At 48.5% G+C, this 70834-nt stretch overlaps 1 protein-coding gene across 2 annotated transcripts; it reads right to left on the reverse strand.

Annotated features, from left to right (window-relative positions):
• Positions 1-13762: 13762 nt before the first annotated feature.
• Positions 13763-27753, reverse strand: TBX3 (T-box transcription factor 3). 2 transcript variants are annotated; one of them, XM_055237924.2, is made up of 8 exons: positions 26260-27753; positions 24338-24605; positions 23372-23431; positions 22964-23110; positions 21050-21126; positions 19791-19948; positions 17670-18340; positions 13763-15795 (listed from the first exon to the last, which is right to left on the reverse strand). In XM_055237924.2, exons 1-8 carry the CDS (start codon positions 26646-26648, stop codon positions 15334-15336), a joined length of 2232 nt encoding a protein of 743 aa, XP_055093899.1. In that variant the 5' UTR covers positions 26649-27753; the 3' UTR covers positions 13763-15333. The 2 variants fall into 2 exon arrangements, with proteins under 2 accessions (XP_055093899.1, XP_055093900.1); XM_055237925.2 differs by lacking the exon at positions 23372-23431.
• Between the last annotated feature and the right edge of the window lie 43081 nt (positions 27754-70834).

The following is a 70834-nucleotide window of genomic DNA, read 5'->3' on the forward strand; positions in this document are numbered from 1 at the left end:
AATCATAATAGCAGGCGTGCATCAAACTTACTGTTGGAGTCCCTGGGGGGGCTCTGTGCGGGATCTGCATTATCTCCCAACAACCCCATAAAGCAAGGATTATTATCAGCCCTGTTTTAAGAGGAGGGAAGTGAAGTCTCCAAGAAGCTTCAGCCCTTTCCAAGGTCACACAGTTCCTAAGTAAATGGGAGGCATGAAAAGGGAGTGGGACAGACATATCTGACTCTGAAATTCACTCTTTTTTTGTAAGAAATTATAGAAGACTTGCTTTTAGTTTCTTTTCCAAAACTCTGCTGTATTTGCTCAATTTTATTTTTGAGCATGCGCACACACGCACACCATAGCTGCTTTGATATTACATATGTTGGGAGTGTTTTCACAGAGCAGAATTGCTAGAGCGTCGAGTGTGCCTCCTGGATGGGGTTTTTTATGGCAGCACAAAGGTGATTGACCTCAAACACAAATTGGCTTGGCCCTCCAGAGTTCACCCAGTCCGCCTCTCTCTCCCTGTGGTTTTGTTCCTGCCCTTTCTCCTTAGCTACCAGGCCTTGTTCACCCGGGGATAAAACAAACAGGGGCTGTCTGTGGAGAATTGGCCTCTTGAACAACACAATGGGGAGCAGGAGGGGAAACAATTACTCAATAACTCAGATGTGGATGTTAAAACACTCACAACACAACCCCCACGTTTACCTAAATTATCGGGGTAATTGCCTCCATTTTCGGCTTGGATTTGGCTTCTGTAAGTCCTGGGGCTTCAAGATGATTAATAAGGAGATTCTCATTTAGGCAGAAGCTGACAGGACCAGGGCACTGGGGCATTGTGATGGAAGGGGACACAGAGGGGGAGGCCCTGTGTTCTGTGATGAAGTCATGCATTGGAAGGGGAACCTGGGGCAAATCACTTACAGTCTCTGAGCCTCAGTTTCCCCAGCTAACCCCAAAACCCAGTGAAAACTGAGTTTTGTGTGTTTATTTGTTTCTGGGACAAGGTCTTGCTCTGTCACCCAGGCTGGAGTGCAGTGGTGCCATCACAGCTCATTGCAGCCTCGACCTCCCCGGCTCAAGCCATCTTCTCATCTCAGTCTCCTGAGTGACTGGGACTACAGGCACGTGCCACCACACTGGAATAAATTTTTTGTTTTTTTGTACAGATGGGTTCCGGCTATGTTGCTCAGACTGGTCTTGATCTCCTGTGCTCTAGCAATCCACCCGCCTCAGCCTCCCAAAGTGCTGAGATTACAGGCAGGAGCCACTGCACCCATTCTTTCTTAATTTGTTATTTTATTTTTTAGAAAGACTAGTCAAATACAGTAGTGAGAAAAGGAGAAGGAATAGAATAAGGAGTTCAATCTGTAACTGATCTGTGAACAATCAGTTGAGATAACTCACTAACTTCTGACCAGCCAAAGCTGTTATCTGCACTAGGAAAAGATGGAAGAAGAAAGGAAAGAGAAAAGAAAATTATTGTAGTCTCCTTTGTGTGCCCTGAATTGCTACAAGCATTAGAAAGGAGTAAACATGACCTTATGTCTCCCCATTCAGCCTAAAGGAAAGCAAATCACAAAACCTTCCATTCAGAGGAGCCTCCACTTTTGTCTTTCAGCTTTAGGCATTCTGGTTTTAGTTCACTGGAAGTGGAATCTAAAACAAAGCTGATTTCACCTTGAGCCTGCAGGACCCACCACCATTCAGCTTCCTTTGATTCCCACAATCTGTTATTTTTAACCTTTGACTGACTCATTTTAAGATGAGACATCCTGCAACCAGCATGTTCTCTCCAACACCCTGCCCTGAGGAGGGGACATTTTGTGAATGAACAGGTTATTTTATTAAGGACCTACTAAATGCTGGATGTCTTCATGGGCTATAGCTCATTTTCATTTCAAGGCCTCATGAGCACCTTGGGAGCCTAGCCTTCAAGAGACTGGGCCCCTGGTCTACGTGTTTTTGTTTTTCTTTTTGTTTTTTTGGTTCTCTCTCATTGCAACAGTAAACTGGCCCAGGACTTTTTTGTGTGGTTTGTAACACAGTTTTCTGTTTTGATAAATGGATGTAGTAGCCACCCCTTCCTTTAGACCAGGCAAGCTTTTCCTGCAAAAGAAGATAATAAATATGTCCAATTTGGAGGGTCATACAGTCCCTGCTAAAACAAGACAATATGTAAATGAATGGGCATGGCTGGGTTCCAATAAAACTTTATTTATGATCACTGAAATTTGCATATCATGTAATTTTCATGTCATCAAGTATTGTTCTTTTTTCTTTTTCTTTTTTTTTTTTTTTTTTTTTGAGACGGAGTCTTGCTGTGTCACCCAGGCTGGAGTGCAGTGGCGCGATCTCGGCTCACTGCAAGCTCCGCCTCCCGGGTTCAGGCCATTCTCCTGCCTCAGCCTCCCGAGTAGCTGGGACTACAGGCGCCCGCCAACACGCCCGGCTAATTTTTTGTATTTTTAGTAGAGACGGGGTTTCACCGTGTTAGCCAGGATGGTCTCGATCTCCTGACCTCGTGATCCGCCCGCCTCGGCCTCCCAAAGTGCTGGGATTACAGGCTTGAGCCACCGTGCCCGGCCTATTGTTCTTTTTTTCTTTTACCATCTAAAAAAGTATGGCTGAGTGCAGTGGCTCGTGTCTGCGATCCCAACACTTTGGGAGGCAGAAGCAGGAGGATCGCTTGAGGCCAGGAGTTGGAGACCAGCCTGGGCAACAAAGCGAGACCCCATCTCCATGTAAGAGATAATCAAATAAATGAATCAATATTAAAAAGTAAAAATCATTCTTATGTCAGGCCTCCTAAAAACAGGTGGCAGGCTGGGCTTGGCCTGCAGGCTGTAGTTTGTTGATGCTGTTGAAAGGACAGCAGAGAAAGGCTGGAGTGACAAGTGGAAAAGTCCCAAATGACCCAAATATTTCAAGTAGAGGAAATGCAGCTAAACAGACTTTGAGGTCAGCTTTGATCAGTTGCTCCTGATCTTGTAAGAAGCCCTCATTAATTGCCCATTATTTGCATGGTCTCCTGATAGCAGTTCAGTGAATAACACCCATCAGGTCCTTGTTGGTGGGTTGTTTACACTCCCCTAGGGGGTACATATACTAAATATCTCATTATGGAATTTGTTATCTAATTATAATTATTAACTGCTCAGTAGAAGAGGTGTTACAGGTCCTGAAAACCTGTAACAGGGAGACCTAAAGCAGTGTGGGAGGCTAGGAAAGACTTTCTGGACAAAGTGATGCACGTGCTGAAATGAACCCGAAGAGAAGGTGGGGGCCAGGCCGGGTGGCTCACGCCTGTAATCCCAGCACTCTGGGAGGCTGAGGTGGGCGGATCACTTGAGCCCAGGAATTCGAGACCAGCCTGGGCAACACAGTGAGACCCGGTCTCTACCAAAAACAAAGAAATTAGTCGGGTGTGGTGGTGTGTGCCTGTGGTCTCAGCTGCTTAGGAGGCTGAGGTAAGAGGATCACTTGAGCCCAGGAGGTCAAGGCTACAGTGAGCCATGATGGTGTCACTGCACTCCAGTGCCTGAGTGACAGAGTAAGACCCTGTCTCAAAAGAAAATAATTGAAAAAAAAAAAAGGTGGGGAAGGAATTCAGGCTAAAGCAGTGCTTCTCAACCAGGGGTGATTTGCCTCTTCTCCCCCAACTCGGGACACTTGTCAATGCCTGGAGACATTTTCGATTGTCGCAACTAGAGAAGAGGATGCTACTAGCAACTGCTGGGTAGAGGCCAGTGCTGCTGCTAAACGTCCTACAGTGCACAGGACAGCCCCCCACAACAGAGAATCACCCAGTTCGAAATGTCACCAGTGCCAAGGCTAAAAAACCTTGGGCTGAGGGAACAGCATGTGCAAAGATGTTGAGTAGGAGAAAAGAAGTATGGTGACTTGGGCAGCACAGTTTGATTTTAAAGAAGGCCGGGCGCGATGGCTCCCACCTGTAATCCCAGTACTTTCGGAGGCTGAGGCGGGTGGGTTGCTTGAGACCTGGAGTTTGAGACCAGCCTGGCCAACATGGTGAAACCCCATCTCTACTTAAAATACAAAAAAATTAGCCTGTTGTGGTGGCAGGCACCTGTAAACCCAGCTGCTTGGGAAGCTGAGACCTGAGAATTGCTTGAACCCAGGAGGTGGAGGTTACTGTGAGCAGAGATCATGCCGCTGCACTCCAGCCTGGGCGAGAGAGCAAGACTCTGTCTCAAAAAATAAAATAGGCTGGGCATGATGGTTCATGCCTATAATCCCAGTACTTTGGGAGGCCAAGGCTGGAGGATTACCTGAGGCCAGGAGCTTGAGACCAGCCTGGGCAATATGGCGAAACCCATCTCTACTAAAAACACAAAAAGTAGCGGCCAGGCGCAGTGGATCACACTTATAATCCCAGCACTTTGGGAGGCCGAAGCAGGCAGATCATGAGACCAGGAGTTCGAGACCAGCCTGACCAACATGGTGAAACCCCATCTACTAAAAATACAAAAATTAGCCAGGCATGGTGCCACACACCTGTAATCCCAGCTACACAGAAGGTTGAGGCAGGAGAATTGCTTGAACCTGGGAGGCAGAATTTGCAGTGAGCCGAGATCGCGCCACTGCACTCCAGCCTAGGCCACAGAGCCAGACTCCATCTCAAAAAACAAAAAAAAAACAAAAAAAAACAGTAGCTCAGCATGGTAGTGCATGCCTGTAATCCCAGCTACTCAGGAGGCTGAGGCAGGAGAATCACTTGAACCTGGGCTGCAGAGGTTGCAGTGAGATGAGATCATGCCACTGCACTCCAGCCTGGGGGAGAGAAAGAGACTCCCTCTCAAAAAATAAAATAAGAATAGAGGGCAAAGTGAGTCTGGAGAGAGAAGTGGGGGCCAGATCAGGCATGCCATAGGAGGCAGAGAAGGTTTGACTTGATGCCACAGAAGTCACTGAAACAGGAAGCTGATGAGGGCCATGGGGTCAGTCCTGTGTGGACCAATGGGTTTGAGGGGAGGCAGTCAGGAGTGGCTTTGGGGAACCCCATAAGGCCAGGATTACCACTGGTGGGAAAGGCTGCTAGCAGCAGCTAGAATTGGCGTAATCATCCTGGACCTCTCTCAGTAAGTGCAGGACCAGGAGAAGGCCTCATAAAAAAAGACAGCTAGCTGGAAGACCAACCTCATCTTACTCATCTTGGAGTATTTTTAACCCACACACTGAATCTCAACTCAATTAATATCGAGGCCAGGCACAGTGGCTTCTGCCTGTAATCCCAGCACTTTAGGAGGCCTAGGCAGATGGATCACTTGAGGTCAGGAGTTCGAGACCAGCCTGGCCAACATGGTGAAACCCCATCTCTACTGAAAATACAAAAATAAGCCAGGTGTGGTGGTGCATGCCTGTAATCCCAGCTACTCGGGAGGCTGAGACAGAATCACTTGTACCCAGGAGGTGGAGGTTGCAGTGAGATGAGATCATACCACTGTACTCCAGCCTGGACGACAGAGCAAGATTCAGTCTCAGTAAATAAATAAATAAATATCAGTTGAATTAAATAGATGGAGATTGGTGAAATTGGAAACTGGCATAGGAAATGAAGCAATGTTCTAAAATGCTCAAGAGGGAAAAAATGCTAAGTAAGGCTGGACATGGTGGCTCACACCTGTAATCCCAGGACTTTGGGAGGCTGAGGCGGGTGGATTGCTTGAGCTGAGGAGTTTAAGACAAGCCTGGGCAACATGGAAAACCCTGTCTCTACCAGAAATACAAAAAAAAATAGCCAAGCAAGGTGGCACAAGTCTATAGTCCCAGCTACTTGGGAGGCTGAGGTAGGAGAATTGCTTGAGCCCAGGAGGTAGAAGTTTCAGTGAGCTGAGGCTGTGTGCCTCTGCACTCCAGCCTGGGTGACACAGCCAGACCCTGCCTAAAGAAAAAAAAAAAAAGCTACCTAAATAAATTCTGCCTTTGTTGGAATTCCCAAAACGGGAAGGAAGTAGGAACTATTGACGGCGCAGGTGCTTTGCAAGGATATTTGTCCCTTGCTCTTTACAGCACATCTGCCTGTAAGGATATGGGTATCATTATTCCACTTTTATTTTATGAGGAATTAAGACCCAGAAAAGTTAAGCCACCTGGCCAAAGAACACTCAGAAAGTAGGTGGCAAAGCTAGGACTCCAGTCCCATTTTTCTGCCTCCAAATTCTAGTTCTTTGCCTTGCCACCATTCTCTCTATCTCTTAGTTTCCAGGAAATGGCCATGGGGTTTGCTTCACTGGAATGCAATTCCATGAGAACAGAGACCGTGTCCCAGTGATGATTAATTGCTGAATAAATGAATGATACATAAATGAGTACGTGACTCAGCCTCCCAGAAGTATTGGAAAAGCCCCATGCACTTTCCTATGGCACCAGCAGATGGCGGCAAAAGAGCAGCTTAGCAAAGGCAGAAGCAAACACTTGGCGTTTCTTTTATTTATGTATCTTCTCTTTCTTGATCTTTGCAAAACAGGTAGCTTGCATTTCCCCCATCCTCCACCTCCACCACCCACCCCCCCATTCTGGGAGGAACCAAGAGGTAGTGCTCACAGACTGCAGTCCCCCCTTTCTGTTTTGACCTCTTTGCCCCACCTCAGAGACAAGGTTGTTTCAAGAAATGGAAGAAATAACACCAGAAGAACTTTAATAGCAATGAAAATCAGTGCAGAAATGACCTTTTTATTGACAAATAGAGAAGAGGTATCGTGTCCCCAGCTGCTGACAAGGCAGACACAGACTGTCACCCAACATTGGCCTCATCATCCATACTTTTGTGATTTGCCTTGAAGGGAAGTTTGGGGTAGAATAGAGGTGGGCAGGGGGAATTTCTTGTTGCGAGGAACTGAAACGGGAGTGTTGGGGGTGGGATGGTGACAGTGGAGAGGAGTGGGTAGCCTTGGTTTACATCATTTTGTTTGAAATTAGTCTTGATTTCCTTGATGCCAGAAAGAAATCCATCCCTAAGTGGCCAAGCACCACCAAGAGGCATTTATTTAGTCAGGGCCTAAGAGTGACAAGGGACTTCCCTGCGATCCTATTTTAACAGAGGGGAGGAAGGAGGAATAACTACCGTTTCCCTTGAACATTCTGCAGTGTCTAGACTATTCCTTTATGTCTGTGAATTTTCATGTGTAGTTGGTATGTTTACCCGAATAAAAACTGAAAGAGACACAAGAAGGGGGCAATGACAGAGAGAAAATGCATCCACTGCAACCACTATAACCTCTGCCTTCCAAATTAGTGGGGTCCTTGGGCACATTTAAACTTGACTCACACACATGTTTTGGGTAGGTGCCTACCTTGTTCTAGGCTTTGCTGAACAGTGAAGAGAAAGGGAATTAGCCGCATCGAAAGAGGTCCAAGCCTCCCCCTTGTTCATTTTTGCCCCAAGGAAAAGATTCAGGTGATTCTCAGGCCCCAAACTACCCCCCTCCAAACTATTCACTCTGATGTTCCAAAATTCCAGCCCCTCTCCAAGTAATCACGAGAATAAGAGTAAAACATTAAAAAAAAAAAAAAAAGCCCCCATTCCACCAGGTATGGAAAGAGCTAAGCCTTTCTGAAGACCCAAACATGGGTGAAACCTGTCCATAGCACATGTCATCCTGACGTATGTGGAGGTGGAAGGTGTAGGGGTGCAGGGGCCAGGGAACCCCCAACCTGGACCCCAATAGTCTCTCCATGAAGGGGACTCCCTGTAGCTCATTTTACCCTTGATCTTGAGGTGGGAGGCACCTACTAAAAAAAGCAATGTTGTTTTATGAAAAGTGGTTTCCTTTTATTATCTGTGATAGCCCAGTGGGGGTGGCCCTAGCAACAGGAAATTAACATAGAATTCATTGGAGGGCGATAATGATTGTTCATAACCATTGGGTTGATAAGTTAATATCATTAATTACTCAACAAATTATACAATGCCCGAGGCCTTGGGGTCTGGAGACTATTTAAGATAAGCAAGGAAATAGCGTCCTCCCCTGAGAGACACAGAGAGAAATCTTCTAAAGTTAAATTCTACTTAGCCAAGACTAGAATCGTTAGGGACCACCTTAAATGTTCCCCAATCCTACCATTTCGTATTATTCCCAGAGCAGTGATTGGGGGGGGTCTTAATTTATTTGGGCTCACAAACTTCTGAGAATCTAAGATAAATTGTAGGATTCCTTCGAGAAATGTGCACCTCTGCACAATAACAAACTTGCGTATGATTTCAGGAGATTCACGGGAAGTCCTGAGCCCTCTCTTCCTGTTAGAAGTCCTAGCCCTGGGACTAATCCCCAATTAGCTCAAGGGTGCTGGCTCTGGAGGAGTGGGTGCCCCGGGGGCGGGGTGGGGGCGGAAGCCGGGTGTCGGTTGGGGTGGTGGGTTCGCCATTTGGCAGATACATATTCAGCGCTGGTGCTTCTGACAGGCTCCCACTGCGGCTGTATGCCTGGGTTGGAAGGGTTGGAGGTTGAGGGTGACTAAGGTAACGACCGGAGACAGCTGGCGCTTCTGCGCGAGTGAAGGGCGCCTGGTCCCGGCATTAAAAAAAAAAGTTTTGTCAAAGATGCCCGCAGTGGGGACTGGGGCGGACAATGCGCAAAAGCGTTAGGAAAAAAGTTCGCGTCCGACTGTCGGTTCCGTGCCTGCGGTGTTCTTTACGCTTTGGGGACATTTGGGAGGCAAGGGGTGCACCTTCCTGGGTCCGCCGCGCGGGCGCGAAGAGGACCTAGGCGAGAGTTGGCTGTGCGGACCTGGGGAAGCGAGTCTGTCCTCCTGGTGCAATTCCCCAACCCGAAACCAGAGCCCGGGTCATTAGCGGGAAACCGAAGTGGCGCGGGGATCGCATTTCAAAAGCTCAAAGAGACAGGCTGACTGGGAGCGCTGGAATCGGGGCGGGGGGGTGGGGGTGGTGAGGGGAAGAGCCGGACCGCCCGGACAGTACCCGTACAGATTCCAACTGGTTGGGTCCCACCCCCACAAAACCCTCATTTCTTTTGTCCCCCCATTCCAGAGGCTGCGCCTGAGTCTCATTCACTGCTTTGGGGAGACCCGGGACCCAAAGGCCGTCAGAATTCACCCCAGCCGCGGGACAGAAGCCCCTTAACGTTTTGGGAGCAGCCGCTGTTCCCTACTTAAGCCAGTCATTTCCACCCCTACCCAATGTGCAGCCAGACCCAAGCTCTGGCTCTCTAGGGCCGTGGGGCCTGCAGTTGTCCAGGCTGCGGGAACCTGGGCCGCACCGCCGGGTAATCAGGCAGCGCTTTTCCTTTGCAGGGCTGCACCCTCAGCACCCCTTCGCCGGCTCCTCTGTAGAATCCTTCTTTCCACCAGCGGAACCCCTGGGCTTCTAGCTGGGGCCAAAACGTTGGAAGTGAGAGGGCGGAAAAAACTAAAATGTCATAGATTACTGGAAGCTGGGCAGGGTTGAACCCAGAAAGAGCGAAGGTCTCTCTGCCTGTGGCGTCTCCACCTGCAGTCCCCGGACTGCGCTCGGCCTTCGCGCCTGGGTAGACAGAACACAGCAAACGCTAGGGACGCGGGGGAGGATCTGAGGCCAGTAGAGAAAGCCTCAGACACCCAAAGCCCCAGTCTTGGTTCCAGACCCCGCGGGAGAGGGAAACCCCGGCGTCAGCGTGGTGGTCGCCCTGCGGGCCCCGGTGTACGCCAGCGCTGTTGTAATTTCCACTCCCCCGCGGTTTCCCTCGCGGTTCAGATCCGGACCAGAACGCGATCAGCTTCAGTGCCCCGCCGCAGGCATTTTTAAATAGAGTATTGCGTCCCCCATTCAGCCTCTCTCTTCCTCTACCTGGGGACAAAGGCCCCAAAACCGCGGTCTTAGCTGGGACGGGTGTCCCAGGACACAGAAGAGGGTTGGCCGGGGAGTGGGACGCTGAAATAAAAGCCATCCCTTTACATTGCACGACAGATGCACAAAGAAATTTAAACGTTCGTGTGTATATATGTATATATAAAAGCCTGCGACACACTTCAAAATCCGGAACATCCCCTCAGATTTCTGTAAATCCGGGACATATACACCCGCAGGTACGTACACCTCCGGCTGAATTAGGAAAGAGAATTACAGTGGACCCTGGAGCCCACTTCGGTTTGAATCTTGGCTCCATAATTTCCCCAGCGGATCTTGGGTAAGTGATTTAATGGTCTTTGCCTCAGCTTCCTCTCTTGGAAAACAGAGATAAAGATCATATATACTTTATAGGGTTAACTGTGAAGGCTAACGGGGGTCACTTTTATGGGGTGCTTCACCGAGTGCCTGGCTTGTGCACGTACCCCTTGTATGCCAAGTATTTATATTATTCTTGTTTCGTGTACTTTGAACTCCGACATCTGCAACATATACTTCTTGATTATACGCATCTTGATTATAAAACAACCAAATGCATCTACATCCGGAACTGTCTTGCGCATGAACTTCTAAACCCAAATTGGAAGAGACAGCTACAGATGGAGCACGCACAGCTACACGCAAACATACACATATCCTTCTAACACCTGCAGTTCCTGGCCCCAGAACACAGACACCCAAGAGCTACCCATAGATAGGAGTCTATACTGGGCTACCTACAGAAGAACCCAGGTCGCCGCTGGCGGCCTCGCAGCTGCACCCCGACAGCCACTCTCTTGGCTGGTTGCCGTGTGGTCACATTGGAAACCAGCGAGGCAGAAAGCGCGCTGTCGTGAAGCGTTGCAAGCCTCTCGTAGCAGCCTGAAGGCGGCTGTCTGTCTGCTGGCTTAGGGGAAAGGTCAGAACCTGAGTTTTCCTTCTTGGATGGAAATTTTTTTAAGGGCCTACACGTCGGGAACTGTCCCCACAAAGAAAGGGTGGGTCCCAGAACAGCGCAGATCAAGAGAGAGGCCCTAATCGCGCGAGCGCGCGCACACACACACGCCCTCTTGCACACACTCGGCTCCTTCGGGTTGCCGGCACCTCGGGAGGAGGGAGCCGCAAGGTCGTGACCCCTGCCTCTGCCCGAGCGCGCCCTTCGGCCCCTGCAATTAGCGCCGGGAGGTCAGCAGGAACCCGGACGCCTTCACCCGCGGCTCAAAGCACAGCAAAAGGCGACTCCATCCCCTCCCCTCCGCCCGTCTCAGACGCCAGGACTCAGCCAGGACTGGAGCCGACCTTCCCGACAGGCAGGGGTTGGAGGCCTCTGACCGGCACCCGCATTTGTCACCTTAAATCTACAAATCACGAAGGCGCTGGGCCCTGCAGGCTGCGGTAGCTGACCCTCGTAGGGACTGCTGCTCCCGCGAGTCATGGCCTTTGTCCTTGTAGACGCGGCCAGATCAAGAAACAAAAACTTCCAAAGTTGTAGAGTAAAAAAGAGAGCATCCTGGTACAGGCAAGTTGTCCCCAGGGCAGAATTTGAGGTGTGTATGTTGGGGAAGGAGGTATCCTTTCTCTATCCACCCATCGCGAATTCAGGTTATCCCCTGCCAGGCGGGGTCCAGAACAAGGGTCTAGATATTTCTACAAGCAGCAGCAAGGAACTTGTCCAGAGAATTACGAGCCGGGGTTCCCGCACTGAATTTTCTAACATTCTTTGGAAACCCAGAGGAGGGCAGGACTGTTTTTCTCATCTGAGGCACAAACAGGAGTGAAAGTGATATCCAGGAAAGAGGGGAAGGCGGCTTCTTCCGACGCTGAGAATGGGGCTGGGGACGGAGGAGGAGGGGAGTGGGGCTGGGAGTGGTGGGGATGAGAAGGGGCAAAGGCGAAGCGCCCAAGTTCCGGAACCCGGGAGGCGCTGGGGTGCCGAGCCAGCTGCGGCGACCTGGACGCATTCGTAGACGAGACAGATAGGTGGCACTCGAAGCCCAGAAAAAAGGCGAAGGCGCCTGCCCTGAGTGGCCTCTGGGGCGGCCGCAGCCACCATAAAGCCTGCGGCGAGATTGCGACCGGCGCCAGGTGAGTAATAGGCAGCAAAATCCAGAGAGACTGCGAGCCGTTCATCCCCTCCACCCCTCGCCCATCAGCGCTACAGGAGTTACTCATTAACTTCACAATATACAAATGAGATACACAGGAGATTAAAAAAAAAAAAAAAATAGAGGAACGCCAGTAAGAGAGGCTGGACACACGTCTGAGCAGGGTCCCCAAATCAGGGGCGGGGGGACAGAGGGGAGGAGGTAAGCAAATTTGGACTGAGAAAGAAGAGAAAAGAAAAGCATTTCTTTCCTTTTTGAGGCTGAGTTCTTTTTTCCCCAATTCGGGAGAGCGCAACCAGCCAACTACCACCTTCTCAGAGGCGCGGACACCGCGCGTTGTCGCTGGATCCAGAGTTGGCCCCTTTAGGCTGTGGCCGCTGCGCGGAAGGCGCGCGCCCTGGAAATCTCCCAGTCCTCGGGGGAGCCCCAGCCTCAAAGGTCCCCAGGGCCCGTCTCAGCTCAGGCCCTGCCACCCCCGCAGCGCACCCCGCCCCCCCACCCCGCGACTCCGCACCAACATACGCTGGTTGTCTGCCTTCCCTCCCACCCCCGGAGACATCGCAGAGGAGGCTGTAGGGGTCCCCACGTGCCTGGCCAGAGATGGAAGGGGCTTTGCCCCGCTCTCCAAAAGGTCTCGACCTCGATCGCTTCCAAGTACAGGATGAGGGAAGGGAGGGGGCGTCCTCCTCTCCGGTCATTCAAGAGGCCTGAAGGTGACAGGGACGTGGGGCCGGGCTGGCGGGCTCCAGGGGGTGGCGGGTGGGGGTGGGGAGGGAGGCAGCCGCCAGGCAGGCTCCAGCTGGGTCTTCGCGTCATGGCCCCCAGGGCAAGAAAAGGGCTAAGGACTAACCCTCGAACCTTCCCGTGCCGCCCCCGCTCCCCAACAGACACACACCTCGGAGGCGAGGCTGGGGGTCAGGAGACCAAAAGACTGACAGTGCCTCATCATTTTTTATTGAATGTTTCAAAGATAAATTGAACTTCAAAAGGCAACTCCCCGAACAGCCTGGAGACGGGTTTGAAGGGGAGACTAGGGGAGGATGTCAGCCTCCTGGGTGACTTTTGCCTTGGAGGGGGTGAAATGTGCACCCTGGAATTACGTTTCGCCTTTAGGGGATAATTTCCCTCCTCCCTCGCGTGACACAGCTAAGTTTTGGCGGAGCTGGCCGCTCTTCGCACGCACAACTCGGGATGGATGGGGCCTCGTAGGGGCGCCTTGGGCCAGCCGGGTTCAATTTGAGGCACCAGGGACTGCAGGGTGTGTAGGGGGTTGCCGAGTGGAAAGGCGTTGCGTCTTGTCCACCTCTACAACCTGGAGGGTTGCTGCCTAGCCAAGCCCGCTTGGACTGCTGGGGCATTCTGCTGGCCTTTTCCCCGAGCCAAACACACTGGTGCAAGAAGATATTTTTGACTTAGATTCGCCAGATTGATGTCAAAAGGGAGGGAGAGCTTAAAACGAAGAACATTCGTACTGCCGAGCTTATTTTTGGTCGGATTCGGGTGGGAAACACGTCAGTCTTTTACCATGAAAACTTAAAAGTATCTGAAATTACTCTTCTTTCTGTATTCTCATCAGGCCCCTTTCCGTCTCCCTGCTTTGCTCCCTAATTTAAAGGAAAAGTAATTTCAGATTGAAGTGGCTCCCTTCGCTCAAGTAAGGGACTTTTGTTTTTAGCTTTGTAACTTGAGTGACATCTCATTTTGGTTCGCTGGGGGCGGTCTTAATTATTTAAAGGCGAAGGGAAGGGGGTAAACTCAGAACAAGAAGAGACTAAAGCCTCCCCTGACTAACGTTCCCAAAGAAAAAGCACTTAACACAAGGCCCAAAGACATTTCAATAAAAATTTATTGAAATTTCAGTGATGTTTTAAAGAGAGGGGAAAAAAATACAGAAAACCAAAGAACTCATCAACAACTATAACACAAAATATACCTTCATGAATTTGTCTTTAAACCATCTCTCAGCACCTGACTTTTGAACTGTGAATATATCTCTATAGGCACCAATTCAAAACACCATCGATACTGACAACAGTAGTAAATTCCACTTCGTTTTAAGGAAATCAGAGACTAGCAAATACAAATAACAAAAGAAAAATTAAAAAGTCAAAACACAGCCTCTGCCCTCCTCCCTCCCCACAGCAATTTTAAGGAATTTGAAGTGGAGCTGGAAAGTGGCACTCCTTCCCCAATTTTGGCGAAAATAGGAAATAGCACTTTCCCCCACTTTTGGACATTAAAAAATAAAACAAAAATGTTGCAGACAACTGTTTTGAAAGGGTATTGGTGTTGGTACAGGAAGTGTGTTTTCTAGTGTTAACAGCAATTCTGTGACCTGGAAATAAACCCAACTAAAGGAAAACAAGAACACAAAACCTGACAGTTGCAATTCTATTTACACAGAGCTATGTACAATGTCAATAAATTAAAGTTTAATTTTCCAAGCATTCATATTCCACCTATTTACAAGAGTTATCAAATAATTACATAAATACTTTGTCTAATAGTCTCACTTCTTTATTTTCTTAAAACCTTGTTATTGCATATACAGGAAAGAGAAAGAACTGTCAAAGAACGACATGAATCCTGCTACAGAGCTTAGATAAAATAAATTCATTTTATGTGTTTTGCCCACTCCTTCCCTTTAAATCCCCCCCTCCCTTAGGTCACTGATTTGATGGCAAAGGATTGGGAAAAGGGTAGGGGACTATATTGTTTTCTCTCTAAAAGCAAGCGTTCAAAATAAAAACCACAAATACATTACTGTGGACATGCAAGAAGAGACCTATAGCGGCTCTGAAAACATCACAAGAATATTAAAAAGACACAGATTTTCTTAATATAGACTAAACAAGGATGGTAGGGACTTCCCTCCCCAAAGTTGCTCAGTAATTTATTGAGAACCGATAATGCAAGTCCCTATAAAGTTTTTAATCTACACAAACAGAATCATGTTAATGTATTCACTTGTCCCGGTTTTTTTTTGAAAGATTTTATTTGTTTTTGTTTCCACTTGACACAGTGAAGGAAAAATATATATATAAATCCGCACTGAGGGAGATGTTTTTGAACACCTCCCCGCCTGGTGGGCAGAGACACAGACCAGCCTTGCTGGAAGTTGCTCTGGACATAAATGTTGGAACTCCCACCCCCAATAGCTCAATGCAACCGACGTTTCTGAGACCCCAGAATCTGATCCAGATCCCGGACATATAAACCACGCCAAGAAGACAGGGGCTGTCTCTAGTACATTCTCTCGAGGGAGTCCGGTGCCCCTTCCCAGACGCAACTGCAAAAGGAAGGGCTAACGCCATGGCGGGCCCGTGGTTTATTTTACATCCGACAAAGTGCACGGCAGCCTGGACTGGACTGGAATGAAGAGACGTGTCTGGGACGGGTCTACGGGGACGCGCTGCGGGACCTGTCCGGCTTGGCTTCCAAGCCGCTGACCAACCGCTGGATGCTCTGCAGTTCGCTGGTGGCCGCCTCTTTCTCCGCGCAGAGTTTGGGCGACAAGGACACGGAGCTGGAGGAGAGCGTGGAGGAGCGGCTGTTGAGTTCAGAGCCCGAGTCCACCGCCACCGAAGCCGGGCTGGCGGCCAGGGCAGTGACTTTGCCGTCCAGGGGCCCCGCGGCCGCCGCCATGGAGGGCAGGGCGGTGGTGAGCAGGCTGCTGCCGTCCGGGACCGGCACCGGGATGGAGTAGGGGCTGTAGCGCAGCCGCGGGCGCATGGTGTTCAGATTGAGGAAGGGGTGGCGGTGCACCGAGCTGGAGGCTGCCGCAGAGGAGGCGGCCGCCGCTGCGGCCATGTACGTGTAAGGGTAAGGGAACAGGCTTCCGAAAGGAGACATGGCCAGGCCCTGGGGTGAGAAAAGAGACACACAGCGAGTCAGCCGGGTGGGAGGAGCCTAACTCATCCATCTCCTCTCTTCTCCCCCTCCAACACTGGGCAAGCCATGAATCCCTGATATGTTTTGTTGTTGTTGTTGTTGTGTTTTCTTTGGGGGGGAGATGGGTGGGGGCAGGAGAGAAGTCAACACTCAGAAATCTCTAGGTACAAATCTTAGCTGTGTCACCCTAGGCCAAGAGACTTTGATTAACTTCTTGTACCTCAGCTTCCTTATAGGAAGAAAAAACAGGGAAATCATAAATAATTCATATACTTATTGAGAATTTTGTAGATATTAAATGAGTGAAAGCCTGCAATATGCTGCACACAGTGTGTGCAGCCCCCAGGAAATCTCCTTGCACCTGTTAAATGGGGATACAGATTCAGTTTACCCCACAAAGGTAACCAAGGGGAAGGCAGAGAACATAAATTATTAGGAATAATTTTTTAAATCTTTCTTCCCCAACCCCCATCCTCCCACCCCAATCCTAGAAGTTTCTCCAAAAAAAAAAAAAAAAAAAACAAAACCAAAAACAAACAAACAAAAAACAGACAGTGAAGATCTTAAGCAAAAGGCAACTGGGGGAGGGAAATAAAAGGGCATTTGTTATAAACAGAGACAAAGAAATTGTCCAGCATGATTCACTGGTGTTCCAGGTGAGAAGCCGAGGTAGGCCCCAGGAGTTCAGGAGTGTACTAAGCTGGGAATTGACAGAAGCAACATTTAAGATGCAGGCACCCTGGCCTGGGCCAGTTCTCTGCATCATGCCTTGAGATGCCCTTAAGGTTTTGTCTGTCCAGGCAGTCCCTGGTGTACCAACCACCTGCCCACCTAGGACAGGGTCTCCAGGAGAAGCCAGCAGAGGAGATGGGAGGAACTGAGAAATGCCAGAAGCCAAGCCTTTCCTCAGCTCCCTCCTCCCTGGAGGGGGAGGCCAATCTGGCTTCTTGGCGCAGGGAAGGGAGACGAATGTGCTCAGACAAAACAAAAGGCAACAGCATGCAAAACCTCATAGAACCTTTTCATCGAGTTCAGGGTGTTTCCAGCCGCCTGAGACTTCCCCCCAGCACAGCTGTCTGAGCCACACACAGGCCTCCAGGCCTGCCCCAGTCCCTGCTTATCCCTGTCCTCTGACATTTCCCACGTGTGCACAAACCATTAACCCTTTGAGAGGAATAGGCTGGCCTGTTTGGGGTTGGGGGTGGTGGGGAGAAGAGCTTCGAACTGGGAGGAAAGGCTGGAGGAATCAAGACTGAACTCCCACTCAGGAAGTAGTCACTTCCCCTCCCCAGGCCTAGAGTCCCATTCCTCGGGGAGGGTTGGCTATCAGACACTTAAGAGACATGTCAGCTCTGAAGCTAAAGTCAGAAACCCTCAAAGAGGCCCTGGAGTCAGACAGCCTGGGGTTGAGTCTCAGCTCCACCATGTACCCGCTGTGTGACCTTGGACAAGTGACTCAACATCTCTGGGCGTCTTCGCCTTCATCTGTAAAGTGGAGGTGATAATAGTACCCCTGAAGGGTTAGGTCAAATGAGTCAATACAGAGCAAGCACTTAGAAGAATGCCTGAAAATAAGTGCGTGTCTAGCTGTTATCTTTATTACTACCTATCTACTCCGCTGGAAACAGCCTTTAACTTAGGAAAAATTTTAAAGTTTTTTGGGGTGAATGGGGGAGAATGAAGTCATAATAACTCCATGAGGTAAGCCTTGAACCTGGTAATGGCTCAGTAAAAATTACCACAGATACTAGGCCAAAGGGATCGGGTGAGGGTCTGCTGGCAAAGGACAGGGAAACTGGAGGAAAGGTGGAAAGACTGGAGGAGGCAGGAAGAAGGATCCATACCTGAGAGGCCAGGACGTGCTGCTGGAGGTGGAAGGGCAGGGTGGCCGCGGACGCCCCGGACAGTCCCTGCGCCGCGGCGGCAGAGGCCATGGCCGTGGAATCCAGGCCCGAGACGCCGGTGGAGGCCCCAGAAACGGTGGCCAGAAGGGGACCCATGCCGGCGGCCGCCATGCTGGAGAAGGCGCCCCCCATGGCAAACTGGCTGGGGTGTAGGAAGAGCGGGTGCCCGTTGAAGAACTGTTGGCCCGCCAGGCCCGGGGCGAAGCCGAGGCCAGGCAGGGGGCCCTGGGCCAGGTGTGCGGCGGCCGCGTCCGTCTGCACCGTGAGCGGCGCGAAAGCCTCCTTGCCCGGGAGCGCGCGCGCCTCTTCCACCTTGGCCGGCGCTGTGCCCTCGCGAACCGGGCTCCTGCGCTCCTCCGCGCCCAGGCTGCGAGTGCTGGACGAGATGGTGGCGGGGCTATGGCGCGAGTCAGGCGACGCTTTGTCCAGCCGCCCGCTGTCCCGGGGCCGCTCAGCAGCGAAAAGGTGAGCCTTGACCGCGGGGCTGCCCTTGTCACGGCAGGGCTCCTCTGACGTGGTGGTGGAGATCTTAGCCGCGTCGCAGGCCTCGGGGCCGTGCTCCTCTTTGCTCTCGGCCTCGGCGTCGCTCTCACCCTCGCTGGGACATAAATCTACCATAGGAGAAGGAAAAAACCAAGGCAGAAGGGCGTTAGCTCCAGTCTGAGCCAATGGAACTCCAGTTCCCAAGTTGGAATCCCAGCTTGTGGCTTAGTGGCTGTGTAATCCCGGGGAAAGCCCCTTAGCCTCTCTGCACCTCAGTGTTCTCATCTGCAAAATGGGGATAATCGTGCCCAACAACATTGCTGGAAAATTCAATAAGGGATTATGAATTTAAAGTATTTACCCAGAGTTTAAACTTTCCCTTAGATGGACAACCCCCAAATCAGTAGCGCTTCTTATTTTAATGAATTTTACTTCTTTGAGTTCCTACAGTGGCAGATTTCACATGCATTTCCCCATTCGATTGCAAATTAACTTTTTAAAAGTAAAAAGTAACATTAAAACTCAAGCTGGAACATATTCTAATTACTATAAAAAAATCAGTGAATGACAGAGAGCAGCACCTTCCACAAATTTGTGAATTACTCTGGAAGGATTTGTTTGGCAAGAACCCTGACATCTGAATTGATAATGGCAGAACGGACACCTGTCCTTCAACACCAGAACTCAGTTGAACCTTTTGTATTTGCCCCAGTCCCTGCAGAGAGAGATGAATGTCGGACAGACGGCTCACCGCCCGGGGACAATCATAGATTCTTTTTTGCTTTTACCACACCCTCTGTGGGTGTTCCACCAGAAGAAAAGAAAAAGGGATCCTATTTTATGTTTAAAGCTTAAATGGATTGAAGACATAAAGGACTTGCATTTTATTTCACTAAAAAACAGGTTTCTTCCCGTTGAGAGTGTGTGTGTGCGTGTGTGTCTTTCCAAATAAATAGTGCTTGCTCTTTAAACATAGGTAACTGAGGGGGGGCGATTTGAGCCATCTCATCCACTCCTCACCCCCCTCCCCCAGCCCTACCCCCACCGCAGATCCCCAGTGCTCCACCTCCTCTCCCAGGTCAATTGTTGCTTTATAGCTGGATGTTTTCTAGGCCACCTTCCCCGTTCCAGGTGACAGAGAATCCCTTGCTTTCCCCCCACCCAGTCCAACACATTGCAACCTAGAGTTCAAAGACAGTGAAAAGTCAGCAGTTGGAGCCTCTCTTGGTTGGAGAGAATGGGAGGAGAAAGAAACAGAGACAGAGAGAAAAGAGAGAAGTGCTTCAAGCAGGTTTTCAAAGCTGCTTGCCAAGAGGTAGTATGCAAACACCCACCTCCCCTCCCCACCAGCCAAATAAGGATCTGGGGGAAAGGCCTCTGTGCTCTCCTTCTACTGCCTTAGCGGGGAAGGGGAGACACACCTGATAGCCCTTTTTGAACTCTGGCTTCTGTTTAAGGATGTTTAGAAGGGTTCTAGCTTTTAAAGGGCAAGTGCCCTGGTTGGTGTCCCATCCCCCTTCAACTCTTCCAGGCCACGAGGAACTGGAGTCCAGTGATCACAAAGGTGACATGGTTTACCTTTGAGGTTCGATGTCCCTACAGTGGAGACGGCTGGGGAAGAAGCCTGGGCGAAGCAGTTGAAAGCTGCTTGTTCGCTGGAGGACTCATCGGAGGTCCCATTCTCCTTTTTGTGTCTTTCATCAAACACCCTCATGGACTGCAGGGTGAGCTGTTTTCTGTGGCAGAAGCCCACACCCAGGTTACAGAATGTAACATACATTTCCCCTCTTTGTTTCCCTTACCCTTTCCAAAGCGGCACACACATACCTCACACCCTGCCTGCTGCCCAGGGACAACCCTAATTCACTGAAATCTGCTTGCCCCAGGGCAGCCACATAGACCCAAGCATTGTTTTTGACCCTCTAACTGGGCTGAAGGGTTAGGGAAAAAGGAAGGAGGCTTCAGTTGCATTTATTCAAGATGGGGTTTCATTAGGAAAATGCATTTGTTTGGGCTGTGAAATTTTATTTAAAAGCAGGAGGAGAGGCTGGATGTAGTCAGAGACAGCTGGACCACCAGCCTTATATAGGGAGAACTGGGTGTCCAATCCTGCAAACACGATGCTGTCTGTCTCCAGTAAACCCAAATTTTGGATAGCTGCTAAGACTGGGAGGAAGTCATTATTTCATGCTGCACTTTACTGTAATCATTTTACTAACAAATTAATTGGAATAAAAATATATTTAGCTGTTAGCAATTATTTTTTAATGCCTGTCCCAAGGGGATAGGTTAAAAATTTGGGGGTGATTTTCTGGATTTTAGAAATTCTTTGAAATAGGGGTGGAGGAGGGGAGACCCTCTTTCATATACTCTCCAGCTGTCTACTTAATGCAAAATGATGCATGTCCCCATGAAGGAGGGAGAGAGCCATACATCTTTCCAAAGGCCCCAGCTCTGTCTGATGGTATTTAGAAGACAGGACTGCAAAAATTCCCAAGCATTTTGTCAATGGCATGGTTCTTTCTGGGACCTGCCTAGGATGAACTTAAATTAATGAAGAATTAATAGGCATCCCTGTATAATCTATTATCCCTAATGCTTCTCTTCCAGAGATAAGTATGGTGTAGCCTAGTTAATTTCCTTAAAGGTAAGGAGGTAGGAAAAGTACTTGTCCTGGGTATACTGATAGCGGCAAGCATGTAGCAGTGGGGAAAGTGAATGATTTCCACCCGCTCTTCTCAGGATAAGTGCCTGCATCTCACTTCTAACACTTCAGAGCTGGATCCTAAAAAAAGGGATTTTTCTAAACTGTTTAATAAATAAGTGTTTCAACTCACCGTTTTTCTCTTCGGCCATTTCCAGTGTCCCGGAAACCTTTTGCAAAAGGGTTGTTGTCTATTTTTAACTGAGTTATCTATTGGAAGAGACACAAGCAAGACAGAGAGATTGTTCTCATTTTCTAGAATGTTTTGAGGGTGTTTTTCCCAACTCAACAAGTCTAGAGATGTGACTGCCAACAGAAGTCATATAGATATGCCAGGGAAAGGAGATAGTAAGGAAACTGTGGCAGGGCTTGTATCTCCTATATGAGGCCAAACCAGGGATTTGGGGATGAAATTATTCAAAGAAATTCTTTTCTTTGGGCAGCCAACAGTTTGGGTTTAGACATGGAAGTGTTGTCAAAGTCATCAAGAGGGAAAACCTGTAGATCTTAAAATTATGCTTTCATTTTGATTTTTATACAGTGCAATTAATCATAAATTGTAGCTTACTCTCTACACACACACACACACACACACACACACACACTCCTTTTCCATGAATCCAATAAATGATTTATGGGGTTTCACTACCCTTCTGTGGGAGTGAGTGCGGGAGTGAGTTTGAATTTTTTTTTTTCTTTGCTTGGGGGATGGTTTGAGGAAATTACAATATGGACAGTTACAGTACTGAATGACCACTGGAAACATTTGTTTTCATTTATATGCTCTGCCATGGCCATTAGGTGGAGAAGGCCCATGGCCTTTTTGTCTGATCAAAAATGCTACATTTTATTATTACATTAACAACTTCATTTCACAGGATTCTGGGTCTACAGGGCACATGCATTTTGCACTTTGAGAAAAATGCTATAGTGTGTAATCTTTTAAATCCCTTCCCCTTGGTGGGGAGAAGAAGTTATATACACAGAGTTACTCAGAGGTGGAAAGGGGGACCCTTGGTTGGATTCATGTTCTTGGAATAAATTGCTCTATCCAAGACTTCAGGTTTCACAGGGAGAGAAGATCATGTTTTGGTATTCACACTAAAGAAATTTAGCTGGAACATCCCCGTCATGAAGTCCACAGAGGACCCAAGGACAGTGACAATGACAGTGAGTTCAAAATGAAGTGTGTTGTCAGGTAAAATGGACTCTCTTTGAAGTCCAGGATTGCAGAGCAGGGGTCTTCAGTCCCTCCTCCTACCCCCATAATTGCTAACAGTTATCTGGGAACTGGTGAATCAGCAGTAAGGGTCACTTTTTCTGTGCCCATGACCTTCAGGCCACCATAGCTCTAGATATCAGGTGCTTTCCCTTTTGGGGATCCTTCTAACCTCCAGATTCAGGCCTGGGGGAGGGGGGGAATTCAAATGAAGTGGTGACTTTGGCCACCTCAACTAAAAAGCCTCAGACAACTCGATTAGTATGACCCTGTGATCAGGGTAGGTTTTTCCAACCACACGCATGCATGCACACACATGCACACACACACGCACATCATAAAAAACACAGCAGCATAAAAGGTAATAAAAACCAGACCAGCTACTCAGGATTTCTGGCTAGGGGAGAAAAGCTGGTCTCTACTAGGATTCTCCTCCCAGGATCCCAAATGGCTTTTGCCTTAAGTTTTTAGCTGGTTCCTTTTGAATGTGACTTCTTGATCCTTCTTCCTCAAGGGGAAGAAGATGAACCTTAAAACAGGACAAAGCCCAAGGGGTGGAGTGGGTAGCATCAATGACAGCAGTTTTGGGAGTTTCTCTGTGGCAAAATTAGAATGGCATTGTTTTCTCAGCATTGTTCCTACCTAGTCAAGGTGTTTTTCTGTCTCCTTGAGGTGTCATTGTCCTTTCCCCCCAAATGCTCCACAAATCACAAAAGACAACTCAAGACTCTCATCTCCACTCTCTTGTAACTTTCTCATCCTGACTTAAAGCAGCTTTTAGGGGAAGGCAAAATATCATCATTAAAAAGGAAAGCCCCTTGGGTTTACCTTATCATTCTGGTATGCAGTCACAGCGATGAATTCAGTTTCGGGAAACAAGTATGTCCGAAATGTACTATAAGGGAGTTTCAAGATGTCATTGGCTCTTACAATGTGGAACCGGGGCTGGTATTTGTGCATGGAGTTCAATATAGTCTGCAGGGGCAGGGAAGAGGAGACATACATAAAACAAGGATTTAGCAGAACAAACGGGATCTTAGGACCCCTGCCAGGCTGAAATCTTCCCCACCGCAGGGTACCAGGCTTGTACCGAGCCCACCTCCTTGGAGTACCCCCTGGGTACGTTTCGCTCCACAGATGTTATCTTCTGGAGAATCCAAATTGCTCCTCAGTTGCCAAAGGGCCCCCCCCACCCTCACCATCTAAGGATCATTCGTACCTTGAACCCTAGCCTACCTGAGTACCAAAACTATAATTCCCCTGCCACGTAGCGTGATCACTTGGGAAGGCCAAAGTCTTAAAAGATAGAGAAAAACATGCATTTTAATTTACAAAATGATTCAGTACTTTAAGCGCCCACTAATTGACGAGCCCAATCCACTTAAAGCCCTGAAAGGCTGAACTCTAGAGAGGAATATTTATGCCTTAATCAAATCAAGGGCTTCAAATGCAATTCCTGCCCGCTGAAGATATTTCCACGCCATTCGCGTCTTCCTGGGCCTAATCTTTCTGCTTACTCCTTGCTTATCACGCTGTTTATTTTATTTAAATGTTGGGGAGGGATAGGAAAAGGCGCAAAAGGTCCTTTGCCTGATATCTGCAAGCAATGCAAGTTTTCTAAGTTTCTAAGCACTCTCACTGAATCCATATATACACTCCCAACACACAAACCATTTTTTTCTGAAGATCTAAGCCTCATTTAGGGTAAGCCAGACTCCCACCTAAGCCCAATTCTTTTTTTAGTAAAAGAACGAGTTTTTAAAAATGTATTTACACCATTTAACCAACAGAGTCAAGGCTCCGAAACGTAAACTCTCCTGAGAAAATAATATGGCTGGTTTCAAAACAGAAGTATGATATTTTAAAACAAAACAAATCCTTTATGAATACATAGCCTTGAAATTGATTTTAGCTCTTAAAAAATGGTTTTTAACTTCACTCTCAGGTCAGGAATCTACTAAAGAGCTGGAATTGCTATAGAACACAAGCCGGTAAGTTTCTTGCCCCATTTCTTTTAGAACGCCAGGCCTTCCATTATCTGGAGAGAAACACCCCAAATCCTTTTTCCAGACAAGGACAAGTTTGCTATGCTTAGGGAGAAGCAAAGGAGAAGTCTGGGCTGAAACTCATGAAATGGGGAAGCACTGCCTTTGACTGAGTGAAGAAGGAGAAAATTTTACTGAAGAGAGCAATGAAACTTACAAATCCATGTTTGTCTGAAATGTTGTTGGTGAGTTTCAGTTTGTGGAAAGTGACGACTTTGGACATCCACTGTTCCCCAGTAGCGGGGCTGTCCGGGTGAATGTACATCCTCTTTGGCATTTCAGGGTCGGCCTTACCAGCCACCATCCACCGAGAATTGTGAAATTTATAACGACAGTCATCAGCAGCTATAATGTCCATCAATAAAATGTATTTGGCTTTTTTATCCAGCCCAGAACATCTCACTTTAAATGGAGGAAACATTCGCCTATAAGAGGAAAAAATAGAAAAGAAAAAGATAAACCACCCATAATCTTGGGTTTGATTTCCTATGTATCATATAATATTGAAACCAAGTTTAAGACTCTCTACTGTGACTGATAAGCTTATATGTTTCAGAGTGAGGCAATTGGCTGCAAAATCGTTTTCTTCCACAATTAATGTATTAAATATTCTCAGTTTTGCCATATTTAGACGTCCCAAGGTTCAAAACAAATGCATTGTGGCACTGCATTTCTCTACATTGTCTAACAATTTCTTCAGTATTTTTTTTTCATTGCTTGACTTTACAGATTGCCCTCCTGATAGCAAATTCTTGCCCATGTCTTTTTCTGTGGGTATCTAGTTCTAAACAGGTTGGGGTAAGATTTTAGTAAAGCGTGGTCAGTTAAGACTAGAATTTTCCACCACCCATTGATGAGAAAATGTTAAACTTATCAAGGAAATGAACGTCAAGTTGCACCCCTCCCTGCTGCGGAATAGCAATCCCGCTGTGGGCGAAGTGAAACTGGACTTCAGTGAGTTCCCAGAACAAATTTTGCAGACTTCGGTGCACTCCCGGGCCTGATAACCGATCTGCCCATGGAGCTGCTAACACATTCCCCCACTTCCTAGGCCAGTCCAAAACTGCAAGACTGTGCCACCACATTGCTGTTAATTTCACAGAAGGGTTGGCATTCTGTAGTCTTGACTTAAAAGGAAGCAACGAAGCACTTTGCTGGAAAACTGACTAAATGTCTTGTGAGTTTGAGGAGGATTTTATGCCAAACTTTGGCCTCGTTTAGCTTGGAAGGAGACAGAACGCTTAAGATATCATGAAGGGAATTTTATTTTTATATCAACTTTATGCCTTTACGGCTTCAATGCTATTAAAAAAAATCAGTGATTTTAAATGACTGTTACAGGATCTTCTCTTCCAGGCAGGTTTTGGTCAGGCAAGGACCTTTAAACATTATGTAAAATATGGTTGATAATATTCACACATTAAAAAAGCAGTGTGTGTCTCCTCACTGGCTCCTTAAGTCTGCAAACATAATCTTAAATTATGCAAAATTGCCTGCTGAACTCGCCCTTGGGTTACAGACACGTGAAGTAGTGTGGGCAAACAAACCAAAATGCCCTTCGATTTCTCTCTGACCAGGGCAGCATCAGGCCCTTTTAGACCCAGAGGCTAGACTGGAGGGCAGAAAGGGCCGGGGAATGGTGTCAGGCCCCCCGCTACCCACACAAAAGGAAAGGGCTTTTAGTTTTTCTCTCTGAGAACAAAATAAAACAGACAACACAACATCAACAAAGAAATAAGGATGTTCCAGGAGGGTTTGAAGAGTGAGTTTCTTGCAGTACAGTGCCTTTTTTTTTTTCTTTTCTGCTCCCTGCAGGGACGTCTATGCTCCACTGAAAAATTCTGTCTGTTCGGGAGGGAACCCAGGATGCAGACCAAATGTAAGACCCATGCAGATGCCCAGGTAAGCTGAAATTTCCTGCCACTGGGGCAGGGCCTGGAAGTCTGTGCATACATTTCTAGGGGAACTAACTTTTCGTCCAAGCCGTAATAACCGACCAACCGACTGTTCTGGGAGTAGAGAAATAAAGGGAGGAAAAAACTCTCCAACAGCTTAGGGGAGGAGGCCCCCACTGCTTACCTTCCCGACTTGGTAATGACCATCTCGGTGCCCCGCTTGTGAAACTGATCCCAAAGTTCTTTAGCCTCCAGGTGCACCTTGGGGTCGTCCTCCACCTCTTCGTCGGGCTCCATGGTCTTCAAAGGCCTCAGATGCGCCTGGGGCCCCAGGGAGGAGAACGGGATGCCGGTCTCGGCCGCCCCCACCAATTGATCCATGATCGGCTTGGCCAGGGCGCCCGGCAGCGAGAGCGCCGCCGCGCCGTTGGGAGGCAGCGTCAGCGCGGGGAAGAACGGCGGCTGGTGACCCAGCACCGCGCTCATGGCGAAGTCCGGCGCCCGGTGAGGTAGGAACGGATGGTAGGCCATGCTTGTCCCAGGAATGACCGGATCTCTCATGGAGAAGCTCATCCACTCCAGGCGGGGCGCTGGGCTCCAGCCGGGGACAAGTCCGCAGCTGCTGTGTTTTGTTGTTTTTTTGTTGTTTAACAGCAGCACATAGTTCAAAAGGGGGGAAAAAGCAAAACAAAAAAGAAAGAAAAAAGAAAAGGAGGCAGAAATCACAACTAATGCACTTCAAAGGGAGGAGGGAAATTGTCTTTGGGGAATGAGAGGCCGCTTTTAAAGAGGGCAAGGCGAAAAATCAGCAAACATAGTCGTGCGGGTGACCGTCCTTGTGCCTTGCGTTTTTAAAAAGCCGCTCCTGAAAGTCGGTTTCAGAAGCGAGAGGAGCGAGCAGGGTCTCGACTCGCGTCCGAGCCCTGCCGCTGAGCTCGAAATAGACACTCCAGCCCTGCGTCCCAGGAATCTTTCTCCAGCCCCTAGGTCTTTTGTTGGAAATGTGAAAGGTTCTCCTAGAAGACTTTTTACCTTTCTTTTTCTTCTTCCCCCGCCCCCTATCTCTCTTCCTCTCCCTCTTTCTCGCTGGTGGCGTCTGCAGCTGTGCTAGACCCGGCTTTAACAGGGAGCGAGAGAGCGGAAAAAGTCTCTCTCCTTTAAAAAAAAAAAAAAAATCTGATTTAAACCCCCTTCTACCAGCTCTATCAAAACTTGAACTGCAAACTGGCTTCCGTTCGCCCTCCTCCTCCTTCCTCTGCTCCGAGCCTCCGGAGGGTGTCTCGATTTCAATCCAAATCTTGCTGGGCTCTTCTCCCGTGCCTCTCTCTCTTCCTTGTCCTAAAACGTTAGCGAATTCGCTTCCTAAATCTGTGTCCAGCCGCGCAGGGCAGGGAGGATTTAGAGGGGGAAAAAAAGGAACGGAGGGAAAGAGAGAGGGGGGTAGAGAGAGAAAGAGAGAGACGGAGTCGGAGAGGGAGGGAGCGAGGGAGGGAGCGAGAGAAAGCGAGAGCTCCTCGCCACCCTCCGCCGCCTCTAGAATTCACCGGGCGTCTGCTCGGCGGCTCTAGAAGGTCGGGCTGCGCTGTGGGCTGCGGGGAGCCGGAGGCCTCTTGATTGGCTCTTTGACGCTTTCGGACCAATTGTGTTGCTGCATAGGCGTGGTTTTCACAGGTCGAGTGCTGGGGGATAGAGCTGAGTTATAAAAAGAAGGTGTCGGAAACTGTAACGTCGCAGCGCCGCATCGGTACTACTGCCTGTCCTGTGAATATGTCAACATGATCAGAGGGAGGGCGGGAGCCACTGGGGAGCGCGCGCACAGAGTCGCCTCTAGGTGGCTTATCGAGAGATCGCTGCAGCCCCTGAGCTCGCTCGCTCTGGTTCAGCCCACGTCTGAAATGCCTCAGTCATCCAGCCGGGGATCGAGGGAGGAGGCAGGGCCAAGGAGGAAGGGGGAGGGAGAGAGGGAGGGAGCCAGCGAGCAGGCGAGCCGGGCGGGGAAGGCGGAGAGCGCGCCCGGGCGCCGAGCAGGGGCGCTCGCCTCTCTTGCACTCCGCTCGCCTCTCCGACCGCCGCGGCCGGTTCTCTCTCCAGCTCTCCTTCTCCCGGCCCCGGGTGAGCCGGGCGGGTGGCCGAGCCTCCCCGCGAGCTGCCATCCGGCCACTCGGTTCTACAAAAGCCGGCGGCAGCGGTGAGGCGAGCGCCGAGACTCCAGGCTTGCGTGCTCTCTAGCCCCACGTGGAGCCAAGCTCCGCCCGGCCGCCGCTAAAGGGCTCCCGTGCTCGGGTGTCTCGGTGCTGGTCTCCCCTGCATCTGGGCTGGGGGAGCACACAGATGCGGCCACATCTCAGCACACGCATGTGTGGGCTTCCTCTCCACTGTGCCCCACCCGCAGCCATGTGCGGGGACCCAAACACCCCCGGTGCATCTGTACTCGAACACGCGCCAACACACTGGAACTGAACCACACACCGAAAAACACGTACACACAAACACGTACACAGCCTGCGCGGCTGGCCATGCCTGAGCTCCTGGGGAAGATGGACTTGGGATTTTTATGAAATGCATTTACCAGCCCTTTTGGATCTCGTCTTTCATTTGCATGCGGGCCCCCATATTCCACCTGGATGTGGGTGTGGGTGTAGAGAAGAGAGTGGAGGATCCGGACAAAGCGAGCACAGCGAGAGACTGGGTTCTGAGCCTGTCCCCTCCAAGCCGCTGCCCTCACTTCGAGGCCTGGCTGGGTGCACAGCAGAGGGTAAGGGGTGGGCGAGTGGGTTGGGGGAGGTGCTCCAGCCTGGTTATCTTCTCTAGGCATCGCACTTATCTCTCGGTGCCTCAGTTCTTTCTCCACCCCGGGGACTTATCTGGTCAGAAGTCGGGGAGGGAGGGTGAATTTGTAAAACAAACCGTGAAACGCCCCCACCTCAGAGGCGAGATGACTGTTTTTAGTACGGGTAGGGTGGGGGCCTCCTCTTAGGCTGACGGGAGCGAAACGACCGGATCTTACCAATCGCCGAATTACTAACTCTGTTACCGCAGCGCCCGGTCGGGGTCAGAGGATTCGCCTAAGCCCACAGTTCTTGATTTTGGGGGCCAATGACTTGGACTATCCTTGCTTAGATGGAGGGAAATCTTGAAAACAATGTTCTTTTATCTTTCCTGCGATGAAACCTTCTTCGATGGAAAGGGAACGGAGAAACAGCTGATCTGGGGGCTTAGGGATTTAAGAGACCCAGGGCTTTGGATGTGTGTGTCTCTGTAGGCCAGCACAGGCCTCTGTCGCATTTTGCCTTGTGCACCCCCGCAACCCTCAGCAACCCTGAAACCCCAACGCGGCAGCAAGGGAAGGGTGAAAATGAAGTGCTCTTTTGGGCCAACCACGCTGAGATAGGGGAGGACCTTTTGAGGCGACAAGCTTCTCCAGCCTCGCATTTTTGACGCACATGGTTAAGAGAGCTTGGCGCCAGCGTTGAGAATTCCCTGAAGTCACCAGAGAGAATAGTGTGGTTCTGCGAATTCCGTCTGGCTCGCCATCTCGCCCCTTTCTTTCCCCTTCAGTCTGTCTTTCTCTGGCGTCCTCTCTGTCTGTCTCTGCCAGTGGTTAAAATAGAGAAAAGAGAGAGAGGGAAAAAAATGAGGTGGTGGTGCCCCAGAGTGTTGGCTCATAACACCCCCTCCCGCATCCCCTCCGCCCCACCCTGAATGGTGCGAAAGGCCAGGCCATTTCCCGCCTTACACAGAACACGGAGATCACTGCAGGCTTTCATGAGTCTCTGGGGACGCCCCCCAAAAAAAAGAAAAAAGAAAGAAATAGAAAAAAAAGTGCACCCCCTCCCCCAGACTGCTCGCCTCCGGGACCTGGGGCCCCTTCGCTGCTCTTTCAAGAGCGACCCCAAATCCCAGAGATCTGGTTTTTTCTGCCTCCCCTCGTAGTCCAATCTCTGCCCCACCACTTGGGGTGGAAGCAAAGTAGTTCTACAACCACACTGTGACCGACCCCCTCCTCACCCGCTCGGTGCCCCCAAGCGTCCCACGCACAGCAGAGAGACATTCCTCCGCATTCTGGCCAGCTGTCTGCTTTGGAAATGGGAGGGGAGCTTGCGGATTTTACTTTAAAATGTCTAGACTTGTTTTTGGCTCTGCGGGTGGACTGAGAGGGAGTTCTGCCCCTCACACTGTCCTCCTCCCTCAATTGCCTATTTTTTGCCCATAGCTCTAACTTAACCCTGGGATCACCCCAGATCGCTACTTCTGACCCCCATCTCCTCTCCCACCCCCACCTCCACTGCGCGAAGCAGAGAACCAGAGGAAAGTTTGCGGGGTTCGAATCGAAAATGTCGACATCTTGCTAATGGTCTGCAAACTTCCGCCAATTATGACTGACCTCCCAGACTCGGCCCCAGGAGGCTCGTATTAGGCAGGGAGGCCGCCGTAATTCTGGGATCAAAAGCGGGAAGGTGCGAACTCCTCTTTGTCTCTGCGTGCCCGGCGCGCCCCCCTCCCGGTGGGTGATAAACCCACTCTGGCGCCGGCCATGCGCTGGGTGATTAATTTGCGAACAAACAAAAGCAGCCTGGTGGCCACTGCATTCGGGTTAAACATTGGCCAGCGTGTTCCGAAGGCTTCCGCTGGGCCTGGCCTCCAGGAGAACCCACGAGGCCAGCGCTCCGCGGACCCCGGCATTAGGCGCCAGCTGCCGGCTCTCTGCGGTCTTTTTCTCTCTGCAGACCCCTCGATCCTCTTTCCTTCGGTCTCACACTCAACAAAAGACAGACTAGAGACGTTGAAAAAGCCTGCCCTTCAACAGAGTCCGAGAAGAGGGTGACTTAAGGGCAGGAGAAGGGAGAAAGAGGGCAGATTCCGGGTCAGAAAAGACCCAGATAATTTCTGGCGTCTCTGAAATATTCCTCCACCTTTTCGCAAAAAGAGTTTTCACTTAATTGTAGCTCTGGAATTAGAAAAGTAAATTAACTGAAAAATCTCTCTATCTGCAATGCCCGCAGCGTTTAAAGTAGTGTAAGTGCAAGTAGGCGAGTGTTAAAGGTGGGTGCGGGGAGGACCCTGAAAATAATGTTCCTTTGTGGGGGTGGGGTCGGGGTGGGGGTGGGGGGAACAAAACCAAATCAACTGTCCTTAGCCCAGGCCACAGTGCCAGCAAAGAAGCTGGCCTTGCCCGAGACGGAAGCTTAGCCCACGCCACTTTTCCCTGCCGCACTGCCTGCCTCAAACTATAAAGGGGACAAACCGACCCTTTTGTGATCAAACGGTGTTTATCTGGAGTTTACAAAAAAGGCGGGGAGGAGGGTAAAAGGATGGTGGGTAGGCGGGGTCGTTTACTTTGGCCAGTTTGCTGTAAATATTCCCTTCAGCATGTGTGAGGTCTGGCAAGGGACTATTATATGCTTATTCCCTCTTAAACTTTCACCCCCGTTTGCCTCAGAGCTCTTTTCAGTCCGAGGTATCACTAAATTGGGAATTCTGTTGACAGAAGGGCATCCAAGATTCACCGGGGTTATGAGACCTAATTAAGAAGTTTCGTACAGGGGTGGGTTCATATATGAACTATTCCTGGGGGAGGGGCTTTCTGGTCATCGTGGCAGTTTGGCAATGGCTCCTCGTTTCTGTCCAGTGCCCCAGCCCATTTGATCTCAGGATCCCAGCCTCTTTTGATATTGACAAGCTTTGAAACTGACCAGGTGCCTGCCCCTCTAGGGCTCCCATTCTCTTTCGGGCTCAATTCTCCCACCTGAGGAAGTGATTTTCTTATCACGGATCCCAGGGAAGTAGCTCTCTGGGAAGTACCTAGTTTACTGTTTGTGGTCCTCCTGCAAATTGCCCTAGCACCCCCTACTCCTCTGGGGTACATACATTATTAGCACTGCTATGCTACCCGGAACCCTGACTCTCCCCCTGGCAGTGCTGAACTCAGTGGAGGCTTGCTCTTCCTCCAGGAGTCTCCACTCACCATGCACCCCCATCCCCTCCTCCTCCCCAAAGCTTGCTTTGAGAGCTTAGTTCCTCTCTTGTCCAGAGGCTGCCTGTCAGTCCCTTGGAGACAGGCTGGGCTCCCCCACCTTTCCTCCCTCCAGGGCAGACACTAGCTTCTTGGTTGGACCAGACAGACAGGGCAGGACATTCACCTTTTGTTTCTTTTTCCGTTCCTTTCTTTCTCCCCCACCCCCCTTTTCTTTTGGTCTCCTTGTCTTTCTGCTTATCCCATTTAGGATTATTTGAATGTGTGTCTGGAATCTTTCTTATTCTTTTTCCTTCTACTTTCTTTTCTCCTCCTTGCATCAATCTTGTTCTTGGTTTCTATTTCTCTTTCTTGTCTTGTATCTATTTCCCAGGCTTTAACTTCTCATTTTTTTTTCCTATCTTCTTTATCCTTTCTTTCTATTTTCTATGGCTGTTTTCATCCTGTCTGAATTCTCTCCTGTCTTTCTGACCTGGTGCCTCCGTACTCTGCCCCTTTTCTCTCCCTCATCTTTCCCAGCAACCATGACAGCCGGGAGATCCCTCTTCCTGGGGCTGAAGCAAACACCTTCCCCTCACTTCCTTGACTGGAAAGATAAAGTATCTTGAGAGATAGAAAAACATTGTGTGCATTTGCCTAAGGTGGCAGTTTTACCTTCTCCTCTTGGCATTTCCAAAGCCACCCCTTTCTCCAGAGTTGAACCCCATCCTTGCTCCCTAAGCTCTAAAGCCACCTCCCCATCTTTTCCAGGACAGGAACCTAGGGTGAGGAGCTGCAAGTTGAGCTCTATAGTCCCCAGTTCCCAGCTTCCTACTTGCCCCAGCAGCACGGAGCTTTCCTGTAACACACATTTCTCCTATCCTCTGACATTCCTCTAAATTATTGATCTGGGCAATTCGGTGCAAGCGTCTGTAGCATGTTTCAGAGAGAGAAGACTGAAAGTTGTCTAGCTTGGAGAAGCAATATTTTTAGTACAGAGGCTCAGTTTGGCGCCAGTTGGTTTATGCCGTTTCTAGAGCATCATTCGCTATGCACTTAATCCATGCTCATTATACCTCCTTAATGTAAATATGTTTTTGGCAGAGGCAAAATGAAAACATTTTGCCCTCCATATTATTCTTATTAGCACCTACCTTTCCTCAAAGCTGATCACTCTGCAAAATGGCAAATTTGTACACAGCCAGTGATTTAGATAAGTTAGAAGGGAAATGAGAGAAGTAAGATTGAAGGATGTGTGTGTGTCTGGGGAGAGTGCTTTTTCTACATCTGTGAAGGTTTTTTCCTCTCTCAGGAAAGGGAACCAATTGTGGTTTCCTAATTTCAAGTCAATCTATATCTTCAACCCTCTCTGTGTGTGTGTGTGTGTGTGTGTGTGTTTTACCTAATCACTTTAAAAAAAAAAAAAAAAAAAGACAATGCAATGGGCATTACTTAGGCCACCAGAAATGAATTCACAAGGAAGGGGCCAGGAAATTTTTCTCTCATTTTATCTGACCCAGAACCACCAAGACACAGGCCAGAGCTGACTTTTGCCCCAGGCACTTTTGACCACCCAGCACCTTTCTTTCTTCAACATCCTCTTTCCAGATTTTCAGTCGAGACAGGTAAGGGTGTAAGTGGCCTCTCAGAGGTTTGTATCAAAATTTTACTTGTAGGGTAGAGGGACTAAGTGACAGAATACTTTAAGAGGGTGGAGGAGAAGTTTAGCAGTCCTCCCATGCAGACGAAGGGTGACATTCAAATGGAAGACTTTACTTCTGTGGTTTGCTGCTGTTTCGTTCTTTCCATTATCATTGGTAGTGTCGTTAGGTGGCAGGGTTGTGGGGCAAAGTGGAGTTTCGCCCCAGGGGAGCATATGTGGCAGAGGGCACAGGAAGATCTGTAAGCAAGAGGGCATAGCAAATTAAATGACTGCACTGTCAGGAAGGTTGACAGGCCAAAGAAAGATCAGCTCCTCCAAATCTGCTGAACTAACTCTCCCCTTATAGCCCCAGACACGTTTTCTCAATTTGAGCACAATATCCATTACTATTTCCCGTACTGGGTTTCAATTAAAGAGAGTGAGAGTAGAAAGTTCACTAGTGTTTGGGGGTTCATTTATTTCCAAGCAGGATGCAAATGAAAGGGAGCCGTGGGCACAGAGTCATCGTGTGTGTTTTTCCTCCCTCTTCTTTCCATTTCCTTCTTGCAACCTTCCCTGCACTTCTTGCCAGCCACCCAGCACACCCGTGTTCCCAAAGCAAATGTTTTCATGTCTTGAAAATCCAGTTAGGGTGAGGAGAGAAAGAAGGTGATAACATCATACCTACTGATGCCCCCTAGAGATGAAGCTGTCCTGGGGCAATTAAGGCTTGAGGGAAGGATTTACCTTTTCAAGGTGGGCACAGGAATTGGGGTAGTGTGAGCACTTGAAGGGTTCCAGGTTTTACTGTTGCACTGAAAACAGATGCAATCCCTCCTGCTGTAACATGCCCCTATGGAAAAAATCTAACCTTCTGTGTGGTTATCCTATTTTGGTCCTAGAACACAGGGTGGTGATCTTGCTTCTCTGGGGGGTGCCAGGCAGATAGAAGACGTGAAAATCTGCTGCCAAGGTCTGAATGTAGGTCCTGGATTCAGGATCTTGACCCCAGGCCTGCCCTGCCACCGAGCAGTGGTCTTGCAACCAGGCAAACTCTGGCCAAACTCACTTCACACAAACTTGAACTGAGCACCAGCGCCCCCACCTCCTCCACCTTCTATGATTACTGACTCTGTACCATGGCCACCCAGACCACTGGGCAGAAGAGTAGCTGCAGGGTGTCAGTCTTAATTTCATGACACTCTGCGTAGCCTCCTCCTCCTCCTCCCATGTCAGCAAAAGAAACTAGAGGCCTCAACAACATGACTGTATTTTGAGTTGGGATGTGTCCCTCCCAAACCAATCATCCCTGACTCCAAATAATACAAACAAATTCTGCATATTTTAAAATGTCCCAAGTCTTGTAGGATATCCAGGGACCGATTAGTGCCGACTGGAGAGATTATTCTCTCTCCCATTCTGAATAAAGGGTTAGGTGACGGTTGTGGCCTGAGAGATCCCAGAAGCCCTTAAAAGTCTTTAGCTTGGGCTTTGAATAATGAGGGCTAGATAAGTCTTTTTTCTCTTCCTTTCAAAAAATTTTTAATTTATTTTTAGAGGAAGGGGAATGAGGAAGGCGCAAGCGCGCGCGCGCGCGCGCACACACACACACACACACACACACACAGAGAGAGAGAGAGAAAGAGAGAGAATGTTTGGAATTGTGAAAGTGCCTTTCCTAGTAGTTGCTTTTACTGGCGCCCTGGCCTCAATTCATTTCATCTCTGAACGAGATACTAAAAATCCTCCCGGCGAGTCGAGAGGACCGGCCTTCCTGGATCGGGAACCTGCCCTCTGTCTTCCCTCGCAGCGCCCTTTCCTCCTTTCGCTGGGGAAAGGAAGATTTCGAGCCCCAGGAAGGAGTTGGGAGTGAGCGACAGCCCAGAGGGTCCCATAAGGTCCTTTGGGCCATGTTTCCGCCCCGGGGGCTTCACCTAGATCCCCCACCCCTCCCCTTACCCCTGTTGCAAATACGTAAGCTGGACGCGCCTCGGTGCGGATCCAGGCCTCGCTGAGCACGGAACCGGAGAAGCAGCTCACGGCCTCGGATTCCACACTCACCCAAGGGTGGAAGGGGGTGACAGGGCTCGGATCTTGCCCCAAACGCTGCACAGGCCCGCAGGAGAGCAAAGAGGTCTCGGACAGGCCGTCCTTCCCCAGCTCTCGGTCGCGACAAGGTCCCGACAGGCCGGGGAACCGGCGAACCGCCTGCAGGTAACCCTGCGCTGGGTACCTGCCTTCCCTCTCCAACTACCGGGGCGGGGCGCGGCGCGGCGGGCTCCCCGGGTGGGGGGTGAAGAAAGCGCGGCGGACCCAGGTCAGCGAAGCGCAGGTCTTTTTCCTTTTGAGAACTAAGATCAAGATTGCAGGGATTCAGTTAGAAGCCACTCACCTACCTCCACCTCCCGCCCTACCCCGTCCGATTTGTCTTTTGCTGCCGCATTGATTGCTACCTTCCCCCCTCCCTCCGCTTGCAAAGGACAAATCGGGAGTGGACGGTAAAGAGCTTGCGGGGGGCCGTGGGGGGCGGGGAGGTGTAACCAAAAATCAAAGAGAAATGTAGGACTCTCTGTCTCCCAAGGTGGTGGAAAAGCAATTGCAAGGAGATGGCTCTCGGGAGAATAACAGGCTCAGAGAGAACGAAGCCGAGCGGGGGAATCTTCGTGCGCGAAGCCGGGAGGGTTGGGGGGAGGGAGAGTTCTCCTCTCCCACCGCTGGGGTGTGTTTTTACATGTTTTCTTAGCAGCAAGTTTTATAAACAGGTCAACCCTACGCTGCCAGCCCAGGGAGTTGGAGCCTGTCTCGGGCTTCTAGTGCAGACACCCCTCTTTCTTATTCGTCCCTTGCAAGCGAAACGCGCAGAGTTGGGAGGGAGGGGAAGCTTCCTTCCACTTCTGATTTGGGGGGTACATTTGCTTTTGAAAGGCTCTTCTTGTCTTCAGACGGTAAAATACGAGTTCTCCACATGTCTGAGTCTGGTACCTCAAGCATGGATGGATGGGGAAGTGGGGGGCGCTGCTCTAATTACCTCTGCGCTGGATGGGGGTGGAGCGGGGGATTCTCTCTTTTCAGTCTGGCCCTGCTGGGGTGCCGAGGCGCATTATTAAACCCAGACGCTCAGGCCAGGAGTTGGGGCCATGCGGCAAAGATTTACAATTAAGCCAATTGGGGCCGAATACAGCCATCCAAAGTTTGCAGGTGTAAATAGTGCCTCGAATTATTTTTTTTCTTCTCTTCCAAGCAACTTCATTGCCCGACCTCCACCACCCACCCCTTCCCCACTTCCTGGGACTCTAATTCTTTTGAGAACAGGGAGAGGAGGAAGGACGGTATGGCACAGTTGGGATTTTTCTATTAGACAGGTTAAAATATGATGTTGCGTTCACTTTTATGTGCGCGTATTAATGCAGTGAATACAACCAGGACAGGCTCCTTCATTGCATGTCTCCATCTAGAATTTGAGAATTGTTGGAGTCAGTGAAAGACCTTTTGACTTCGACGTATGATTTTTTTTAAGGGAGTGGAACAGACTTCTGTAAAACAGGGATATTGCTGTTGAATTATGAAGTTTTTGAGTTGGGAGATTGGGTGAGGCAGGAGTAAAATGCAAAAGAAATTCCCTCCGGTAGGGATATAAGAAGATTGCTACAGATGGAATCTGAAGGGGCGGTGAGGCTGGCTTGCTAGGAAGAACAGAGTCACGGACCTTTCTGGCGCTTCAGTTTAGATCTTCCTAATGTTTAGAGAGCTTACTGAGTTGTGTACAGGTCCAACCTTAAGCCCATCTCTCATTGCGTTATTTAAATGTCAAAGAATATGCATGTGCATTTCTATACTGTTCTTTGTGGGTACCAGTGTGTATATGGACATTACAAGTAGCCCAGAATATAACATTAAATCTCAGATTTTAGAAATGCATCACAATCACACCCCATGGGCAGACTCCTACTTGATCAATATAGACGGAACTAAATTTGTTTTGCAGCTACACAGTTACTCCTTTTCTCTTGGATCAATAAAATCTGTCTGTTACAAATTACCAGGGAATTGGAGAATATACCCCCCCCCCCACACACACACACCACAACTGTTGTTCGGTGTTTTTAGGCTCCCACTAACCCACTCAATAATACATATAATATGTGTGTACACAGGCACTTTTCCAAAAAATTAGCGATAACATTCTGGGCGCATGAAGATGGCATTTTTCTCTCTTTCCATTTAGGATTTGTTGCACACTAAGTTGCTACTCAGGAGACCCATTACCAGGGGGATTGGCACCCATGGGGCCTCAGGGAAGAAGTTGAGCAGCCTGTATTGCATGCAAAGACAGGGAGTTAAGGCGCCTGATTCCAGTCAGAATAAGGGCATAGGTGTAGAATTAGTAAGACAGGACTTAACATGTCCACGGAGCTGCAAGCGTCACCCAGCCCAGGATGAACCCCTCAGCTACCACAGGAAAGTTTCCAGGCAGTGGTAGTAAAAACACTTTTTCTCTCTCTCTTTAAAAAACTTCCCAGTCCGGTGCACATGTTGCACATAAAAAAAGCGGCTAATTGAACACTAGGTGAACCTGAATCAGTCTGAAGCAGAGAAGGAAATACAGGACCCAGGCTGGAGATGGAGGTGCCCCAATTTGCAGGGGTAGAGAAGGAGTGGATTGCTTCCCACTTGGAAACCTCTGCTCTTCGCTTCTGGAGAGGCTCATCGGGAAACCCTGTGGAACGTTCCCTTGCAGTCTCCGCTGGATGGTGCTTAGGGGAGACTAGGGGCGTGGACAGTGTCCTCTACATGCCCCAGAGGGCCTGGCCAACTGGTTGGGTTGGGATGAGATCTCGGTTTTGAGCCTCTGCGGTGGCGGTTCCAGATATACCAGGAGGCCAAAGCTGCTCCTGGAGGCTGGGGCAGGAGAGGGCCACCTGGAGTCTGCCAAACGTGGGAGCTGGGGCAAGAGAAGTTAGGTGCAAGCCAGGAAGTGGGGGAAGAGGGTTCTCAGCACAGACTAGCATCTCATTTCTAAAGCTCTGCCTGCACTGCATTAACTCCTGTTTACTGGGAAAGGTGTTGAGTGAGTGTGAGTGTGTGTGTATGTGTGTGTGTGTTTTCCAGGAGAGTGGTCTAGAAAGGACCACAGCCAGACAAGTGTGGAGATCTGCAAAGGGTACACGGTTTTAGGAACCTCAGGGCCCCACATCCCTTTTTGCAAAGGCCAATCTGGTGCCTGCCCAGCCCTGGTCCACTCGTTAGAAATTGGAGTGGCTGACCTTACCCAGGAAACAATCTGAATTGTATCTGGAATTGGGAACACAGGAGTGGGTTCTAATCTAACCTAATCTCATGGGCATAGGTCCCCTCAGAGGACTGCTCAGTCCATTGTATGACTGGCTTCAGTGGTCATTTGAAAGGGTCTCTGTCACGGTGATTAAGACCTCAGCTGAGAGTGGAGCTGTGGGCTACAATATTAGGAAGAATAAATTCATCCAACACTTACTGAGTTCCTCTTGTGTACCAAGCAATGCCTTCATCTTTATGATCTTGTCAAAAGTTAAAGAGCTAGGCAGCAAAGAAAAAAGACTACTAACTATAGCCAAACAAAGTTAATAGGCTACATGGTCTGTGTAGGAGTGTCTAAAATTAGGTTTCCTATTTTGTAAGAGATGGGACTCCTCATCTCTCCAGCTCTGATCACAGTGCTCATAGCTAATGGGTGCTCAATAAATAATCGTTCAATACAGGAATGAAAGTCAAGAAAGAAAGGGAGAGAAGGAGACTAAGAGGGGCATTTTCTCTGCATTTGTCAAACAAATAACCACTTCCAAAGTGCATTTTTAAAGAACCAGTATTCAATTTGTTAGCTGCTCCCCCAAACGGATTCTGACATATAAAATAAGATAGTGAAAAGCAGACTTATTCTAAGATGGTAGCGGGAAGACAGGTTTGGTATAATGGGTAGAAAATTCCACTCCATCATTGAACAGGTATTTATTGAGAGGCTTCTAGGTGCCAGATCGTCTTCGAAGTACTGGAGACAAGGGGGTGAATAAAAGATGGGTCCCTTCCAGCTTAATGTTTATGGTTCTGAGTTTTGTTCACTCCGGTAAAAATATATTATTATTCCCATTTTGAAGATGAGGAAAATCGAGGCCCACGAAGAGTGGGACAGGAGAGGGCTTAATTTCAAGATCTCTGGACAGAAAGGCCAAATTCAATCAGCCTTAGCTCTTCCACGCTCTGTGGAGAGGTAGGGCTGGGTGATTTTTTGCTCCTGGGAGCCTTGGAAACCCAGACAGCGTTACTGACCTGGTTGGCGGAGGTCACCGCGGGCGCCAGGCGTGCGCGGGAGCCGGAGCTTAACACCCAGCCGCTGTCCCGCAAAAGACTTTCCTGGATCTGCTTACCCCAGCTCCCAGCTCAAAGGCCCTAACTTCTAAACTTTCCAGTCCGTTTCTTGCACTCAGAGCACACGCTTTGCCTACAAGTGGGTAGTACTGCCGCTCTGCACAAACAAAAAACTTTGGGATAGACAACTAGGGAGTCTTGCGCCTTCACATTGTTAAAAATTGACAGTAAAGAGGTTTCCATAACCCCTCTCCTGCCGCCAGGGTTTTATGCTTCTATACAGACCTCTCCCCACCGTTAGTACCCCAATGCTCAGCGTAGTCTCTGGCACATGCGGTGTGTTCATCAAATGTTTGTTGATTGACCAAATAAACTTTTTCTTTAATTTTTGTTTTAAAAACAGAACCAAACTAAAAAAGGAATTAGTGACCGAATAAGAGGCAGTGGGGTGAGAAGCTCCCTTTGCCGACGCCCTGGGAGGGGGTGGAACCGGCTTAGGTCACCCATTCGTTTTCCAGCAGCCGCTGGGTTACTTCCCACCAACTTTGCAAAGACGCCTGCGATTTCCTTTGGTCTACATTTCTGTCCTAGACTTCGTTCGGTTGATCGATGAAGGAGACAAGCTGGCCCACAGGGAGGTCAATACAGTCGATGCGGACCTCGAAACGGAAAAATCTCGCCGGTTCCTGCGTGCTGGGTTCCACTCAAAATGTTTCAGGATTTAGGGTTTCTGCCTCCTCTCTGTCATTATTGAACTGGACGGAGGATGGCGGTGGGTGGGCAGGAAGAAGCCTTAAGTCCCACTCAGATGAGCCTAGGGGTACACCGGGCCCGGAGAGCGCCTCCCCCCCACTTCCACCCAGCTGGTGTAGCCCATACCACCGAGTGGTGAAATCATCAGAGCTCCCTAGTAAATTTCATTCTCGGCCTTGGAATCAGATGCCCGGGTCATTGCGCAGCGGGGCCACTCCTCTTAGCTCCGGGTTCCTCACCTGAGAAATGAGTTTCTTATAAAATACGATTTATTGGCGAGAACATTTGTGAAATAGGAAGATGACAATGTTCTAAGAGTTCTCCCACACATCAGCTCATCAACTACAATAATCTAATGTGGGAGGAGCCTTCTCAGTGATCTCCACTTTCCAGACGAGGAAACAGAGACACGCAGAGAAAGACAGAGACTTGCCCGAAGTCGCACAGCCAGTGTTTTGGGGAGCTGCAATTTACCCTGGGGCTTGTCTAACTCGAGTCCGACTTTTAACAGCAAAACAGTAGGAGTCCGACACACGCGCACAGTAGGTACACTGTAGCGATCTGTTTTCTTTATATCTTTGCCCTTTAGGAAGAGAAATTCCATCTAACCCTTTCCCGCGCAGATTTGAAAACTGCCTATATATTCTTTGGTCCCTTCCTTCTGGAAGCAAATGCACTTGGTGGGTGGGGAGTGCGAGTCTGACAAAAACCTTCTTAAACTCTGGAAATCCAGATCTTTACCGCCCCCGCTTTTTTCAGTACGAAGGAACGAGGGGAAAGTGTGCGCGCGCGCGCGCGCGCCTGTGTGTGTGTGTATGCGCACGCATGTGTGTCTAGAATCAATACAGCCCAGACAGCCCTTCACAAAGGGGCTCCAGGCGGGCGCCTCTGCAGCACAGCCCCCGCCCCACCGCCCGCGGCGAATTAATTGGGCCCTGAAAGAAGGAGCGACGTAGCTTCCAGTTAATTAGTCAAGAAATGAATCAAGTCCCAGCGGCCTGGCAAAGGCTCTTGGGGCGCGGGTTTTGTGCAAGCCACAATGGTCCGTGGGGCTCTCCCCTTGGGCGGAGTGGGGCGCGGTGGGGAACACAGCTTGGACGCCTAGGCGTCCTGAGCCCGGCATTCTGCGCGCGGAGCAGACCCAGGCGCTCTCGCGAGCTCTAGCGTCCGTCATGTTTCTTCTCTTCTTTTCTTTCTTCCCTTCCCTTCCCTTCCCTTCCCTTCCCTTCCCTTCCCTTCCCTTCCCTTCCCTTCCCTTCCCTTCTCTCCTCTCCTCTCCTCTCTCCCCCTTCCTTTCCCTCCTCTCTCTATCTCTCCCTTTCCCTCTCTCTTCCCCTTTCCCCTTCTCCCTCCCTTTCTATCTCCCCCTTCCTTTCTCCCTCGCTATCTCCCTCTCTCTCCCTTTCTCTTTCTCTCCTTTTCTCTCTCTCCCTCTCCCCCTTCCCCTCTCCATCTCTCCCTCTCCTGACCTCTCTCCCTCTCTCTTTCCTCACTTCTCTCTTTTTTTCCCCCAGTCTTCACCATCACCGTCCCCCTTCCCCTTCCCTGGTTCTCTCCTGAACTTTGTCCAGGTTTCCCACCTGCAGGCGCTCCTCCCTTCACCCCAGCAGCGGCCCTCTCCAAACTCTTCTCCCTGAGGTTGCTCTTTCTAAAGCCCCAACCTCAGCCTGGCAGCATCTGGGGCTGGGTGGTTTCGGGATGTCGGGAATCCTTGACTTAGGGGGAAAGGATGGAAATGAGCGCTGGCTTTGGAGCCCAGAGGCCTGAGGTGTGTTGCTGGATAGGTTCTTCACCCTTGGGTCACCTTGGATTCACCCTCCCCAAGGCGGTTAGAACCCTCTGAGATCATTCAGGGCTTTGAAAGGGCTTGGTAATGGCGACCTGTGTCCTCACTCCACGGAGATTTAGAATTAAGGCAGACCTGCAACACAGGAGCAATTATTGAGTGCCTGCAGTGTTCCCATCTAACATTTCTTCTCAAGCACTCCCGCGTCAACTAAGGCACTGAAGATCCGGGTGATCGGGTGTTTTCGTCAGAAGCAGCTCTGTTGGGGGAAGGGAGGGGAGCACAAATCCTAAACCCAATTTCTTTCAAGGCCTTTTTTTCTTTTTTGAGACCAAGTCTCACTGTGTTGCCCAGGCTGGAGTGCAGTGGCGTGGTCTCTGCCCACTGCAACCTCTGCCTCCCAAATTCGAGCAATTCTCCTGCCTCAGCCTCCCGAATAGCTGGGATTACAGCCACGTACCACCACGCCTGGCTGCTAATTTTTTGTATTTTTAGTACAGACAGGGTTTCACCATGTTAGCCAGGCTGGTCTCGAACTCCTGACCTCAGGTGATCCGCCCGCCTCGGCCTCCCTAAGTGCTGGGATTACAGGCATGAGCTACCGCGCCTGACCATATTTCAAGGCCTTTTTGCTCCACGTGCTGGTTGCCCTACCAGAACTAAACGGACAGAACTCGGTGCTCAGAGAAGTAGAGACTCTTTCCTGGAGTCACACAGCAAAGGAGAGGCAAGGCCGAGGGTTCTCCCCTCTAGGTGGACATTGGGTTCCTGTTGCCCGCCGCTTGGCACCGAGAGGGCCTCAGGGAATCACATGTCCGCCTGGCCTGGCCTGGCACCAAATGTTTACAGACAGGACGAGGGTCGCTGGAATCGCCTCGCTCCTTTCAGCTTGGCGCTAAGGCCCGAATCTCGGTCCTCCTAGTATTTCTCTGGCGTCTGTCTCTATCTCAGTGTCTGCTTTTGTCTCTTTCTCCCTCCGCCCCAGTCTTTCCGTCTCTTTTTCCTCGAATGCACGTGGAATTCGGAATTGAAAGTTGAGGTCAGAATCTCCCCTCTTTCTTCCAGTTAGTTATCCGCGCCGCTGCCCCACGCCTCGCGGCTTGGATCTGCATACACCTATCTACCGGCAACAAGATCCGAGCTGCAGAAGCAAACCCAATCTGTCTCCGCACCATCCCCTGCTCTATAGACCCACTACCTCTCCCCACGCCACATCCTTGAGGTTCGAGTAGCGACTCCAGCGGATGATTCGGAGAATGCCCTGCTTTCCAAAGGCCCCAAGCCGCGTTTTTATTTTCTTTTTCCTTTGCCCGCTTGACCAACTTTGGTTTCTTTCAGGGCCCGGAGGTGCCTGCGCCGCGCTTGGCTTTGCTTTCCGCCGCCCGCAGGAGGCCCGGGACTGTGGTTTCCGCTCGCCACATCCCAGCCTGGTGCGCACGCAAGAGCCTGGCGAGCTTCCCGTGCGCGCTTACAGTCAACTACTTTGGGCCTCGGTTTCCCTGCTCTTTGTAGATCAGAGAAGGGACGGGCGAACTGCCTGCGAGGGAGGGTCGGCGAATGGGTTGGTTGGTGGCAAGACCAGTTCTTGTACATGGACAGGGGTTGGGGGGTCAACACTGGAAGTACTCCTGCCTGACGCCAAGAGCCACCCGCTTTCCAGCTCGTCCCACTCCGCGGACGCTTACCCACCTTCAAGCACAGAGGAGGAGATGAAACACTGGGAATGTCTTGTTTTCCACACTAGGAATGGAGCACACCAACTTCCACGGCCCCAGTCTCCCCTAAGTGGGACCCACAGCTTGGTGGGACTCTGCCACGCAGGTGTGCCAGGCTGCGTGTGTAGGCGAGGACAAGCCAGGTTCCAGCCAGCAGGTGCACACTCAGGTGTGTGCAGAGGTGGTCTCTTGTGGGCCTGCTTGGTCCACTGTGATAGCTGCTGACATTTGTAGACCGGGTCAGTGGCTGTCAACGAAGTGTTAGCCGACCTCTTGCTGAGCGTCTGGAATTTAGGAGATGGCATATTGGAGCCTTGGAACTGTATCCCTCCATTTACCTCTGTAAGCCTCCCTTGCCGCCTCTGAAAAAAATGAGACTCTCAGGCTCTCCCACAGAGGAGCATTGCAAGGAGTAAGTGAAATCATGCATATGCATCGCTCAGCCCAGCGCCTGGCACACAGTGAGTGCTGATGAATCATTAGCTGTTTGGACTTGCTAAACTCTGTGCTTCCGTGTGTATATGTATATGTGTGTATGTGTAAATATATAAATCTATATATACAATAGTAATACACACATATATTGATATATACATAATGATATATAATATATATATTTACTGAAGCACAGAGTTTATATATATTATATATGTATATACACAGACTACACTCTTAGAAGACTACCTGGCATATATCATGCCTTCTCTCTATTATTATTCTTACTTTCTCTTGCCCAGTGCTGTTCCCATCTCAGCCTGAAACCCCATTACTTGTCTTCTCCCCAAGTTGGTACTAAAGTGAGATCCTCCATTAAGCTTCCCACTGAAGAGTTAGCTCCTGTGAGCCCCTTTCCTGAATCCTGTGATATCAAAACTGTGACAGATCCCAGAGACAAAGTGCTCCCTTCCTCTCCTTGCACTGGAGTTAGAGTCCCCAGCTAGGCTCAGAGACCCTGGTGTCCTAACTTTGAATCTAATCCCCTGCCTTTTCCACCATCGCCACTCTGCCCAGGTCTTCTCCATCTCCTGAGGTCAGAAGAAAAAGTTCTCAGACCTATTGAGAAATAAGAACTTGTAGAGAATAAAGGAACATTAGTGGGTGCTTGGAGCATCCATGGGTGGAGCCCCTGCAGCAATGATCTCTGAAAATGAGGAGGGGGCTGCATGTAACACGACCAGAGAGAATTTCTGACTCCTGGGGAGGCCCAGAGACCTCCTGTCTCTCATAGAAGCTGTGTGGGGCTGAGGTCCCAACTCCCAGGGCCAGGCTACAATTGCAAACTCCAAGCCAGCAGCAGAAGCCCACTGTCCCCCTTCCCACTTCTCTGGGGCATTGCAGATCCACCGAGGCAAGAGCTGGAGCTGTTCCCAACCCCCCAGCTTGAGTGTCTGGCGGGAAGGTGAGGAGATGAGGGGAATGAGATGAGAAAGGTGGAAAAGAGTGAGGACCGTGGAGTTGGGGAGGGAGGGTGAAAGAAAGTGAGAGGGTATTTGGGGATGAGGGAAGAAGGACAAACAAGGGAGGAAGACAGACAGGCATGGAAGATAAAAAGAGACCCTTATGTACGCAGAGAGTGGGAGAGGCATGGAGAGGAGAAGAGGGGAAGAGATAAAGGTTAGAGACGAAGATACAATGACAGAAAGAGATGGATCAGGCGGACTGGGGGTGGAGTGAAAGGACAAAGATTAAGAAACGCAGAGAGCAAGAAGCGAGTGCAGGGGCGAGGTGGGGGGAGAAAGAGAGGAGAGAAAGAGAGAAGAGGTGAAACAAAGAAAGGGAGAAGCACCTGGAGGCAGAGAAAGTGGGGAAAGTGGGGACTAAGGAAAGCGCATGGGAAAGGAGTGGCGGAAAGGAAACATAAGAAAGATGGTGGGGAAATGGAGAACCAGAGAGCCGGGCCACCCTCCGGATGTATTACTTGACATACGTATGAGATTATCTAGTGCAGTATAAATGCCTCCATTAAATCACGATTGAGCTTCTCAAACCGACCAATTCCCGAATAGCCTCCAGCCTTGGGGAATATGGTTTTCAAAACCGTATAAAGCATCAAATACTAGCAACTTAGGAGAGAGGTTCTCATTTATTAGGGGTTTCCAGGGGCCCCCAGCAGGGCCTTTGTGGTAGAGGGTGGGGGAGAGTGTGTGGCTGGGATCTTGGGGAAAAAAGACATTGTGTTTCTCTCTGTCATTGGCTTCGCAGAAAAGCCTCTTCCCCACTCCAACAGCACGCCACACAAACTCACTAGGAAGTTCTGGTTGGAAGGGACTACTTGGCCAAGAAGAGAAAATGGGATTTCCCCAGAGTCCTCCCTATTCCCAGAGTGCATTTGGCCCAATAAAGAGAGGCTGCACAATTTCTTAAACATTCCTGCTTGCAAAGGAGAGGGAGGGGACGATGAAGGGCAGCCTCCTTCCCAGCCTCTTGGGAAAACAGAACTTTGTTGAACCACAGGGGGCTGGTGGACGATGAGGAGGAAGCTTTGAGAGTAGTCTGGTGAAGGTGAAGTCCGCGTTTGCACCCCCTCCCCTGCCCCCTGCAGGCTCCCAACTCATCACTCCAACTAGTTCAAATAAACCTCAGCTCAACTTCCCTCACTCTACCTCCTCCCTTATTTGCCTCCCAGTCTGCCAGGAAAGGCATTTTAAAAGGTAGCCAATCAAGGATTTTTTTTCCTTTTCTTTCTTTTCTTTTTTCTTTTTTTTTCTTTTTTTTTTTTTTTGTTGGGAAGCCTTGTTTGCTTTGCTTTAACAAACAGCTGATAGAATTTGCCTTAAAGGAGCACTAAAAGAAAAAGAAAAAAGTGCCCACAGGGCACATGCCTGCATATCCGTGTGTGCCTGTGTGTGTGTGTTTGTGTGTTTAGACCTCCCGAGCTGGCTTGCAGTAATAAATGGAACCTGCTTCAGGTGCAGAAAGCTGGGAGGGGTCGAGGGGAGGAATGCACAGGCTGATTTACACCTGTCCCTACAGCTGCTATCGACAACACTTACAGCCTCCAGAAATGACCCTTGGTGCCGACTTGTCTGGAAGCCATCAGGGTTAGTTTTGAAGCAGGAATCTTCAAGTGGACCAGAGGGTGAGCTTTGTCCAGCCCCGCCTTCCCTGCCGTGGTCTTCAAGTGCTGCCCAGTGGAGCAGGCTGCCTGCTTCTCTCCCTCTCTGCCCACCTGCTCCTCCCTCTCTGTTTCCTCTCAGACAAATATCATCATTGACTTTCAGCTGTCTTTGGTGCTGCTGCCCAAGGAGGGCTGGGCAGGGTGCAGGGTTTGCAGCCAGCTCATCACCACCCCTTCCCCCCCAGGAGCTGGGTCTGGCCCCAGGAATCTGTGTGGGATTCCTCGCTCTACCCTCCAGCCAGTTTCTGCCCTCTGCCACTGGCCTCACCCCACCCCACTGGCCAGACAGTTGAGTTACTGATAACTTCCAGATGCCTCTGGAATCTTGCTTCCAGTCCTCCCAGCACTCTGCCTGGTCTGCAAAAGTGGGGGCAGTGGGCAGCAGGCACCCTGCCCTGAAACTTGTTGCCACCTCTCAGAGGCTGATGAAAGCCCCACTCAGCTGGGCCCTTCAGGACGGGGGACCCTGGAGCCAGGGCACTCAGAAGGGATGTTTGACACCCATGCCAGGAACTTGGAGTCCCTGACTTTCTAGCCCAGGCCCTACAGAGGTTTAGGAGGACTGGGAGGGGGCAGATTGCAGGCTACCAGCTACCAGAGAAGCCACAAGGAAAGGCCTGGCACTTTCCCTGGGAATTAACAGGCACTGGGAAAGTATCTGGGTCCCCATTGCCTTACTGGTAGAACGGGGCAAGGGTGGGGGCAGGAACTGTAATATATACTACATTGACATTTTATTTTATTATTATTATTTTCAGACAGAGTCTCACTCTGTTGCCCAGGCTGGAGTGCAGTGGCATGATCTCGGCTCACTGCAACCTCCACCTCCCGGGTTCAAGCAATTCTCTCTGCCTCAGCATCCCAAGTAGCTGGGATTACAGGCATACGCCCAGCTAATTTTTGTATTATTACTAGAGATGGGGTTTTGCTATATTGGCCAGATTGGTCTAAAACTCCTAACCTCGGACAATTTGCCTGCCTCAGCCTCTCAAATTGCTGGGATTATAGGCGTCAGCCACCGTGCCTGGCCTTATTACTATTTTTCAAGATGGAGGTCTCACTATGTTGTCCAGGGTGGTCTCAAGCTCCTGAGCTCAAGCGATCCTCCTGCCCCAGCCTCCCAAAGTGCTGGGATTATAGGCATGAGCCGTGGCACAATGCCTTAATAGTGTACTTTTGAAATTGGGATGAGCAGAACAACATTTCAGGATCCCAGTCACACCTGTAATGTTATATACAAACACCTGAGATTTCTATTTTTGTTTTTTTTTTGAGATGGAGTCTTGCTCTGTTGCCCAGACTGGAGTGCAGTGGTGCAATCTCAGCTTACTACAACCTCCGCCTCCTGGGTTCAGGCGATTCTCTTGCCTCAACCTCCTGAGTAGCTGGGACTACAGGCAGGCGCCACCACACCCAGCTAATTTTTGTATATTTAGTAGAGACGGAGTTCCGCCATGTTGGCCAGGCTGGTCTTGAACTCCCCACCTCAGGTGATCCGCCTGCCTCCGCCTCCCAAAGTACTGGGATTACAGGTGTGAGCCACCACACCTGGCCTAACACCTGAGATTTCTATTGGTGACCAAGTCACGGCCACTGCTAATCCCCCCGTGGTTTGTTGTCTATATTCATAATAGAAGGAAATACTAATTTCACTGCGAGTTTAGTGATAATGAAAGTGTGATTTTTTTTTCCATCCAAGTTCACAGATCCATGAATTCTGTCCGTGGGCTCCCACACCCCCATAAAAGTCTGTTGGAAGGTAACAGGGTATGAACCCCTGACTTATTAAGTAACTGATTGGTCTCTTGGTCCCTATAGAGACAGAGGAGGATTCTCATGAGAAATCAGCACAGTTTTGAAAGCTGGGGCAATGTGCTTGTACCGCGCGCGAGCCAAGGCGAAGAGACAGGTTTTGTGGAATAGAAAACCCATTCTGTGAACAGCTTTCCAAGGAATATTTCCCAGAGGGCCAGGAAAGAGCAAGGTCTGGCTTAGGCTGATTTTGGCTCAGAGACAGGGCTTGGGGAGGGAAGTTTCTCCTAAAAGTGTCTATCAATACCTCTATTCTAATACACTCACACTCTACCTCTGGGGTGAAGTTCTGGGCAGCTCTGGCCCCTCTGAAACCTCAGTTTTGCACCTAGAAAAAGAATCCCTCCCTCCCCTTTTCCCCCAACATCACCCTGTAAACACCTTTGCAGCTTTTTTGCCCCAAAGGATCTGTAGACAAGTCCTACCTTAGCACCAAGTAATCCCTTCACAAAGGTAAGTCAGGAACTGAAGCATTTTTTGCCTTTAAGCAGAGCACTTAGTGAAACACCTCTGCTCATGGAAGGGAAATAGCAAATGGCCCCAGGACAGCAGCACTCACTTTTCTTGGTGAAATACAGCTTCAAGAACTCTGAGCCACTGGGACAGGCATTTGGAGGCTGATTTAAGTGACAGACAGAAATAAGAAAGCTGGAAACTCAGAACACCCATAAGTAAATCAAACGTGGCTTAGAGTTGAACAGGATGATCTCAGTGGATTCTGGGGTCCCAGCAAAATGAGAACAAAAGCATTTGTGAATCAGCTACACTACGTAAGATCCATGCCATGCTCTTTGCTTGCTTTATCTAAAGGTACCAATACTAGGTTTGATACTCATTCATTCATTCATTAACTCGTTCATCCATTCCGCAAATGTTTACCAAGGGCCTACTATATGTCTGGGGCTCAGGATGTAGCAGTGAATTAAGTACGTTAAAAACTATTAGGCTGGCTGAGTGTGGTGACTCAGCCTGTAATCCCAGCACTTTGGGAGGCTGAGGCGGGCGGATCACTTGGAGCTCAGGAGTTCGAAACCAGCCTGGGCAAGATAGCAAAACCCTGTCTCTACTAAAAGGACAAAAAATTAGCCGGGCATGGTGGCACATGCCTATGGTCCCAGCTACTCTGCAGGCTGTGGTGGAAGGATTGCTTGAGCCTGGGAGGTGGAGGTTATAGTGAGCCGAGATTGCACCACTGCACTTCAACGTGGGTGACAGTGTGAGACTCTGACTCAAAAAAAAAAAAAAAAAAAGAAACCAAACAAAAACTATTGTCCCCAAAGACATTATAGTTGGGGAGAGAATGATCATAAACAAAAACAGATAAAATACATGTTTGATTGTGAAAAGTAACATTGAAAAAACAAAGCAGTTCGGGCAGTTCAGGCATAGGGATGGCAGGGCTTAATTTTAAAGGGTTGTCAGAGACAGTCTTACTGAGAAGGTGACCTTTTGGCCAAGAGCTGAGGGAGGTGAGGAACATTGGGGGTTGTAAGGGGAGCATGAGAGGGGAAAGGTACAAGAGACTCACCTTCACTTGAACACTTCCTCTATATTCGACTCTGAAGTAGGATCTTTCTAGCCATTATTGTTTTTTTGGAGACGGAGTCTCGCTCTGTTGCCCAGGCTGGAGTGCAGTGGCACGATCTCAGCTCACCACAACCTCTGCCTCCTAGGTTCAAGTGATTCTCATGCCTCAGCCTCCTGAGTAGCTGGGATTACAGGTGTGCGCCACCACGCCCAACTAATGTTTTGTATTTTTGTAGAGATGGGTTTTCGCCATGTTGCCCAGGCCGGTCTTGAACTTCTGGGCTCAAGCGATCCGCCTGCCTGGGCCTCCCAAAGTGCTGGGATTACAGGTATGAGCCATCGTGCCTGGCCTGTTCATGATTTTCTTTCCCATTCTACCATTGGGGAAAGTGAGGCTTAGAAAGGTTAGGTGACTTGCTTGAAGTCACTCAAATAGCAGAAGGCAGAACTAGAATTAGAACTTGGGACTCAACTTCTCTTTCTTCCACACCAGGCTGCCTCTGACACGTTCCTGGGAAAAGTAAAAAAAGAAAGATAATGGAGAGCAAAAAAAAAAAAAAAAAAAAAAAAAAAAGGTAATGGAGAGGAAGAGCTAAGAGGAAAATAATCCTTTTAGCTAGGCCTTACACCTAGAGAAACTGAGGATCAGACAGGAAAAGTAATTGTCTAAGGTCACAAAGAAAAAAAATCATAATGGCTAAGGGTCTTAGCTCAGAGGTTGCCCTACTCTGCCTTTCCTTGTCTTGGCACCACATGGCAAGTGACTTTGGCCTTCCAGATCTCAGTTTGCTTATCTATAAAATGGGGCTAACCACAGGAGTTTAAGACCAGCCTGGGCAACATAGTGGGACCTCATCTTTGAAAACAAAAACAAAATTAGTTGGGTGTGGTGATGTGCACCTGTAGTCTCAGCTACTCGGGAAACTGAGGCAGGAGGATCACCTGAGCCCAGGTGGTTGAGGCTGTAGTGAGCTATGATGCTGCTACTGTAGTCCAGCCTGGGAAACAGAATAAGACCCTGTCTCCAAAAAAAGAAAAAAAAAAAGATAAAATAAAATGGGGCTAATCAAATCTATCTTCCATTCTTCCTTTCTTTCTTTCTTCCTTCCTTTCTTTCTTCCTTCCTTTCTCTATCTCTCTCTCTTTTTCTTTCATCTTGCTCTGTTGCCAGGCTGGAGTGCAGTGCCATGATCTTGGCTCACTGCAACCTCCACCTCCCAGGTTCAAGCGATTCTACTGCGTCAGCTTCCCGAGTAGCTGGGACTGCAGGTGTACACCACCACACCCAGCTAATTTTTTTGTATTTTTAGTAGAGACAGGGTTTCACCGTGTTAGCCAGGAAGGGCTTGATCTCTTGACCTCATAATCTACCCACCTCGGCCTCCCAAAGTGCTGGGATTACTGTAGGCGTGAGCCACCATGCCCGGGCTAATTTTTGTATTTTTAGTAGAGATGGGGTTTCACCTTGTTGGCCAGGCTGGTCTCAAACTTCTGACCTCAGGTGAGCCACCCGCCTCAGCCTCCCAAAGTGCTGGGATTACAGGCGTGAGCCACCAGTGCCCAGCCTGAGTATGATTTTTTGTTTGTTTGTAAACAACACGACCACAATAGTGTTATCGAACACACCTCAAAAGACAATGACTACATCATCTTATGAACTCTCCGTGTAATCCTCAACCATCCCTGATTGTATCCATTATTTTCTTTCTTTTTAAAAAATCGGCCAGGTGCGATGGCGCACACCTGTAATCCCAGCACCTTGGGAGACCAAGACGAGCAGATCGCTTGAGCCCAGGAGCTCAAGACCAGCCTGGGCAACATGGCGAAACCCCGTCTCTGCTAAAAATACACAAAAAGTAGCCAGGGGTGGTGGCATACACCTGTAATCCCAACTACTCCGGAAGCAGTTCAGTGGCTCAGCCAAGAGAATTTAAACAAACCACATTGCTTGAAGCAGGAAGGTGGAGGTTGCAGTGAGCCAAGGTCATGCCACTGCACTCCAGGCTGGGCAGCAGATGGAGACTCACCCCAGCCCCAAATTTCTTAAAAGGACATCACATAATTCATAACTAAGATTTGAGTAGATGCTATTCAATATCTGTATATATCTGCATTTCTAAGTTATATATGTCTTCTGTGAAGTTGACATATGAATTAAACTTCACTGAGATGGAAATTCCAAAGGATAATGTTTAAAAATAAATGTGCATAGGAGTTGTTCTTGCACCCAGTGGTCTATTCAAGAACAATCTGGGGGTGGAGGGAACAACCTCATCAGGCATTTTCTAAATCTCGAGACCAGTCAGAACTCTGCTTACAAACCAAAGGAAAAGGGAGCCCCTGAAACTCCGTGGGAAGTGTTCATTTCTCTGATCTGCCGACTATTCACTGATTCTGGAAGAAGTAAAGGAAGGCTCTCCTGCCAATGCCTTCATCAATTTAGGGGGATCCTGGGCAATGATATATACAAACCGGAAACTGCTTCAGGGAAGGGGGTAATATTTTTTTCATTTTTCGTTTTAAAGTGCTAGCTCCCTCAGAACTCACGGGAGGCAGGTCAGTGGCTCAGCCAGGAGACTTTAAACAAACCACATTGCCCGCAGACCGGCTTGGTGAAGGAGGGGATTTACTTTTCTCCCCTCCGCCTGAGGGGTGTTAACAGCAGAATTAAGTCTGGGGAATCTGGCAGGGGCTTTCTTGCTGCGGGGGAGGTGTGTCTGTGCCTCTTTGCAAAGCATTAATCACTGGTTTATAGAGGGGAGAGAGAAGAAGCACGCACGCACCACGCAGGAAGCTGGTGCGGCTGCTGAGTCTTGGGTTCCCTGAGAGGCAAATCTCCCCCCTTCCACTGGGATCAACTTAGCTTGCCTTTGTCCAGGCCTCCAGGGGAATGTGGGGTGGGGGAAAACCCTTAGGAGATGGGGAGCAACCAGAGGAAACGCACCACTTTCTTTTATTTTTTGAAATGTGTATTTTTTGTCCAAGTACAGTGGCTCATGCCTGTAATCCCAGCACTCTGGGAGGCCAAGGGGAGAGGATCACTTGAGCCAGAAGTTCAAGACTAAGCTGGGCGACATAGCAAGACCCTGTCTTTACAAAAAACCTTAAAAAATAAATAAGAAATATATTTTTATGCCAGAGAACGTATTCTTTTTAAAAAAGGATTTTTTAAATTCTGAATTTATTTACTTGGGATATCTTTTAATATTAATAGTTCAGATTTAATTCTGTACTTAAAGAATCACCTTTATTCTAAAAAAAGAAAAAAAAAAAAAGGCCAGTGTGGTGGCTTACACTTGCATTCCCAGCACTTTGGGAGGCTGAGTTGAGAGGCTTGCTTGAGACTAGGAGTTTAAGACCAGCCTGGGCAACATGGCATGGCCTCGTCTCTACACAAAAATTAAAAAATTAGCCAGGCATGGTAGCATGCAACTATAGTCCCAACTACTTGGGAGGCTGAGGTAGGAGGATTGCTTGAGCCCAGGAGGTCCAGGCTGCAGTGAGCCATGAACGCTCCACTGTATTCCAGCCTGGGTAACAGAGTGAGACCCTGTAAAAAAGAAAAAGAGACTAAGACAAAATGAGCGGTCCACCAGGAAAGGGGCATACATAGCAGCTATGGATAAATCACAACTATCTGCTAGATAAATGGCAACAATGTCCAGGTGTCACCCAGACACAAGCCATTTTCTCCCTTCCACCTTTATCAATAATGAATGTAATACCCCATCAACTGGATCTCAAGACTTTTGCTTACACTGCAGGCAGATCTTACTAAGTGGACTGAAAGTGCCAGGCTGAGCAAGTGATACTGAAAAACATTTACATCCTGAAACCCTCAGCAATTTGGCCACATTTTTAACAGTGTCGGCCTCCGAAGGTTCCAACTGAATCCTTCTTCCTCTTCTCTGGCAAGGAGTGCCAATTTATTGCACCCATGATGTTGGATATGTCTTAAAATGAGCCTTCTAGGGTCCCTCCGTGGTCAGTTCATCTGCTATCCTGCTGGCTCAAATCCATTTGCAATGGCTGTAAAAGACTGTCAGCCGATGATGCTAGCAGTAAATCTCCTTTCATTCAAAAAGGCTGACAAGAGAGAAGCAGCTTGAGTTTTCACTCCAATCTTGCAAACTTGCAGTCCTGCTGTGCCGCCTTGTTTTTCAATACACAATCCCCACCCTCCCTCTGCAATGTTTCTAACCCGTGATGGTCAGGTGCAAAACTGGAGTCCGAGGTGTGGTTTCATGGTGGTAGAAGAAAGGTCAGATTGTATTCCTTGCTTCTTAGGCTGGTGGCTGTTCATCTCACACAGCCTCTGTCCTTCTGTGTCTTTGTGAAAAATGGTGCTCTTTTGCTGGCAAACAGGTTTTTCTGGCTGGTTACTCTTAAGATGGATATTTCCCTTGACTGAGGGAAGCCAGAGACTGTCAGGAATGTTTGCAAGTGAAGGAGGGTCAGTGGTGTTCTCAGAGCCTGAGACTGAGAAGTGAGGGAGTTAGTTGTAGACTCATATCTGAACCTATCTCTCAGGTTAGTCATGGCTCCCACTGGTCAAAAGGTTCTAGAAAAACAGCAGCAACCGGGCTTATTGATTGAAATTTTGTGATCAAGTCGGAGAAGCAAACTGGCAGAAAAGTGAGCTATGGGTTTTGAGTGAAAATATCTGGCTTCAGACTCTTCTATCCCAGATATGGTGAGCAAAGCCGGGCAGACAACCTCTCCAACCTACGATATCTATCAAATGGGGCTGGAGCGTCCTGCTCTATCTCCTGGGGCCTTTGGATAAAATCCTTGGCAAATTTTACACTGCAGAATGGAGATGGTTGTTGCTATTATGGTAATTATGACAATAAGGGAAACACCTTTCGGGAGTGAAATTAATTGACATTTATAAAACAAACGGGAAATTTCCTGCACGCTGTGCTGGGAAGGTGTGCATTGTGGGGAGTTTGCAATATGAAGCAATAGAGTTGATACAGTTCCAGGTGATATACAGATTAGCTGCTCTTCAGATGTGTGAAGAGAAATCCTAGGGTGCCACATTCTTTGAGGAAGATCTGGGCGTGTTCCTGTAGAAGCATAAACATACACTCTCACACATTCAAACACGTGTAGAACTGGAAGGTATAGGGCATGTGGAATTTTTGTTATTTTTGCCCTTTCTAATCTGTTCGCTATAGCAGCAGCCAGAGGATCATTTTACTTTATTTTTATCTTTTTACAGAGGATCATTTTATTTTATTTATTTTTAGCAGAGTCTTGCTCTGTCTCCCAGGCTGGAGTGCGGTGGGGTAATCTCAGCTCACTGCAACCTCCACCTCCTGGGTTCCAGCGATTCTCCTGCCTCAGCCTCCCAAGTAGCTGGGACTACAGGTGCATGCCACCACGCCAGGCTAATTTTTTTTCTTTTTTTTGTATTTTTAGTAGAGATGGGGTTTCTCCATGTTGGCCAGGCTGGTCTCGAACTCCTGGTCTCAAGTGACCCACCTGCCTCGGCCTCCCAAAGTGCTGGGATTACAGGCCTGAGTCACCATGCCTGGCCCAGAGGATCATTTTAGAATGCAAATAAAATCAAATCATTCTTTATCACCACATTATATATCATATATGTATATAAAGATACATATATATTATATATGATACATATATATACATATATAATATATATAATATATATATAAGATACATATATAATAGATATATTATATATAATAGATATATTATATATAATAGATATATTATATATAATAGATATATTATATATATAATAGATATATTATATATATAATAGATATATTATATATATAAGATACATATATATAATAGATATATATATAATAGATCTATTATATATATGTATATATATAATAGATCTATTATATATATATATATATGTGTATATATATATATATATAATAGCTTCCCATTGCTCTTAAGGGAAGGACCAACATCTAATAGGTCTGGAAGGCCCTGCAGGATCTAGCTCCTGCTTTCTCTTCTCCAGCTCCATTAGTCTCATGTTCTCAGTCATTTTTTCTGCTCTCACCTTGTGATAAATTGAATTATTGACACCAAAATTTCATCCCAGGCTGGTGTGATGGCTCATACCTATAATTCCAGCACTTTGTTTGGGAGGCCAAGGCGGGAAGATCGAGACCAGGAATTCGAGATCAGTCTGGTAACATAGTGAGACCTCATCTCTACAAAAACAAAAAACAAAAAACAAAAAAAAACAGAAGGAAAAAAAAAATCAAACAACACTTCACATCCTTGTATTCATGCCCTATGCCTGAGATTAGGCAGTTTCCCTCAACAACACTTCACATCCTTGTATTCATGCCCTATGCCTGAGATTAGGCAGTTTCCCTCTGATCTTTGACTTTAAGCTTGGTCATGTGATCTGCTTTGGCCAGTCAAGGGTGAGCAGAAATGACTGTGGGCCAATTCTGACCCCAGGCTTTCGGAGGCATTGCTTGTTTGTACTTGTCCTTTCGTGCCTCTGTTACTGCTGTGAGGAGAGCTGGTGTTCCTTTGGCCTAGGGCCCACCCAGAATGGACACACTTGGGGGCAGACTGGAGCCCACCTTGCGTCTGGAGCTAAGCTGCCAGACCTGCAGCTTGAAGCAGGGCAGCCTGGCTGAGGCCCACCAAGATCAGCCAACTTGCAAACACAGGAGAATCCAGTGCTTCTTGTGGTGTGTCACTGAGGTTTTGTGGTTGTTTGTTTCGTAGCAGTAGCTGACTGATACAAGACCCCCCTGGTTTTCTTTTCTTTTCTTATCTTTTCTTTAGAGATGGGATCTCAATCTGTTGCCCAGGCTGCAGTGTAGTGGCATGAGCATAGCTCACTGCAGCCTCAACCTTCTGGGCCCAAGTGATCCTCCCACCTCAGCCTGCTGAGTAACTGGGACAACATGTGCTCACCATCATGTCTGTCTATTTCTTTTTTTCTTTCTTTCTTTTTTTTTTTTTTAAAGAGATGGGGTCTTGCTATGTTGCCAAGGATAGTCTCAAACTCCTGGCCTCAAGAGATCCTCCCACTGTGGCTTCTTAAATGTGCTGGGATGACAGGCATGAGCCACCATGCTGGGCCCTAATTTTCTTTTCGTCACCCATCCTTGCCATGATTTCTCTGCCACACGACCCAGGATGCTGCCTTCTTTTTTGTTTGAGACAGAGTCTCACTCTGTCACCCAGCCTGGAGCGCAATGGCGCGATCTCGGCTCACTGTAACCTTTGCTGCCCAGGTTCAAGCAATTCTCCTGCCTCAGCCTCCTGAGTAGCTGGGATTACAGGCACCTGCCACCACGCCCAGCTATTTTTTTTTTTTTTTTTTTATTTTCAGTAGACACAGGGTTTCACCATCTTGGCCAGGCTGATCTTGAACTCCTGACCTCGTGATCCACCTGCCTTGGCCTCCCAAAGTGCTGGGATTACAAGCGTGAGCCACCACGCCTGGCCAATGCTGCCTTCTTATTACTGAGAGATTTCTGTTCATCCTTCAGGTCTCAGCTCAAAGTTCATTGCTCTTGAGAAGCCTTTCCTAACTAACCCCTCGGGTGAGGGGTAAACCATTTATTACACACCCTCTCTAGCCCCATACCTCTCCTTCATGGCACTTACCAGAATTGTGCCTTTATGTGATCCTTCAGTTGCTGTCTGTCTTCTTCCCTAATTCTTTATGAGGTTAGGAAGCTTCACTTTGAGTAACATTTGCATTCCTAGAACATAACACAGTACCTTCCCAGGCAGGAAGTAGAGGCTTAGTACATTTTGCTGAAATGAATCAATGAATGAAGGAGCTGAGCATCATTTCTCCAGGTTAAAATATTGTAAATTGAAAATGAGGCCAGGCGCAGTGGCTCATGCCTGTTATTCTAGCACTTTGGGAGTCCGAGATCGGTGGATCACTTGAGGTCAGGAGTTCGAGACCAGCCTCCCCAACATGAAAAAACCCTGTCTCTACTAAAAATACAAGTTTTAGCTAGGCGTAGCAATGCACGCCTGTAATGCCAGCTACTTGGGAGGCTGAGGCATGAGAATTGCTTGGGCCTGGGAGGTGGAGGTTTCAGCGAGCCGAGATTGTGCCACTGCACTCCAGCCTGGGTGACAGAGTGAGATTCTGTCTCAAACAAAACAAAACAAAACAAAACAAAAAAAAACAAGGAAATGAACAGTTTATGTGGCCCAAAAGATCAGTATAGAAAAAGGGAATAAGGCCATGCACCACAGCTCATGCCTGTCATCCTAACACTTTGGGAGGCCGAGTAGGACCGCTTGAGCCCAAAAGTTCAAGATTAGCCCAGACAAAATGGTTAAACCTTTCTCTACAAAAAATACAAAAGCTACCTGGGAATGGTTGTGCTTGCCTATAGTCCCAGCTACTTGGGAGGCTGAAGTGGGAAGTTTGCTTGAGTCCAGGAGGTTGAGGCTGCAGTGAGCTGTCATTGTGCCACTGCACTCCAGCCTGAGTGTCAGAGCGAGACCCTGTATCCAAAAAAAAAAAAAAAAAAGAGAGAGAATAAAGATATGAAAACAAAGAAAATTCTATACACAGCAGCAAATCAACAAAGATAGGATAGAGAAGAAAATAAAGTTGGGTTGGTTGCATCTATCGTTCATTCATTCATCCATTTGTTCATTCATCAAGAACATGCCAGGGGCTGGATGTGGTGGCTCACACCTGTAATCCCAGCACTTAAAGAGGCCAAGGCAAGAGGAGTTCCAGACCAGCCTGGCCAACATGGCGAAACTCTGTCTCTACCAAAAAACAAAAATTAGCCAGACATTGTGGCACTTGCCTATAATCCCAGCTACTCAAGGGACAAGAATCACTTGAACCCAGGAGGCAGAGTTTGCAGTAAGCAAAGATCGCACCACTGTACTCCAGCCTGGGCGACAGAGTGAGACTCTGCTAAAAATAAATAAATAAAATGATCTGTCTCCAAAAAAAAAAAAAAAAAAAATTCAAAACAAAACAAAAATGCCAGGCCTTTAGAAACTGGTGCATGATGCCTGGAAAGACTTCTAACATGGATGATCCTTGGGTTGAGCCTTGGAGGTTCAGAAGTCAGGATGTGACAAGGACAGCAGCTGGCTACAACTGTGGCTATTGCTGCTCAGTGCTGTGGAGACTTCAAGGGAGGTATCAAGGAATGCTTCCTGGAGGAGGGGGCTTTTGGGGTGCACCATATACATGAGCCAAGTTCATCAGGTGGTGTTGGAGGAGAAGAGATGTTCAAGACAGAGGTAGCAGCACATGGAGATGAATAGGGGCAGAAAGTGTTCTGAGAATGGCAGATCATTTGGTGGAGTGAACCAGGGTGAGCTGAAGGTATAAGAGTGCCTGTCTGGTGATTGGGTTGGCAAGTAATAAGGATATTTATTTATTTATTTATTTATTTATTAGAGATGAAGTTTCACGCTTGTTGCCCAGGCTGGAGTGTACTGATGCAGCTCACTGCAACCTCTGCCTCCCAGGAGGAGCTGGGATTACAGCCTCAGCCTCCTGCCTTGGCCTCCTGAGTAGCTGGGATTATAGGCACCCACCACCATGCCCGGCTAACTTTTTGTATTTTTAGTAGTGAGGGGCTTCGCCATGTTGGGCAGGCTGGTCTCAAACTCCTGACCTTAGGTGATCTGCCCGCCTTGGCCTCCCCAAGTGCTGGAATTACAGGCATGAGCCACCGCGCCCTGCCAAGGGTTAATATTTATTGATCACTTACCCTGTGCCAGCACTATGTGAAACACTTAACACCTATGGAGTCTCATCCTAGCCTTACCCACCTCCATCATCGAGGAAGTTGGTACTGTTGTCACCCCTTTTAACAGATCAGGAAACTAAAACACAGAGAAGTCAAATAACTTACTCAAGGTCATGGATAGATGAAGTGACTGGGTCAGGATTTGAACTCAGTCAACCTGGATCCATATCATGTGTCTCAGCCATTAGACAATACTGCCAGGGGCTTGTGGTGTGCTGGGCCCAATAGTCAGGATATTGCTCTTCATTGCTCTTTTTTTTTTTTAAGACAGGTTCTCACTCTGTTATCCAGGCTGGTGTGCAGTGGCACAATCACGGCTCACTACAGCCTCCTTCCTGGGCTCAGGTGATCCTCCCACCTTAGCCTCCCAGGTAGCTGGGACCACAGGTGCTCACCACCACACCCAGCTAACTTTTTGTATTTTTAGTAGGGATGGGGGTCTCACTATGTTACCCAGGCATAGTGAGGCCTCCTCAAACTCCTGGGCTCAAGTGATCCGCCCACCTCAGCCTCCCAAAGTGCTGTGATTACAGGCGTGAGCCATCGTGCCCAGCCAGCACATAGTTCTTGAGCTATGGCAAATCCTGGAAGGTTTTTGAACAGGAGACTGGTGTGGCCAGCTGTGGAATTTGTGGGAGCCAGGTTTGGGACAGTAGTTCAAGGCAGGCATTGGCTAAATAGAAACAAAGAGGAGGCTCTAGGGGTAATAAGTGGACTGAGTTGGAGGTCAATTTAACAAGCAGCCAACAGCTCTATTGAGAAGTTCTCAGAAGCGGGAAGAGGAGATTGGCAGCTTATGGGAGAAAATGAGGGAAGCAGCAAGATGCTGGGGAACAGATAAGGAAGATCTAAGTAAATATTTCACTGAGGTGGGGGAGCCCAGTGATTTTTTTCTGCCCAGACCTCAGTGCAGGAGCTAATGGAAAAAACCTAACCCGGGGTTATGATATTTGGGGTGGGGAGAAGTCAGATGAAAAAGATAGAGGTATCAGAAGGAAAGACTAATGGAATGACAAAGGAAGCATTAAAAGGCAATAAATCTGGCAGCCTGGATGGTATTTTCCCAGGAATTCTGCAGAGGACGGTTAACTCTTAGAATCCTGCTCACCTGGATCTGCCACCGAGGCTGGTGGGCATCCCACTCAGGCTCCTAACAAGGGGTTTGAGCCCATTCTCAGAAGAATCAGGCCCCAGAAGAGATGTGTTTCTAGGCTGGGAGCCCGGTGAGTCTTTGGAGACAGACGGGAGCCCCAAATGGCGGAAGGATGGGCTGGTAAAAAGGGTTCCATCACCTCAATCACTGGGGAACATTCTCTAGAAGAGTTAATCAGCCCATGGGGAAGGGAGAACCACAAGATATAATTTATTTACCTACTCTGACAAGATCCTTCCCAGAAGGCTGTGGATAGTAATTCCCTGTAATTATATCTCAAGTGAGGTTCTTTAGGCTTGTAGACATGTTAACTCATTAGTGTTCACAGCACACCTGGGAGAAAAGTCGGGGGCTGATGGCCAACTTCAACAGCCTGATAGGGGAAACTGAGGCACTTTTCTGTCTACACCAGCCAACTGGGGGCAATTGATCAGAAGAACAGAGAACTATAATTTCCCTAGCATTAAACGTTTAAAGGGAGGCGAGAAAGAGATTAGGCACCAGCACCTGCGTTCAATTTCCCTTCTACCCGTGCTTTCTGTGTAATCTGAGAAAAGTCACTCAACAGCTCTGGGCTTCGGTTTGATCTATAAATAAAAAGAGCTGGGTGCAATGGACTGTATAGTTCCTGATGCATGAGCCTGTATGTTTGGGAATTTAACCTCCCTTTCAGTTAAGGAGAAATGCCAAGTTTGTTGTGTGATGATGAGGGTGGGTTTCGGTTAGACTGTAGGATGAACTTTGTCACATTGTGATAAATTCCTCATGACCTTCAGTGGTGGATAAGTTAAGGATTAGACTCTCCAGAGATCTAAAGGTATAAATGAGGAATAGCAAAGTTAGGATACCAGCTTTATGCCATACAGTAAATTACTTTCCAGGGGTCAGGGAGATGAAATGGGGGATTCCAAGGATGGCTGTAAAAATTCCTTCCATGCTCCTTTTTATTAGGCCTTTGCCCCTCCTCCTACCAAAAGGTGAAGTCTGGGCCCTGTGTGGGGGCTAACACCTGCAATCCCATCACTTTGGAAAGCCGAGGCAGGTGGATCACTTGAGGCCAGGAGTTCAAGACCAGCCTGGCCAGCATAGCAAAACTCCATCTCTACTAAAAATACAAAAATTAGCCGGGTGTGGTAGCACGTGCCTGTAATCCCAGCTACTCAGGAGGCTGAGGCAGGAGAATTGCTTGAACCTGGGAGACGGAGGTTGTAGTGAGCCGAGATCATGCCACTGCACTCCAACCTGAGTGACAGAGCAAGATTCTGTCTGGAAAAAAAAAAAAAAAAAAACCAGGATATGGGGATAATGATGCTTTGTGACATCTCCTGGTACCATGGAAGGAAGCTTCAACTAGATCCTTGAGTGACGAGAGCTCATGTCAAGGCCCAGTTTCCAGCATTTAACCTACAAAGCCCTGACATATAGGGAGGCTATCTTGGGGTCCTCACTCCAAAAACTGTCCAGCACAAGCCCACCCATCAGAAATGATACATCATGGTTGCTTGAAGCCATTACATTTCGGTGGTTTGTTTCAGAGCAAGTAATAACTGATGGATAATTAAGATTTCAAGAAAGCTTGATTTTTCTTGCTTTTTATTCTTTTTTTATTATTATACTTTAGCTTTTAGGGTACATGTGCACAATGTGCAGGTTTGTTACATATGTATCCATGTGCCATGTTGTTTTGCTGCACCCATTAACTCATCATTTAGCATTAGGCATATCTCCTAATGCTGTCCCTCCCCCCTCCCCCCACCCCACAACAGTCCCTGGAGTGTGATGTTCCCCTTCCTGTGTCCATGAGTTCTCATTGTTCAATTCCCACCTATGAGTGAGAACATTCTTGCTTTTTATTCTAAAGGCTGATGTCTTCTGCTCCTGATCTGGTTGGCTGGAGACACTTGGAAGCTATGGCCTTCCACCTGTGAGAGTTTCAATTTGCTTCAAGGAATGAAGTAACAGCTGTGAAAGTTCTTTGTGAACCATGAAGCAATCCTGATGTGTTGATGTTTTTTTCTCTCACTTCTTCCCTTATTGGGTTAAGGACAGGAATTGAGGTAAAGGAAGGGGGAAGTTAGAGAAGGGAAGGGGAAGAAAGATGAGAAGGAGAACAATAATTTACTGAGCACCTACTATGGGGCTAGGTGCTAAGTGATTCGCTTTCCATTCACTGTGGCCTGCGCTCAACAATCCTATAAAATGTGCATTCTATGAGCAAACTGAGGCTCAGGAAATGTGGGTGGCATGTCCAAAATTTCACAGCCTTGGAAGAATCAGGATTTGAACTGAGGTCTGTCTGGATATAGTCACCAGACTTAGTTCATTCTTCACAGTGGTCTGAACTCATATGAAGAGAACTGGACAGAGCTGATATCTGAGGCCATTTAAGATTTTAAAAAATAATAAATAATTTCGGCCGGGCATGATGGCTCACGCTTGTAATCCCAACACTTTGGGAGGTCGAGGTGGGCGGATCACTTGAGATCAGGAGTTTGAGACCAGCCTGACCAACATGGAGAAATTCCGTCGCTATCAAAAATGCAAAAATTAGCCAAGCATGGTGGTACACACCTGTAGTCCCAGCTACTTGGGAGACTGAGGCAGGAGAATCACTTGAACCTGGGAGGTGGAGGTTGCAGTGAGCCGAGATCATGCCGCCGCACTCCAGCCTGGGCAACAGAAGGAGATTCTGTTTCAAAAATAATAATAATAATAATAATATTTTACAAATTCAACTTTTGTTTTAGATTCATAAGGTCATCTAGATCTTTAGACTTCTACTTTACCTTTGTCTGAAACTGGGTTTTGGAGAGACAATTAGAAACTAGGATCTTTTTTTCCAATTTCGCACTAACTTTATTGTGATCAGGGTCCTGGGAAAAACAGAATTCATTCAATTCTGTTCAATCAGGAAGTGTTTAATACAGGACTATTTATAGAAAGGTGGACATGGCTGAAGAAATCAACAAGGGATGCTTAAGCACTCTGGGGCCAGCAATAGAGGGAGCAGGGGCCGGGACTGGGGTGTATGGAGCCCAGCAAGGGCTGGAACTGTGGGGACAGGGCTGTCCTGCATGAGCTGTGGTCATGGAGCCTCACAGCCACTTCCAGGGAGAGGACAGGGAAGAGACACCCCATCTGGAACTTATTCCTATCTCCTGCCCGTGCCTCCCATAAACTGAACCCAATCAGAAGCAGAGGCCATGGGGCTAGGGATGCATCTGCAGGGGTGCAGGGTGGCGCCCCAGCCCTGGTGGAGCATGGATCCATGTGTGTGTGTGTTGGGGGGTGGGGGATAAGCATCTCAGACAGAGCTGGCCTGTCCCCTCGTCCTTTTTGACCCTCTGATTGGGAACACACTCAGTGACCTTGGGAATGTTTTACTCAAAGAAAGAGGACTCTTGGATGTGTTTCAGTAGGTGCATGGGGGTTTTCCTGGAACCGTGGCGTGGTCCCCAAGCCCTGCACAAACACCCTCTCCACCTGTCAGCACTCCATAGGCTCAAGTGAGTCCCTGTCACACTTGGAGAAGAATTTGGAGCGTGTGTCTCCCAGCCACCCTCCGGCCTTTTTTTTAGTGGGAGCCTTATTTTTAAGGATGTGTTTATTAGCTTAATCAGTTGCTTTTATTATCAGCTGTGTGACCTTGAGGATGTAACATAACCTCTCTAGGTCTCGGTTTTCTTGTCTGTAAAATGGAAGGTTATGATGAGAATTAAGCATGGCCAAGTATTTGATGTCAGGCACTAAGTAAAAAAAAAAAAAAAATGGAATGTCCATGTATATGGCACTCAGTGCCAGACACCAATTAAGTGCACAGTATTTGATAGTTCTTTTTTCCTCTTATCTCGTCCTCTTCTTCTCCTTCTGTCATGGAGTGTGGACCCTGTATATCAGAGAAAGCACAAGAAAAAATAATAGAATTCATAATTTCTCCCTTCCTTCCTTCCTTCCTTCCTTCCTTCCTTTCCTTTCCTTTCCTTTCCTTTCCTTTTTTTTTCTTGAGACAGTGTCTCGCTCTGTCGCCTAGGCTGGAGTGCAATGGTGTGGTCTTGGCTCACTGCAACCTCTGCCTCCTGGGTTCAAATGATTCGTCTGCCTCAGCCTCCCAAGTAGCTGGGACTACAGGGACGCACCACCACACCCAGCTAATTTTTGTATTTTTAGTAGAGACAAGGTTTTGCCATGTTAGCCAGGCTGGTCTCAAACTCCTGACCTCAAATGATCTGCCTGCCTCAGCCTCCCAAAGTGCTGAGATTACACGCGTGAGCCCCTGCACCCGGCCTAATTGGTTACATACTTTATATGCGCCATGTGCTATGATAGGCCCTTGGTGTATTTGGTTGCTAATGGTTGCATTAGCACTGGGAATTTCCTTCCTTCCTTTCCTTCATTCCTTCCTTCCTTCCCTTCCTTCCTTCCTTCCTTCCTTCCTTCCTTCCTTCCTTCCTTCCTTCCTTCCTTCCTTTCCTTTCCTTTCCTTTCCTTTCCTTTCCTTTCCCTTCCCTTCTTCCTTCCTTCCTTCCTTTTTCTTTCTTTCTGTCTGTCTGTCTGTCTGTCTGTCTCTCTCTCTCTCTTTCTCCTTTCACAGGGTCTCACTCTGATGCTCAGGCTGGAGTACAGTGGTGCAATCTCAGTACTGCAAACTCCACCTCCTGAGTTCAAGTGATTCTCCTGCCTCAGCCTCCCAAGTAGCTGGTACTACAGGTATGCACCACCACACCGGCTAATTTTTTGTATTTTTAATAGAGACGGGATTTTGCCACGTTGGCCAGGCTGGTCTGGAACTCCTGACCTCAACTGATCCTTCTGTCTCAGTGTCCCAAAGTGCTGCATTTACAGGCATGAGCCACCACAGGGGGCCCAGGCTTAGAGATTTTAACTTGCCCAAGGCCATCCTCCTAGGAAATGGAAGGGCTAAGATACAAGGAGTACAAAGACAAGAGGGATTGGTTGGGACTCTGCTCTTTATTTTTATTTTTATACTATGGAGTCTTGCTCTGTCACCCAAGCTACAGTGCAGTGGTACAATCACAGCTTGTTGCAGCCTTGAACTCTTGGGTTCAAACAAGCCTCCAACCTCAGCCTCCTGAGTATCTCGGAATATAGGTGTGCACCACCATGCCTGGCTAATTTTTTATTTTTTGTAGAGATGGGGTCTTGCTATGTTGCCCAGGCTGGTCTTGAACTCCTGGCCTCAAGCAATTCTCCCTCCTTGGCCTCTCAAAGCGCTGGGATTATAGGTGTGAGCCACTGCACCTGACCCACTCTGCTCTTTAGGTATCACTGCTTTGAGTGGTGGAGAAACCAGAGGGCAAGAACAACCACAAAGAACTGGAGCAGTCTGGAGTGGGTACTTGAGTGAGCCCGCCTGAGAGTGTAGTAGAGAAGATGTGGTTCTTTGAATTTCTCTTTGGACCTGTGGTCTTCTTTTATTTTATTTATTTATTTATTTATTTTGGAGATGGAGTCTTGCTCTGTCACCCAGGCTGGAGTGCAGTGGCACGATCTTGGCTCACTGCAACCTTCGCCTCCCCAGTTCAAGCAATTCTCCTTCCTCAGCTTCCCGAGTAGCTGGGACTGCAGGAGCATGCCACCATGCCCAGCTAGTTTTTTGTATTTTAGTAGAGACGGGGTTTCACCGTGTTGCCCAGGCTGGTTTTGAATTCCTGAGCTCAGGCAATCCACCCGCCTCGGCCTCCCAAAGGGCTGGGATTACAGGCATGAGCCACCACGCCTGGCTGTGTCATCTTCTTTTAGAATTGTTTGTTTTTATTTTGTTGCCCAGGCTGGTCTCTAACTCCTAGCCTCAAGCGATCCTCCCGCCTTGGCCTCCCAAAGTGCTGGGATTACAGGTGTGAGCCATCACAACTAGCTTAGAATAATTTACCTTAAAACAGGCTGGGCGCGGTGGCTCATGCCTGTAAACTGAGCACTTTGGGGGGCCGAAGTGGGATGATCGCTTGAGGCTAGGAGTTCAAGACCAGCCTAGGCAATGTAGTGAAACCTTCTCTCTACAAAACATCAAAAACATAGCCAGGCATGGTGGCACACGTCTATAGTCCCAGCTGCTTGGGAGGTTGAGGCAGGAGGATCACTTGAGCCTGGGAGGTCAAAGCTACAGTAAGCCATAATCACACCACCGCACTCCAGCCTGGGTGACAGAGCCAGACCTTGTCTCAAAAATAAATAATAATTTAAAGGAAAACAACAACACACACACACACAAACACAAAAACAACAACAGAACATTGTATTAATCAGCTAGGGCTGCCATAAGAATATACCACAGACTGGGTGGCTTAAACAACAGATATGTGTTCTCTCTCAGTTCTGGAGGCTGGAAGTCTAAGACCAAGGTGCCTGCAGAGTTGTTTTCTGGTGTGGCCTCTCTCCTCAACTGCCCTCTTGCTGCCTCTCTGCATGGTCATTCCTCTGTCCATGTGTGCCCTGGGTGTCTCTCCATGTGTCCTAATCTTCTCTTCTCTTCTCTTCTCTTCTCTTCTCTTCTCTTCTCTTCTCTTCTCTTCTCTTCTTCTTCTTCTTCTTCTTCTTCTTTTTTTTTTTTTTTGGGAACAGTCTTGCTCTGTCACCCAGGCTGCAGTGCAGTGGCACAGTCTCGGCTCACTGCAACCTCCACCTCCCCAGCTCAAGCGATTTTCCTGCCTCAACCTCCCAAGTAGCTAGGAATACAGGCATATGCCACCCTGCCCAGTTAATTTATTTTTTATTTTTTAGTAGAGACGGGGTTTCACCATGTTGGCCAGGCTGGTCTCAAACTCCTGGTCTCAAGTGATCCACCTGCCTTGGCCTCCCAAAGTCCTGGGATTATAGGCGTGAGCCACCGCACCCAGCCCTTATCTTCTCTTTTTCTAAGGACACTGGTTATGTTGGAATAGGGTCTATCCTAAAGACCTGATTTACTTAATTATCTTTTTCAATGTTCTGTCTCCAAATACAGCCACATTTTGAAGTACCAGGAATTAGGGCTTCAAATTATGAATTTTGGGGGGACGTAATTCAGCCCATAACAAATGCCTTTGGAATTATTATAATTATTATTGTTATTTTTTCAGACGGAGTCTCTCGCTCTGTCACCCTGGCTGGAGTACAGTAGAGTGATCTCAGCTCACTGAAACCTCCGTCTCCGAGGTTCAAGCAATTCTCCTGCCTCAGCTTCCTGAGTAGCTGGGATTACAGGGGTGTGCCACCACACCTGGCTAATTTTTGTATTTTCAGTAGAGATGGGTTTTCACCATGTTGGTCAGGATGGTCTCGATCTCTTGACCTCATGATCCACCCACCTTGGCCTTCCAAAGTGCTCACATTACAAGTGTGAGCTACCACGCCCGGCAAGCTTATTTGCAAAGCATCATCTAAAACCCTAGAAAAGAGGTGACATTATTATTCCCATCTTAAATTTTATTGTATGTATTTATTTATTTACTTACTTTATTTTTACTTTCCAGACAGGGTCTCTCTTTGTCACCTAGGCTGGAGTGCAGTGGAACAAACTTGGCTTATTGCAGCATTGACCCCTGGACCCAAGTGATTCTCCTACCTTAGCCTCTTGAATAGCTGTGACAACAGGTGTGCACTACCACACTCAGCTAAATTTTGTAATTTTTGTAGAGAGGGCGTTTGACCATGTTGCCCAGGCTGGTCTCAAACTCCTGAGCTCAAGTGATCCTCCTGCCTCGGCCTCCCAAAGTGCTCAGATTACAGGTATGAATCTCTGCACCTGGCCTATTTTAATTTTTTTTTATAGGGACCGTTGCAATGGGGTCTTGCCAAGGGGGAGAGAGAGGGTGGACTCAACTCCTCATTATCTCCATTTTACAGATGAAGAAAAGGAGGCACTGAGAGATTACATAACTTTCCTTGAGTCATATTTGCTTGTAAGTGGTAAGGCTGGATGTTGAACCCAGGACAAAGGGGTGTGTATGCATGTATGTATGTATTTATTTTTAATTTATTTTTTAAAGACAAGATCTCTGCTGTCACTCAGGCTCAAGTACAGTGGCAAGATCATAGCTTACTGCAGCCTCAACCTCCTGGGCTCAAGGAATCCTCCCGCCTCAGCCTCCTGAGTAGCTGGGACTATAGGTATATTCTGCTGTACCTGGCTAGATGTTAAAAGCTAGTGGCTTTTAAGCTTTATGCTATACCACCTTTTTCAAGATCACTGAGTTCAGATAGTGACATCAGAGTGAGGACACAATGGCACTCCAGCTCAGACAGGTCTCTGGGGATAGTGACAGAATTCTCTCTTCCCAGTGTCCACTCAAGGGACAGAATTTTGTACCCTAGGCTAGAATTTCCTCCAGTTCTTTCCATCCCTTGGGCAACCTGCATATCTGTGGCCTCTTCTAGGGGACTGGAAGTGACAGCTGAGACCTGCTTAGTGATGTGACATCATGGGAATTTGAGAGCACAGGCTTTGAGGCTGGCATGGTGATAGTAATTACTGGCCTCATAGCACGACGGGGAGGGTGACTGAGATAAGCGCCTGGAAAGAGGCTGGCAGGGCGCCGGGCACTTAGAAGGCACCCAGTGTGTGGAGATGGTTGGCCTTGTGGATTGTCCTGTAGTCTGTTAATTCCTAGGACTGGAATACTAATTTTATGGTTGGGGGATACTTGATGGAACTTGTTTTTGCAGGATGAGAAGGAAAATTAAGATTTGCAGAGCACTGACTATAAAAATTGAGACCAGAGAACTTACTATAAGCTAGGTACCCTGGGAGGCACTGATATATATCATCTCACAATCTTTGCAAACAACTCTAGGGAACAGGACACCCCTTTTACAGATGAGGAGGCTGAGGATCAGAGATGAACTTGCTCAAGGTCGCTTAGCTAGTAAGTGGTAGAATTGGGTTTCTGATCATTTCTTTTGCTTAAAGATTTCTTTGATGTGGGACTAGTTCCTTCCTCTCTGCTGTATCATTTCTTTTTCTTTTTCTTTTTTTTTTATAATTTTTTTTTTTGAGATGTGGTCTTGCTCTGTTGCCCAGGCTGGAATGCGGTGGCACAATCACGGCTCACTGCAGCCTCGACCAGCCAGGCTCAAGTGGTCCCCCGACCCCAGCTTCCCAAGTAGCTGGGACTACAGGTGCACACCACCATATTCAGCTAATTTTTAAATTTTTTGTAGAGAAAGGGTCTTGCCATGTTGCCCAGGCTGGTCTTGAACTC

This window comes from Symphalangus syndactylus, chromosome 13 (assembly GCF_028878055.3).
Source record: "Symphalangus syndactylus isolate Jambi chromosome 13, NHGRI_mSymSyn1-v2.1_pri, whole genome shotgun sequence".
In the NCBI taxonomy this organism is placed as follows: domain Eukaryota; kingdom Metazoa; phylum Chordata; class Mammalia; order Primates; family Hylobatidae; genus Symphalangus; species Symphalangus syndactylus.

What these genes read in the sequence shown, in the direction of transcription:
- TBX3 (XM_055237924.2), bottom strand. Translation starts at nt 26,648, where the DNA reads ATGAGCTTCTCCATGAGAGATCCGGTCATTCCTGGGACAAGCATGGCC. An exon ending in TTTCAGACAAACATGGATTT is followed by an intron (nt 23,432 to 24,337) that starts GTAAGTTTCATT and finishes CTATCTTTTAAG; the next exon opens with ACTTTGGCCTTCCCAAGTGA. An exon ending in CTGCATACCAGAATGATAAG is followed by an intron (nt 21,127 to 22,963) that starts GTAAACCCAAGG and finishes CTCTTCCAATAG; the next exon opens with ATAACTCAGTTAAAAATAGA.